The 72,089-nt window shown below is 36.1% G+C and overlaps 2 protein-coding genes across 5 annotated transcripts in view; one reads left to right on the forward strand and one right to left on the reverse strand.

Annotated features, from left to right (window-relative positions):
* LOC109830447 (phosphatidylinositol-3-phosphatase myotubularin-1-like) lies at positions 15,253–42,142 on the forward strand. Of its 3 annotated transcripts, XM_020397698.1 has the most exons (19): positions 15,253–15,350; positions 15,480–15,548; positions 20,051–20,125; positions 21,756–21,827; positions 23,219–23,288; positions 27,681–27,730; positions 29,341–29,627; positions 29,806–29,879; positions 30,005–30,068; positions 30,156–30,224; positions 30,666–30,771; positions 30,874–30,987; positions 32,371–32,540; positions 34,381–34,465; positions 35,720–35,947; positions 36,851–36,910; positions 37,025–37,089; positions 40,488–40,767; positions 41,229–42,142. In XM_020397698.1, the coding sequence occupies exons 1-19, from the start codon at positions 15,303–15,305 to the stop codon at positions 41,739–41,741; spliced, it is 2,499 nt and encodes an 832-aa protein (XP_020253287.1). In that variant the 5' UTR covers positions 15,253–15,302; the 3' UTR covers positions 41,742–42,142. The 3 variants fall into 3 exon arrangements, with proteins under 3 accessions (XP_020253287.1, XP_020253288.1, XP_020253289.1); XM_020397699.1 differs by lacking the exons at positions 15,253–15,350; positions 15,480–15,548 and adding an exon at positions 19,282–19,431; XM_020397700.1 differs by lacking the exons at positions 15,253–15,350; positions 15,480–15,548; positions 20,051–20,125 and adding an exon at positions 23,077–23,128.
* The window catches only part of LOC109830448 (uridylate kinase-like), a 9,362-nt gene continuing 3,352 nt past the window's right edge, over positions 66,080–72,089 (reverse strand). Inside the window, exons 3-7 of one of the 2 annotated variants that reach the window (XM_020397701.1) lie at positions 71,994–72,047; positions 71,786–71,877; positions 67,499–67,734; positions 66,900–67,070; positions 66,080–66,817 (exon numbers count right to left, since the gene is read on the reverse strand). In XM_020397701.1, coding sequence (XP_020253290.1) covers positions 66,720–66,817; positions 66,900–67,070; positions 67,499–67,734; positions 71,786–71,877; positions 71,994–72,047 — 651 coding nt within the window. In that variant the 3' untranslated portion in view covers positions 66,080–66,719. Of the gene's footprint in view, positions 66,818–66,894; positions 67,071–67,498; positions 67,735–71,785; positions 71,878–71,993; positions 72,048–72,089 lie in introns of those variants that run through there. The other variant, XM_020397702.1, reaches the window with a different exon arrangement.

Below are 72,089 nucleotides of genomic sequence, written 5' to 3' on the forward strand. Positions count from 1 at the left end.
AGGCCCCTCCACGTCAGCGGTATATAAAATAGTGATTGTATTTTGAAAAGAACCCGAAATTGCCCTTCTCCTTCTTCCCCAGACGCTTAGATAGTCAAGTCCAATTAAATGTGAACTGATGAAAGAAATGGAGGGAAATTTCCCCCCTTTTTCCTCTATCGTTTGCAATAACTATGTTAGTTCTCCATTACTCTCCTCAATCCCTCAAACCCAACGCTCTCATCTCCTCTCTCCTCTCTCTCATCTCCTCTCTCATCGTCGTTGCCGCCTCCCCCTGCGACATCCAGCGTGCCGCCGCCCTCGCCGCGAAGGCCTTGCGCCCCAGCAATGCGGACATAGCCGACGCTGGGGCAGTCGATGTCGAGGCCGCCGACACCGAACTCGTCTTGTTTTTGAGCGAGGAAGTACTGACGAAGTTATATCAGCTTGTGTACCGCCTGTTTATCCTCCAAGGTCTGGTCATGGGTTGGCTTGCATCCCTGTTTTACCTACTTTTTCAAAGGCAAGCTTGCAGAATAAAGTTCCATTGTGTAAGGGGAGTCTGCATAGTTCATTTTCTACATCCCCGAGAAACCACCTTTACCCTCTTCAGTTGAATATAGTAAAACACTTGGCTAAGGCCGCTAAGATTTCCCCATTAAGGGCTGTTTTGGCATGTGTTTTTGGTAGTAGTATCTTGTCTAGTAGTACTGAATCATCAGCTTCCAATTCTTCAAATGATTCAATTTTGCAAGCACCTGATGCTGAGAGGTTCTTCTATGAGTTTGCCCTTGATCAGTCAGAGAGGTAAAATCAGCTAAATAGAAGTATTATATCAACATGATATCTTGATCACTGCGTATCAGTCCTAACTCACCGCATGTTAGTTCTACCCCATCGCATGTTAGTTCTAACATACCGCGTGTTAGTTCTAGTTCTAATTCATGACTCTTAGGCTCCTGTGTTAGTCCTAACTCCCAACGTGTTAGTTCTAACTCACCTTGAATTTGGTTGTAATTTTGTCTCTTTGTGTCCAATTTGGGGTCTTTTATCTCTCCTTTGAGGGGATTTATCGTCTAATAAAGCTCCCAAATTATGGTTCTAGAGCTCAAATCTTTTGTGGGTTTTTAATTTTTTTATCAATTCCATCTAGAAAAATCTCTCAATTGCTCGTTTACTTTGTGTTCTTGTTTATTTAAGCCGTGTCTTGTAATTTTCTATTTAAAAGTCTCATGTTGAGCATATTCTGCTCATATCTTTTGTAATTTTTTCCCTCAAATGCTATATTCTATCATAAAGTTCTCTCCTTTGTTTGGGATTTAGCTGTGTATTGTAATTTTCTATTTAAAAGTCTCATGTTGAGCATATTCTGCTCATATTTTTTGTAATCCCCCCCTCAAATGCTATATTCTATCAGAAATTTCTCTCCTTTGTTTGGGATTTTAGACATTTGCAGGCTGATGACTGTATTAATTTGGTTGGTATTATGTGACATTTGCAGGCTGATGACTGTATTAATTTGGTTGGTATTATGTTGTTGTATTTGTTACTTTGGTGGAAGTTTGTACTGGTTTGTTGATTTGTTTTTTGTATTGGGTATTATGTTGTTGTATTTGTTACTTTGGTGGAAGTTTGTACTGGTTTGTTGATTTGTTTTTTGTATTGGCAGTACCGGGATGCAGATTATTGTGTTTATGTATGCAGTTATCTCTGTTATTATCAATTCTTCATTTTGTAAGATACTCTTTTATGTGTTGATACCATGATTCAAATCAGAACAGGAGGAGATGTTGTTATTAGACCTAACACAGTTAGAACTAACACAGATCGTGTTAGAACTAACACGATAACAGTTAGAACTAACCACACGATAGCTGGAACTAACGTTAACTAAGCTAGAACTAACTAAGGCAACAGAACCAACACTTATACTAGAACTTGTGTTCGCTGGAGGTAGAACTAACACGATAACTATTAGAACTGACCCCATAATAGTTGGAACTAACGTTAACTACGCTAGAACTAACAAAGGCAACAGAACCAATACTTACAATAGAACTTATGTTCGCTGGAGATAGAACTAACACGATAACTGTTAGAACTAACCCGACAACAACTGGAACTAACGTTAACTAACCTAGAACTAACTAAGGCAACGAAACCAACACTTATACTAGAACTTGTGTTCGTTGGAGGTAGAACTAACATGATAACTATTAGAACTGACCCCACAACAGTTGGAACTAACGTTAACTAAGCTAGAACTAACAAAGGCAACAAAACCAATACTTACAATAGAACTTGTGTTCGCTGGAGATAGAACTAACACGATAACTATTAGAACTGACCCCACAACACCTGGAACTAACGTTAATTAAGCTAGAACTAACAAAGGCAACAGAGCCAACACTTACAATAGAACTTGCATTCGCTAGAGGTAGAACTAACACGATAACAATTAGAACTGACACCACAACAACTGGAACTAACGTTAACTAAGCTAGAACTAACAAAGGCAATAGAACCAATACTTACAATAGGACTTGTGTTCGTTGGAGATAGAACTAACATGATAACTGTTAGAACTGACCCCACAACACCTGGAACTAACGTTAATTAAGCTAGAACTAACAAAGGCAACAGAGCCAACACTTACAATAGAACTTGCATTCGCTGGAGGTAGAATTAACACGATAATAGTTAGAACTGATACTAGAGCAGCTAGAACTAACACTTACAATAGAACTTGCATTCGTTGTACCTAATAGGTTAGAACTAACACAGTTCGTGCGTGAAGATCTGAATCCTCTATTGAATCTCGTGGTGCTATTTCTAGCTATGATGAGCCTGAAACAATCTCAAAGGTAGTATGTGATAGAGAGAATTGGGAAATTGAGAGAATTGAGAGAGAGAGTAAGAGCTAAGATTGAGTTTGAGAAGAGGAAATCATTTGTATTTCATTCATGCTTTCATTCTTTTACAAGCTCCACTTTTATACAACAGTTTAAGAGATCAAAGCTTGTGCCAGCTGTGCACGTGCACAAACAGAAAAAACAAAAAACTACCAGAACTAATTGTATTTGTAACAAGCTACTATGGATAAAAGTATCTGCGTAATAGCCCTTCTACTTGCATATTAGTCCATAGTTTGCATATCAGTCCAGCTCTTCAAAGCTTCCTTCCATCAAACTTGTTTCCAGTCTCCTAGCTTACACACAGTTTCAGCAAATGGCAACGGACAGAACTAACATGGCAGCGAACAGAACTAACGTAGGAGATAACAGAACTAACATGAAAGCGGGTAGAACTAACGTAAGAGATGACAGAACTAACATAAACGCTGGTAGAACTAACAGTCTGGTCCTCAGAACTAACAGTCCAGCCTTTAGAACTAACAGTCCAGTGCTTAGAACTAACATTCCAGCCCTTAGAACTAACAGTCCAGACTACCCAGCTCACAACCAGTTTTCAACAGCTTCCCGATGTTGTTGTTTTTGCCGAAGGCGAATCTGTTGTGATTTATGAAGATGGTGTCGAGGTCCTTGTCGAAGATGGCTCGGAGGGCACCTTGCCCTTGAACTCGTTATACTTGATGTCGAGAAATTTTAGGGAGGGGAGCCAGAGGACGACCCTAGGAAACTTACCGGCGAACTGATTGTTGCTCAAGTCGAGCTCGAAGAGCAACCTCATCCTCTCGAAGGTCCGAGGGCTCGTGCTGTAGAACCTGTTGGAGTTTATGAAGAGAGCCAGGTCCCTCAGGAGGCCGAGCTCCTCGGGGAGGTACCCGGCGATGTTGCCGTGGTTGAGGTCGACGCCGACAACGACCTCGATGGAGCAGTTCGATTGTAGCGTGGGGCCGCAGTGGGTGCAGGGTTTATAGTTCTAATTTTCCTTGTCCCCCCTTTCAAATTCACTGCTTCTTAGATTCTTTAGTCGACTTTTAATCACATTGTCTTTAATTTTTAGCTAAATGTCGATATGCCTGAAGATTCAATGTGAGCTTCTAAAAATTTCTACTGTTAATCTCTTATACAGAACTCTGTCAATCACCAAATCACACAAGAAAAAGGCATTAAAGAAAAACCCAAATCGCTGTTCAAGAATCCAAGGAGATCCCATTTTAATTAAATGAAAGAGAAAAACTACAAAAATCCATTATCAATTCCCTTCATAAATTACAAGAAAACAAGAGCACTATCTTGATTAAGACATTGATTTGGGTAAAGAGATTCCGTAACTCAGAAAGGGGAGAACGACGATGCCTCGGACCAAAGCTCAGGGACCCCGTCAGCTCACGGGTCCCACCAGACCATGTTTCATGTTTGTCGTTGAACCCCCGTTCACGAGTCCTCGACCTCCGACTCCATGACCACCGTCCTCGCCTTCGCCTTCTACGGCCTCCCCAGGGCCTAATCATTTCAGTGGCCATGGCGGAAGTGAGAGAGAAGGAGAAGTTGAGAGATAGAGGGGGGAGAGAGAGAGAGAGAGAGAGAGAGAGAGAGAGAGAGAGAGAGAGAGAGAGAGATGGGATGAGGTTAAAGGGACGGGCGCAGTCACCAAGCTCAATCAAATCAAAAGGTAAATTCATAACTTTTGTTGGGCTTTTCTCAGGGTCCGATACTTTGGGGCCTTAACACAAATACAGTGTGTATGTGGAGCTTATACACATGGGTCAGAATACAAGGGGGCGGGTCACATGAACTTTCTACTTTTGGGGCCTGAACACATTTTTCCCTTGTTTCAAAACAATTTTTAGAATATCAAATCCCCAAATAATAAAAAAGTATTATATTTAAGGATTTGTGAAATCCTCTTTTTTGGGTGGGATGTGATGGAGTGGATTTCAAAAGTGTTAGACAAATTAAGGATTTTAAATTTCAAAAAGTTTGAAACAAACAAAAATATTATAGTATTTCAAATCCCAAAATATTGTTGAAACAAACAAAGTTTTAGGAATCCCAACCCATAACAAATTACCTATGGATTTCAAATCCCATGGTGAAATCCATATCCTAAAATTATAGGATTCAAATTACCTATGGATTTCAAATCCCATGGTGAAATCCATATCCTAAAATTATAGGATTTGAAACAAACATCCCCTAAAAATCTATCTAGTCAAAACAGACTTGCAGGACTAAATTCATACACAACATTAACAAAATGTTCTGGGTGAGCGCATGCCCCAAAACAAGACATGATGATGTATATTTGATGGAGAGAGAGGCAAACGAGTAGCTTATTCAGAAGTTAATACGTTTACCAAAATAATTATGTTTGTGGAAAAAATCGATGTAAAAGAAGCGAAAGGAAAATTGATTTGTATTCCTTTAATCTCAGTTACAATTGGATTTCCTGATTACAAAAGAGAAGAGAATGATCTGGATTCTCCCCTTTGTTTAATTCTGGGTTCTTCACGGTGGCGATGAGATGCCTCCCTCGAATGCTCGCGTCGAGTTTGCTTCTCGTTGACGATCTGATGTCTTGTTTCACTGGAACGTGGTCTTCTCCTCACGATTTAACGTTGTGGAGAACTCTGAACGAGCTTAAAACTCTATGAAAGAGTTGATTTAACCGAAAGTCGGTTATAAGCCAAGGATGAAGAAGATCTTGTTGCCGATCTCTAAAGCTCCAACCGAAAGATGAAGGATCCTCTTTTCGCTGCCAAGAAGTTCCAACAGACCGACCCTTGAACTGAATTGATTTTTAGTTATTTATAGGGGATTAAGGGGTGTAACCACCTCCTTAATTCGCTCCTAAGTGGGGCTAATGGGATGTAACCGCCCCTTAAATCACTCCTGAGTGGAGTTGTGATCCCCTCAGATCGTGGGAAACGGTTTTGGAACCGTTCAGCTCGTGTTTGAACGAGTCAAATGCAGGTCCGCGTTCTGGCATGAATTTTGTGTCCAAACGCAATGCCTAAAAGCTTGAACGCAGCATCTGGAAGCTTGGACGCAGCGTTTGGAAGCTCATTTGCAGCGATTTAAGAGCTGCGTTTGGCAGCGGATCTGAGCTGCGTTTACAGCAATTTGGAAGCTGCGTTTGTACGATTTAAGAGTTGCGTTTGGCAGCGGATCTGAGCTGCGTTTGGAGCTGGATGTGACCTGCGTTTACAGCGTTTGAAGGCTGCGTTTACAGCGATTTGGAAGCTGCGTTGGCGGCCGAATCTGAGCTGCGTTTGCAACTTTTGGAGCTGCGTTTGCAACTTTTGGAGCTGTATTTGAGCTGCGTTCGTGGCTATGAACGCGGCGCATCTTGATGCTGGTACGCGGGGAGGACTTCCACGTCTTGATTTGAAGAGACTGTCGATTTGTAGTCTCTTTCTATCGAAGTTTTGCAAAGATCGCCATTTTGTAATCTTTACTTTAGCTCTTTGATATGCAAGAGTCGTCAGATTGTAACTCTCGATGTTGATTGTGAATGCTATTAAACTAGAGCTCTTATCGGTTGTCGTGAAGGTTGTCAGATTGTAACATTCAGCGATCTACGTGAAAGTCTTCAAATTGTAGCCTTCTGGAAGTCGTCAGATTGTAACTTCCATCATCGGTGTTTGATGGGGATCAGCTATTTATTGTGATTTTTAGACAGCCTACAAATTAACTGATTTAAGTTCTCTCCCTCATAATGTATGTTAGATATGTCGTGCACCTATGCGGAAGCGTTGCACGCACACACAACGAACTTGAGATCACGGAAGAAGAAAGCCACACACTTGCACAAACCAAGCCAATTACGACAAATCAAACCAAACACAGAGATATACATGGTTCGGCAATTGCCTACGTCCACGGGGAGAGGATGGGGAGATTTTACTATATGGAGAAGAAATACAACGGGTTATAACTCACAAAATCACTCAAATATAACCCTAACCAAAGCTCTCAACTCTCTGACAATATCTCCCTCTCAAAGTGTTCAAAACAATGCTAATTCTCACCTTTTCTCTCATTTAGAAACCCTAAAAAACGTGGTCCTATTTATAATAAAACACAATCCCAAACAAAGGAGGATTCTTAAATAAATGAGGATTCTAAAAACGAGTCTGCCACACCCTGCACCATGGGTGTGGCAGAGGGTGTGGTGCAGGACAGATTCTGCCACACCATGTACCGTGGGTGTGGCAGAGGGTGTGGTACAAGACAGATTCTACCACACCCATGGCAGACACCACACCAGGGTGTGGTGGAGTCTGTTTTGGGTTATTCTTCATGTTTTCACAATTCCTTCGCCGTTTTCACAATTCTCCACCTCGGCGAAGTGTTTCTAACACTGAGCCGACACCAACATGAGCACCAATATGTCGTCTCTCTAAACTCGGCTGCACCAATGTGGTTGCCTACGTATCCCCTCTCCCAAGGGATCAAGCCGCCCGTAGTTCATCCAAATGGCCATCAACGGCCTCAACAATCACGAATGTGCAACAAGTTTCGACAAATGATCAAACTTGTTGCTCGGAACCACCTTAGTGAGCATATCTGCCGGATTATCCTTTGTGTGGGCTTTCACAATCTCCACATCGCCATCTTCAAGAACATCCAGAACGAAGTGATAACGAACGTCAATGTGCTTCGTCCTCGCATGAAAAACCTGATTCTTCGCCAAATAGATAGCACTCATGCTATCACAATGAATGGTGACGGACCGCTGCGATATACCAAGTTCCTCTAAAAGTCCTCGAAGCCAAATAGCCTCCTTCACAGCCTCTGTAACCGCCATATACCCTGCCTCCATCATAGACAAAGCTACCGTAGACTGTAAGGTGCATCTCCAACACACCGGCGCATGGGTCAAAGTAAACACATATCCCGTAGTAGACCGACGCTTATCCAAATCTCCTACATAATCCGAATCAACATATCTAATGCACAACTGCCCACCTGTAGTGTCCCGCTCATAAACCAAACCAACATTGAGCGTACCTCGAATGTACCTCAAAATCCATCTCACGGCGTCCCAATGACCTACTCCTGGATCGTGCATGTATCTCGACACCATGCTCACCGCCTGTGACAAATCTGGCCTCCCCAACTGCGCTCGCATATGGAGTCTTCGTCATCAACTCATGGTCTTCAACTGACTTCGGTGAAAGGCCAGCTGAAAGCTTCAAATGGGCTCCCAAAGGTACACCAACTGGCTTCGTATCCATGCTAACATGGAATCGCTGTAGAACCTTCTTCAAATAAGCCACCTGTGTCAAACAAATCTTGTCCTTCTTCTTGTCTCTGCCGATCTCCATCCCTAAAATACACTTCGCCTCGCCCAAGTCCTGTTAGACCCTAGAGGGGGGGTGATTAGGGTCTTATGCTAATCTAATCTGATTTAAATGCTAATTAAAATTAATTAATACGTTATCCTAGCAAGTATGAAATACAACAATATTTGTAAGCTAGGATAAGCAATGTGAACAACAAGATATATCCTAACAAGAGATATAGGCAATGTATATGCAAGGATATAAAACTAACACAATGTGATATATCCTACCAAAGAGATATACAATATGATATATGCAAGGATATGTAACTAAGGGTGATATAAACATAAACAAGATAGTGGATCATATAAATAATGAGCTATGGACAATGGCGATATAAGATATGAACATAAATATAAATGAACGCCAAAGCACACTCAAACAAGCAATATGATCACGGAGTTCGGACCTTCCGTCCTACGTCTCCGCTCCCCACTCCCGGGGAGAAATCCACTAACACAATCCGGTTTGGAAGCCGGAACTTCTTCTACACACTCGGTTTTCTAGCTAACCGAAAACTCTACAACTCACACTCTTGCAATCACACTCTACACCCACTAAGTGTTGGACCTAGCCGTGTCTCCCTCAAGTGCTCGGTTACAACCTCTCCCTAGGCACGTCAACCGACGCCACTCCTCTTGGGACGATCCCCGACTCTCACCACACACTCCTCACTCGGTGAGATCAAGATGGAGAGATGGAGATTTGAGGCCCAAACAATAAGATAATCCCCTCCACTTGTGAAAGCTAAAACTGCTTTAAACCAAACCCTTAAACAAGCTTAAACAAGCTTAAACTCCTTTTTAAAACCCTTGTTAAACTCTTTCTAAAACATTCTCTTGGTTGGCTTGAGAGTTAAAGACAATGGGGTATTTATACCCTCTCACAACTCAGCCAAGAAACCAGAGAAAAAGACAAAACAGCCCCAAGGCAACGGTAAAAAAACTAGCCGTTGGAAGCTGAAGAACACTCGTCGGTCGACCGGAAAATTCGTTGGTCGACCAAAAATTTTCATCGGTCGACCGGACCGGTCGACCGACGACTCTCTGGAAAACTACTGAGAAAAGATCATTTGACCGGTCGACCGTACCGGTCGACCGAAAACTGACATCCCAGAAAAACAAAGCTGATTTTAAAATACTGTTTAAAAATATCAAATAAATTCCAAAAAATGTAAAACTTTGGGAAATGATTGTAGACATGACAATAAACATGCTACAATGACTGGTTATCAAAAAGGACTTCCCAAATGAAAAATATCATCATTTTACAAACTAGTCCAAAACATGAAAATATGAGATACTTGAATTTTGATGTTTTGACATAAACCAACTTTTAAAACTTTGTGAAATGTTTTTATAGACTTAGTAAAACATGTATAAACTGATATTGAAGTCTATAAACTAAGAATACAATATTTTCACAAAATTGCATATTCTATGCAATGTTTTCAAAAACATAATAGAAAATATGAAATATAGAATTTCATATATATAACCATAAAAACTCAAAACATATGTATGTATATATATAATCCTAAACTAAATTACCCAAGCTTGATCTTGATCTTCAATAAGCTCTTCTAGGTAATCTCGCGGATGAAGCTTTAACTTGGATCTTGAACTTTGAATAGCAAGGCTTCACCGACATTCCGCCAACCTCCTTTGGATATGATCGTTGAAGCTCTATTCCATCCATCCTCCAACAATGTTGTTTGTCTACAATACATAGGAATGCACAAACACTAGACAAACAACATTAGTAGTAAATTGTTTGTTAAACATCATCAAAACAAGAAGGCCAACAAGTCCTTCATCTCAAACTCATTCGAAAGCTGAACTTTCAACTCATCTATAGCTAACCTGGAACTAGAGGCAACCAACATGTCATCAACATAAAGCAATAAATAAATGTACGCACCTCCTCTCAACTTGCGAAAATACACCCAATGATCAAACTGGCTTCGAGTGTACGAATGACCAAGCATAAAACCATCGAATCGCCTATACCACTGTCGAGGAGATTGCTTCAAACCGTATAGCGATTTCTTTAACCTGCAAACCAACTTATCTTTCCCTGCAGCTCGGAATCCCAATGGCTGAGTCATATATATTTCTTCATCAAGATCACCATGAAGAAATACCGTCTTTACATCCAACTGATCTAACTCTAATCCATACTGTGCCACCAAAGCTAGCAGAATCCGAATCGAAGAGTGCTTCACCACCGGAGAGAAAACCTCATTATAATCTATTCCTTCCTCCTGTGCATAGCCCTTCGCAACCAACCTAGCCTTGAATCTCACTGGAGTGCCCTCAATGCCCTCCTTCTTCGTGTACACCCACTTGCACCCAATCGCCTTCCGCCCCTTTGGAAGCTCAACAAGCTCCCATGTATCGTTCTTATGAAGGGACTCCATCTCCTCCTGCATAGCCACCTGCCACGAATCAGCCTCCGAACTCTGCTCGGCCTCTCTGAATGTAGTAGGCACCATCTCATCGATACTCTTCATCGGAAGTGCATATGCAACTGTGTCGGCATACCGTGCTGGCACCCGTATGTCTCTCCTCTATCTCCGAACCGCAATAGAATCCTGAACCTGAGCCATCGGTCCCTGATCCTGCTCATGAGTACCCGTATCCTCCGCATCACCGTCGTGCTCGCCTGGCGTCACCTCAGTCGGTACTCTAATGGATACTGCACCATCAGGACTCTGTGGAGTTGCATCAATCTCCACCACCTGCGATATCTCTTCTGTCGGGTCGCTCTCCACCTGATGAGAACTGGGAAGCTTCAAGATAGAAGCCTCATCGAATGTGACGTCCCTACTCAGCACAATCTTCTTATCAACTGGATCCCAAAGCTTGTATCCCTTGACACCACGCTTGAATTCTACAAATATGGCATTCCTAGCTCGAGGTTCCAACTTATCAGTTTTAACATGATAATATGCAGGGCAACCAAATACCTTAAGCTGGTCATAGTCATGTACTGTCTCTCCCGACCACATCTCCATAGGGGTCTTCCTCTCAATCGCAGATGAAGGCAGCCTATTAATGAGGTGGCTCGCATAAGAAAGTGGCTCAGCCCAAAAGATCTTCTCCAAACCACTATGCGCCAATAAACATCGAATCTTCTCCAGCAAAGATCGATTTAACCTCTCCGCCACCCCATTCTGCTGCGGTGTATGACTAACTGTGAAGTGCCTCTCTATGCCCTCGTCTCGACATAGCTGCTGAAAGGGGTCTGAAGTATACTCGCCACCGTTGTCGGATCGCAACGTCTTGATCTTTCTCCCAGTCTGCAGTTCTAATCTCTTCTTCCACTCCACAAATAAATCTAGGACCTCACTCTTATGCTTCATGGTGTACACCCAACATCGCCTAGAATAGTCATCAACGAACGTGACAAATCAATGTCAACCACCAAGTGGTGCCGTCTTGGTGGGACCCCAAATATCTGTATGCACGTAGTCCAAGATGCCCCTCGTCCTATGAATGGCCGTCCTAAACTTCACCTTTGTCTTCTTGCCAAGTACACAGTGCTCACAAAATTCCACTTTACCACTCTTGGCTCCCTTCAATAGCCCCTGCTTGCACAATGCCTGCAGTGACTTTTCACCTGTGTGTCCTAGCCTGTAATGCCAAAGTCTGCTTATGTCCGCCTCTGAAATAGCCGAAGCAACCTGGCCAATCTCGGTGCTCCCCTTCAGATAGTATAAATTACGACTGCGGATTCCCTTCATCACCACCAAAGATCCCTTAGTAACCTTCGCTACAGCATCCTCAAAGGTCACCCTGAATCCCTTCGCCTCCAAAGCTCCAACTGAGATAAGATTCTTCTTCAATTGAGGAACGGATCTCACCTCCTTCAACTCACGGACTACTCTATCGTGCATCCGAATCCTCATAATACCTATCCCACAAATGCCACAGGATTGATCATTTCCCATGACAACAACACCCTCGTCGAGTCTCTCAAATGATGAAAACCAATCTCGCCTAGGAGTCACATGATAAGTAGCGCCAGAATCAATCATCCACTCCGATGCATCCAAATGGTTCACCTCCGGAGTAATCAAAAGAGAAAAGCTCGAATCATCGGAATCATCGCCTTTCGCAACATTCACCTCATTGGCCTTCGGGCCCTTATTCTTGCTATTCTCCTTTTCTTTGACTTTCGGACAGTCTCTCTTCCAATGTCCATGTTCCTTGCAGAATGCACATTGGTTCTTTGCTAATTGGTGGCGGCTTCTTGACTTTGACCTTCCTCTATTACCACATTTTGGATATGGGCTTCTACCTCTCGTCGACAAGGCCTCTCCTGAAGTACTAGCGCGGGAAGTCTTCTTATCCTTCCTCCTCATACTAGCGCGGGAAGTCTCCTTATCCTTCCTCCTCAAATCATAGTTCGTCAATGCGTTAGTCACTTCACTATAAGTGATAGAAGATCTCCCGTTCAGCAACGTAAGCACGAAGGTATCATACTCCTCATCCGGTAAGGAGCCCAAAAGAATAATAGCCTTGTACTCATCCATGATCTTCTCATCCACGTTCGCCAAGTCCGACAACAACTTAGTGTAGTTGTTCACATGAGCCGCAAGCGATGTACCTCAGGACATCTGGAATCTGAATAACCTACGTAGCAAATGCAACCTATTCTCAACACTTTTCGTAAGATACTTATTGTTGAGAATTTCCCACATCTTCATCGCAGACGTTACCCCAATCACATCATATTTCAGCTCCTGTTCCAAACATGACCTGATCACCCCACAAGCGTTCCTATTCATCTTTTCCCATACTGACTCTTCATATTTAGGTGGCCTCACATCGACCATGATGGTCTCCTCCAAATTTTGAGCATTGAGCGCATACTGTACGTCGCTCATCCACAAACCAAAATTGATTTTGCCGTCATATTTCACTACACTAATCTTAGTGTTCTGAAAACCCACTTGAACTGTGCCGATCATCTTGCTGCTTTCACTAACTTCTTCACCCATAATCACAAATTCCAAATTGCAAGAAAAGATTCAAACTTTGAAAAGAATAAGAAATTACCCAACTGAACCCTAGATTGGATTCCAAATAGAACTCCTAACCACATGAGGAAAGCGAGATCTTCAACGGTAACTTCAAACCCTAACTCCACCAAAGCCTAGAACTTCAAGAACCAAGTTTCCAACTGAATCTTCCTCCACCTAATCCAAAACCCTAGATGTGAAATCTGAGCTCTGATACCACTTGTCGCGCGCCTATGCGGAAGCGTTGCACGCACACACAACGAACTTGAGATCACGGAAGAAGAAAGCCACAAGCCAAACACAGAGATATACGTGGTTCGATAATTGTCTACGTCCACGGGGAGAGGATGGGGAGATTTCACTATATGGAGGAGAAATACAACGGGTTACAACTCACAAAATCACTCAAATATAACCCTAACCAAAGCTCTCAACTCCCTCACAATATCTCCCTCTCAAAGTGCTCAAAACAATGTTAATTCTCTCCTTTTCTCTCCTTTAGAAACCCTAAAAAACTTGGTCCTATTTATAATAAAACACAATCCCAAACAAAGGAGGATTCCCAAACAAATGAGGATTCTAAAAACGAGTCTGCCACACCCTGCACCATGGGTGTGGCAGAGGGTGTGGTGCAGGACAGATTCTGCCACACTCTGCACCGTGGGTGTGGCAGAGGGTGTGGTACAGGACAGATTCTACCACACCCATGGCAGATACCACACCAGGGTGTGGTGGACCACACCAGGGTGTGGTGGAGTCTGTTTTGGGTTATTCTTCAAGTTTTCACAATTCTTTCGCCGTTTTCACAAGATATTCTTTCATCTAGATTCTACTCACGAGTACCAAGAGAACCTGGGGTTTTACTCCTTGTTCACGAGAATAATTTTCACTTAAAAAGGTTGGCCTACCAACAGTTCGAACCCATCCATTAATTAGTCCTCGAGGCTGCACGGCATTGGTCATCGTTGAATCCGCTAGGAATTCGAAACTGATTCATCTCACCATTGGAAAATGGGTTCGATGCATGGGATGCTATACAAACTGATTCGAAACTGTTTCAACGAAAAGCCAATTTTAAATGGATTCAAAAGAGGTGTTTCTAAATCAAAAGTTCAGGGACCTAGTGAGGGTAATGTGGCTATATATAAACAAAAAATCAACACTAAATTTCTAACGGGAGTTAAAAAAGACTTAGTTTATAAACTAAGTATGGTACAGAGACTACATTGAGAACCAAGAAACCATTCAACCTAAACCTTACATCATCTGATATTAATCTATCAAATCACTGAAATTACTATTAGGTCCTTAAAATCAGAGCAGTTTTTTACAATTTAGTTCTTACAGTTAGCTCATATCAGATGTTAGAGGAAAATTCCCTATTATCTGATTCCTACATGGGGGGTTCGAATGATACCACTATGATTATAGGAAAATTCCCTATAATCTGATCGTCAATCGTCTATTTCGGTGGAAGGCAATGGTATCGTAGCGGGAAAAACAAGATGAATGTAAAATCTGACAATGGTGAGTGTCAGCGTCTCTGAATTTATTCCGAAGTACCAGTTTCTTTAATAGGCATGAGTCCAAAACCCATAAACCCGAACACGCTTCCCCTCATATTTCATCCTCCAAGTGGAGAGATGTTTGAGATTTTCAGGAAAAACTGAGATTATTCTAGCCATTTATCATATTGCATTATGAACTAAACCAATGATAAGTGGGATTATTTTACTTTGTCCCCCTCTTTCCTTTAAAAAAAACATTACACTAACAGTAAGTAGAAAATGAATAATTATAGTTAAATCCAGTCGGGGTGTTTTCGACAACTTATGTAATATATTTGAGGTCTAATTAAGTAATAGGAAGATCAAGGGTCCAATATACAACTGGAGAAGATTTGGAGGTCTAATATGACAAAAGCCCATTTGTATTACAATGTTTGTCTTTGTGCGTCGTGTATTTAGAAATCAAGAAAAGCAGGGCGACGCCTGAAGGCTATTATTGCCTCACCACCGCTATACCGGACGGAGGTCGGAGGAGATGGATGGCGCCGGAAGCTGGGACGCCCTCGAGTGGACCAAAATCGAGGTCTCCCCAAATTCTCATCCATTCAATCTCCAAACCCTAACCCTAACTCTTTCTTCCTTTATTATCCAATTTAATTAATTTCCTTTCCCCCCTCCTCTTGCTGCTAATTTGTGTGGTCTATTTGCGCAGCGCGTTTCTAGGTCAGCCTCTCATGGCATGGCTGAGTTCCTGTTGGAGGCCGAGCAAGTTATAGCCCAAGTAATTGCATTTCAACTCAAACTCTTTCCCCCCTTTTCTTACTCGAGATTTTAGTTTTTACAGTTCCAGTTCTTGCCTTGAGATTACAATGATTACTCGGTCCTTTAAGCATATCAAGAATGTGCAAGAATTAAAAAAAAAAAATCCAGAAGAGGTCAAAGGCCTCTCAACCTGCTTCATTCAATTAGGATATGGAAAAAAGCCAAGAAATTGTGAACGGTTACTTAATTCACAGCCAAAAGTCATCATTCTTGCGCTGAAAAAAATTTCTACCCAAAATTAGAACTCCACATTTTCCTGAAAATTCTGGTATTTTGCTCTCTCCGAATAGATCAAGAAATGGCAGCAGCCAAAACTTACCAATTTCTTCACCGCTTCTTAATTCTAGTCTTCTTCAAGCCGTAACATGCATGCTCTTCAAAATTGCTTTCCAAACCTGTTTAACTGGAGAACATTTTAAGGTTATGGTCAACTGATTCAGAATGAGATATTACTAGCAGTCTAGCAAGATCGAGTTGCTTTGTCATAATCAAGATGAACGTACACTTTAAAACTTTGTTACTTTTAGATCCGTGATAACCCTGAAGGCTAAATCATTCATAAGTAGACCAATCTCTGTATCTCTTATGCACACAAATATAAATCTTTTCCCCCACAATACGAGTGTATCTACATTGATATAGATGACATTCATGTTTTTATGCTTGTCGACTTCCTGGGTAATGTGCCAATATGCTTAGAGAAGAGGAGGAAGGCATCTGGAGAATATAAAAATGAACGTCATGTTAGCTTTCAGATGGATGAAGGAGGAAATTAGAATCGATCAATTAGTATTTTACCCTAGTTTCGAGATAGGTATCAGTGTGTCACTTAATAATCATTAAAATCCTGTTTTATATTTTAAATTACAGAAAACTTAATTATTTGAGAACTTCTTTGTTGAAAGAAACAATATTCAAGCGCATATACGCATACAATGTAAATATTCCCCCTCCTTACTTTGTTGAAATGTTATGTGAATTTTCTTCGGTGAAGTGAAATGAATTGATGATTCTAGCTTGACTGACTCCTTTCCCTTGCGAAAAAAAGATAAATTGAAAAATCGCTTTAAGGTTGCAGCCATGAAATTTTTTATGATAAATTCACTTATCCATTAGAGAGCTCAGATTAGTTTAGCAAATGAACAAACCTGTTCTCATTCTATTTGAACCATCATTAATTGATTCGAACTTCAATCCATGCTTGTGCTAGAAAATTCTTGTGCACTCTAGATTATACCTCGAATGATTACTATGGTTTGAGCTAGAGACATATAGTTGTTAGCCGGCGTTTAATGCACGCCATTATATTCAACCAAACTGAATTTAGTTGTTCATCTTATTTTTTGATGGGACTTGTGCTCTCTGTTACATATGAACAAACTGCGAATAGTGATTGAATTGCGAGTTGTAGTACGAGTAGCTTCGTCTTAATAAATACATACCTTGTTCTGATTTTTATATCAAGAGTCAGAATGAGAAGAAAGTGGGAATTAGGCGTTAAGGCATGGTAATGAAGGAGGGAGTTGAATTTGTAAGAGGTCCCTTACTGGTGTTGAGATTTCAGAGGACATACAAGTTGCTAGCATAGACCCTTTAGAAAGAAAAAGAAAAGACTCTTAGAAAAGCATCTATACAAACAACAATTGTGAGCTGCTCCATGCATTACGTTGCTATTCTTTTTCTTGTTGAAATTTTGTGATGAGCTTGCTTACCATGGTGACAGTTATATCCTGGGTATTGGAAACCCATTGGATTCTTTAATATCAATGTACAAAAAATACAAATTGTCAACTTAACTGACTAACAATAACAACAAGCAGTGGAATCAATAGCAGAAAAAGTGGAAACTGAAGTGACATGTCATTAATCACAAATACAGTCAGATTCATCCCAAATACAGTCAGATAAAATCATGCTTGTGATATAGGATTTGTTAAAGATAATAAAAAAAAAGTTATGGAACTGTGTTTCTTGGTGGAGTTTTGTAAACAAATGATCTGCATTTTGAACATGTAATATAGATTTCGAGGAATTATGCCCTTCATTAAGGGAGATGATCCATAGCTCAACAGAAGATTAGTGGAAATTTCACAAATAAGAATGTCTTCACAAATCCCTTTTGTTCGTGGTTGAGTATGGATGTATAGGGTATACTATGGAATTTGTATGTGAGTGCAAAGGGAGGAGGCTTAATCAGATTGCCTGGCAACATGTTCCACTTGAAAGAACTTATTATTGCCATTTTGATAACTATACATGCATAGTTTGTGTGCAACTTGCATATGATTTTGTTAATAATAAAATTTAAACTCTAAACAATAAATCCATAGTGTAAGTACTGGAAATCTAATTTAAGGGTAAATTTCATAAAGCTCAGCTGAGCTATGGCTTTATTTGCATAATACCCCTTAAATCTTAAAAGTCAGGGAAAAAATCATAAATTTTAGGGAGTGTCGCAAAATATCTCTGAAATTTTGAAAAGTTCCATCTGAACTTTGGTGCAATTTTCGGTGCAGGATTTGTTGGGAAAGAGAGGATAGAGGGAAACAGGAAAAAAGAATGAGGGAAGTTTGCTTTTTAACAGTTTGACTAAGAGTGAGTGGTTATTTTCTAAAAACGTAGTTCAGTTCATGAAACGTTTTGGAAGTTCTGGGGGTTTTGTGAAACTCCCTAAACTTTTTTCTCTAATTTTTAAAGTTGTAGGGGGTGTTGTGCAATTCAACCCAACGTTTTTTTTGTTTGGGTTTCAAATCTCAATGCCTGTCTCGGTTTCATATTTCTTTATTGATAGATTTTGGAATTTTCAATTTGGGTATTATCAAATCAGAATTCTTGGTATATGGAAAAAGTACAGATTTTAAACACAATTTTTATTTATTGATTATGGTTTAACTTTTACAATATAACACCATCAAATTAGCTTTTAATACTCTAGAAGTACAGATTTTAAACACATTATTTATTTATTGATTATGGTTTAACTTTTACAATATAACACCATCAAATTAGCTTTTAATACTCTAGACTTTCATCACTATTTTAAAAACGGGTCTGGATGCCCACATAGGCGACCAACTAGGTGGAGGCTGTGCATAGAGCATTCCCTTTTGGCTTTAGTTATCTTGATTTAAGCGACATGCAGACCTACACGAGCTATGCTACTTAACTAGGCAAGACTAAGTTAAAAATGGGTAGGCATTCCATCCACCTCAGATATTCTCTAGTGTGAGTTCTTTCTTCCTCTTATCTATTCTTCTTTTCATTTGTTGTCCCTACGACTGAATCAACCAATCATTATTAGCAACATCAGCTTGTATGTGTCATTATTAGCCAAACGACATTGATCGTTTACAATGAGTTCAAATTGGCATCGCCTAAAATCTGATACAATTGAGATGTTAAATATCGGTAATAGCCAATACATCAAAACTTGACTAAGAAAAAGCTAAACACTAGTTTTGATTATATCAAACAACTCATTGTATAAGTTAGTCATTAGTTATTTTATTAATTTCTTAAATCGCCATTTTCAAGGAGCTGAACATGCCAAAATTAATGATCATGCCAAATCCTTTGGAAAAGTAATAGTTATTATCTTTCATGTTTAACAACAAGTGGCGACAATGCGTATGCATTATGTTAAGTATTCGGGATATGACCTGATATATCGCTTGATATATCTTTTTACAGTGCTTGCCGCAACCGATATGGCCTCGAAATATCATTTGCCATTTTTGGCAAATTTTGGGCGATACATCCTGATCTATTAGCTAATATGTTGGCCGATGTATCCTTTTATATGGCTTGTCGCAGAACAATGTACACCGCTTGCCAATTTTTGGGTAAGATATCATGATTTTCATTTATATTAAATGACATTTTAGCCTAAAAAACCAGGCAAAGTGTCGCAACGTCGTTTTGTACTTTTGTTTGTTTTGCAAGGTTGACTAGTGATCCTAAACATATATTATGTACATTTTGTATGCTTAGATTTTATTACATATGCTGATATTACATTTTAGTGCATTATACTATATAGCAAACATCAATTATGGCATTCCAATATTTTCCACATATCTCTGATATTTCTCCGATATCCGCAATCCGATATGAATTTTGGCATCAGATATTTCCCCAATATCTGATATTTAAAACCTTGGCCTATAGCTCAAAACAAAGTTGGGACCATTGAAATTGACTACGACAATCCTTAATTTCCATCATTCTGCATTGTTTTATCGGTAGTTTTGAACCCCCTTTTTCTGTTGAATATCCTTATTAAGTGCATAATATTGATGCCAAAATTTACGAGTAACGTATTTCTCCGCTGTGCAATCTTTTCTTTCCCTCTTTCTTTCTTTCTTTCTTTTTTTTGTTATTTTACTAATTCTCATGAGTGGTAAACCGTATATTTTCACCATCTTTGATTAAATTAATGGATCTTTTGGTAAATATTGCTAGGGCCATGGTGTTGTTCTAGTAAATACGGATGAAGCGGGTACATTATCAGTAACAAACTTTCGCCTTCTTTTTGTGGTAAGGAATGCCAGTTTCTCTAACTTTCTCATTCTACTATGAGCAATACTTTGTTGCATAGAGCAAGTTATTAACAACTACCTTTCACATCTCCTACATAAATAATTGCTGGATGATTTTTAGATTTGAAGTAAATGCTGTTACTCATGGACTGTGCTAATTACTAGTTCTTGTGGTCATTGAAAGTTGTAGCACATAAATTATACTTTAACTATGCACATTGTTACTTGATGTGTGTTTTAAGAATTCACTTCAACTCCTTCCCTACAGTTTTTAAGGCTTATCTGCCACAATCAGATTTGTCTATGGACTTTTTTTCTGTTCTCTTTTTTTGACAAAAGGAAATGTATGTGAAGTCCTCTGATTAACTATATTTGTCATTTGTTATGCATTTCTTTTGAACTTTGTAATTTGGAGTTACTTGTGCGTGTGCAAGCCAAATTTGTTTCTTGTTGTCAGATTCAGGATATGACTTTTGTCAATGAATCTGCTATTGTTGTCAGAAAATCACTCAGTTATATGATTGCTCATTTTGCTTGAACGCTTTGCTTCTAATTTTTTCACAACTTTAAGGAAAAGGTAACTTATAAATGGTAAGCTTTGTTGATTATTGAAAAAAACCCATTACATAACTCGTTATATTGCGTTATGCAACCTAACTGGCCTTCAATGTTACATTAACCTTGTGAAATAACTCAGACATATTATAACTCTACGTTATTATCGTTATTTCAGTATAATTTACATTATTTCAATGTAACCTATGCTATTTCAATATAAGTTCTGGAGACTTAAGAGTATGTCCTTTCTTAAAGCTTGAAGTAGTTAGGTATTTACCTTTGAACTACTTGTTATGCTTTCATGTCTTGTGTTGGTGATGTTATTATGTGATTGTGAAATTATGAATATGACTATTAAAACGAATGTAATTATGAATGGCCTAAAATTTATAATCATATATTTGAGTATTTGAGTGTGATACTTCCTAATAAATCTATATAGGTTGTATTAAACTAAATAATTTTTATTAAAATATCTCTGTAAATTATGTGCTAAATAATAAACAAAATAACCTATATTATGCATTATGTTTTTTTGCGTTTTTTTTCCTTTACAGTAAGTAGAGTGTTATGTTATGCGTTATCATTATTTTCAAACATTGTTGGTGTCTATACTTAATCATTTATGACGTCTAACTTGGTGTTCTCGTTTATAAATGGTAAGCTGTATGGTCCCTTTCTGGAGAACTCCTTCCTTGACATGGCACATCTGTCTAATCAAATATCCTTGCAGTAGTTATGAATTCCTTTTTATCTTTACTTTTATCTCTTTCTCCAACATTTCTGTATGTAATTCCATTTCTCTCCCATTTTCAGATCCTTCTCGTTTTATTCCTTTGAAGTTTTTGCCTTTATCTAATTTTAGATCTCTAACTGTCAAAAATCAGTTTTTCTACTTCTTATTTCTAAAAGAAATTTTAAGGGCTTCAAATTGCACCCAATTTCTAACCCCCAGTGGCCAATCTCCTCCTTCTGTTGCTTGTAAGACATTTATAACTATGCTAATACATATCTATATAGATGCCTATTTCTTGTTCTGTTGTTAATATACCTACAAATTTCTTTTACAGAGCGAAGCATCTCGGGATATAATTGAACTTGGCACAATACCGTTGGCAACAATTGAGAAATTCACTAAACAGGTTAGTTAGTGTCCCTGAACAAATCATAGCACTTTCCAAGACTTGCTAAGATTTTTGAAACGGAAATTTATGTGTCACTCATCATTTTAATTCAAATAGATTAAGTTTGATAACTTTGCTTAAATTGCTGCCGAGCCAAAGCATATAACTTTTGGATTTGTCCAATATATACTCTTTCTTGGCTTTATCCAAATCACATGAAAGACTTTCCCGATAGTACTTGAAAGATCCTAAATCAGCTTGAAGACTAATAGATCAGTTGTGGAGAAGACCAAACACCCCCAACCAGTCCTTCGCATGTTAGAGTTCAATTTCTGTTAAGAAGTAAATTAAATTTATGCCCTTTCTTTATTGTAAGGTTTGTGCTAAAAACTTGCACTATGTTCTGTGTTAACTATTAAGTAAAATGTTGTCTTTGTTGTCTGATTATTTTACACAAACGATAAGTCATCTATTCCTCTATAATAATGGGAGGATCCAAGATTCAATATTCATGTTGTAGTAAATGCTATAGTAAATTACTATAGCATTATTAGTGTAGCAAAGATAGGAGGATCCAATGTTCGCTATTCATGCTACGATAAATTACTGTGGCATTGTAGCACAAGCGGGACCTGTAACGTTCAAAAACATTACTATAACATTATTACTATTGCTCAGGTGAGGTACTGTAGCATTTTAAAAAAGTTACTGTAGCACATAAAAAACTATATTTAGACCGAGTTACTCTAGCAGAAATAAAAAATGGAGGCCGTGCTTTGCATGGGGTGCACACTAGTGTAAAATGATAAGGAAATGCCTAATCTTTTTAGTGACAATTGGTGAATCCAAGTAGTTTGGTTAGCTCCATCCGCTGATCCACACATTACACTTTTTTCTCTCGAATAATCTTGTTTTCCAAATAGCCTATGAGAATTGATTACTTTACCATACACTATCTTATCATGTGTGAGGCATATGCAACATGTTTTTTTTCCTTGTGGGGTTTAAATGACTTTCATTTGCCATTGTCATTTCAGTAGTTTCTTGCTACCTTGGCGTGCATGGCATCAGTTTTTTTTCCTTCCTTTTTTTAAAAATCTTGATTTGTATCCTTGGTTTTTTTTCATATCAGTAAATCCCATTGAGACCAATTGGATTGTAGATATCCATTTTTCTCCTTGACATTTGACCATTAGTTGTTGTTGGAAAGCTAATAATGTGGGATTCACAAAGAAGACTCTGCTGAAACTTGCTCACATTTATGCAGGGAGAATAATAACAGGGAAAAAAAAGCGGGGTGACTTGTGTTGCTATGTTATGTTAAGTATATGATATTTAGTGTAATCATTCATAATATAAATACAGTTCGCTTTGTTGATTCCTCTCATATTCTACTGCTTGAAATTTAGGTGGTAAAGCTCTCTTCAGGTCAGCGCCAGTCAGAGAAGACACCATCAAGACGACTGCTTCAAGTTATTGGTATACCCTTAGGATATTTGTACAATGCCCTTTTGGCTCTGACTATTATTGTTATTAGATGACATTCTGATGCATATCTAGAGTCCTTCAGGATGCTTGCTACAAATGATATTTTTCTGATGGATTGAAGTTTCAATTAAGTATCTACATCTGTTTCTGCTGTTGGTTTCCTTTGTTCTGTAACTGGGTTTATATCTTTTTCTTTCTAATGGAGAAGACCTGGTTCTATATTTTACATACCAATGCAATTGATCTAAACACCATACTACTTTGTCCACACCACTTCATTAGCAGAAATTAAATGGTTGCAGAGAGGAATTTGTTTGTCATTCTAATATTCACGCCACTTTTAAGTAGCATCATTTTCCCTGCTATTTACAAAATGAAAAGTGGGACAAAGCAGCATTCTATAAGACCGTTGTTAGTAATCAGATGCTGCATTGCAGCGTAAAATCTTAACCTCATACAATCTTATAGATAAAACATCAGAAATATTCTGTTAGGAGTTTTGAATCTTGTAATTATCTTTTCTTGGTGGATGAATACCTGAAGGAAAATCATGCTTACTAGTTTGCTGCATTATAGTTTAGTTAGGTTGAGATCAAAGTTGTTTGCTGGAGGCAACTTGGTTTGAAGGCAAATTTGGCTCCTCTAGTGACTTTTTTATGTCAATTTTATGGAGATGATAGTTGTTAGATTATTTAATATAAGTGGGAGAGGCTTAGTGCAATTCTTTGATTTCTTCATTATGAACTGGAAAGTCAAATGCTCAACAAGTCATGACATTAGCACTGAGTTTGCGTCAAAGAAATAGCCTATCGGCAATGTGAGCGTAAGATTACATATGCATGATTGATGATCTTCACCAGGCCCCACAGTGGTGGGACTTCATGCGCTCGGCTGCCCTTTGTTGTCAGATTACATAATTAATGTTCTGAGGTGTAAACTAGAAGAAAATGCCAGCTGTAAATTTTATACATTTTATCTAAAATCACATGATATGTAGATGATTTCTATAAACAGTAGGGAGGATTCCTACGGGATCAACTGATTGCTGTGGATAAAAAAAAGGAACTTTGACCAGTATCTTTAACTTTATGATGCCAAGTTCTTTTTTATTTTTCTAGCCATAAGAAAGGAATCAGTTTCACCCTTTTATGTCCAGATATCAAGGTTTGCCACGAGACTTGCTGTAGTTATCAATATGATTTTGTTTTTTTCTTTTCTTTCCTTTTTCCCTTTGTTTTGTCTTTTTCTCAATGTTCTCTTTTTTGTCTATTTTACTTCAGTCTCTAATATGATGCGAGACAATATGCTAGTATGTAATTGCTTTATGTTATACCTAAGAATAAGGAGATTTGATATTTTGAGTGGTTTTATGATGCTCTGATCACTGAGCTTTGGGTGCATGTGACACATGGGAGTGGTCACTAGGAATCTAAAATTTTTATGCTGATTCCTGTGTTATGTCAAAACTTACTTCAAAATCCGGCGAAATATTGTATTCCCATTAACGTGACATTCCCTTGTTTTGTGGTGTTGTGATTCCCTCATGCTAGCGGTGCTATGTTCCCACCTGTCAGAAGTCCATAGAAAATCTTATCTTTCAGAATACTCCTTATCCTTTCTTCTTTTGCCCTTAAAACTCATTTCCATGTTGCCGTCCCCTTTGACTATCAATTTCTTCAGCTGCCATTATTATTGGTTATCGATTTTTTTTTTGTTGTTTCAGCAATCATCATCATCAACCACTATACCACCATGATCGCCACCATTGTCACTAGTACCCACATCGGCATCGTTCCCCAACAACATGCATTGTCACTAACACCAACCATGATGGCTGCAACCACCCTTGGTGCCACCACCACCGCTACCCTTGGACACCATTGGCTGTCATCATTATAATAATCATCACCTCCTATTCGTGCCACTGGTGTCAACATTGCCACAACCATATTGCTAACTACTACAACTGCAATTGCAATTACCAATATGCTAAACAAGTAAACATCACCATTGCGTGCCCCCATCATTACTAATGGCTGCAATGGTTGCTAGCAGCTTCTGAGGTGTAAACTAGAAGAAAATGCCAGCTGTAAATTTTATACATTTTATCTAAAATCACATGATATGTAGATGATTTCTATAAACAGTAGGGAGGATTCCTACGGGATCAACTGATTGCTGTGGATAAAAAAAAGGAACTTTGACCAGTATCTTTAACTTTATGATGCCAAGTTCTTTTTTATTTTTCTAGCCATAAGAAAGGAATCAGTTTCACCCTTTTATGTCCAGATATCAAGGTTTGCCACGAGACTTGCTGTAGTTATCAATATGATTTTGTTTTTTTCTTTTCTTTCCTTTTTCCCTTTGTTTTGTCTTTTTCTCAATGTTCTCTTTTTTGTCTATTTTACTTCAGTCTCTAATATGATGCGAGACAATATGCTAGTATGTAATTGCTTTATGTTATACCTAAGAATAAGGAGATTTGATATTTTGAGTGGTTTTATGATGCTCTGATCACTGAGCTTTGGGTGCATGTGACACATGGGAGTGGTCACTAGGAATCTAAAATTTTTATGCTGATTCCTGTGTTATGTCAAAACTTACTTCAAAATCCGGCGAAATATTGTATTCCCATTAACGTGACATTCCCTTGTTTTGTGGTGTTGTGATTCCCTCATGCTAGCGGTGCTATGTTCCCACCTGTCAGAAGTCCATAGAAAATCTTATCTTTCAGAATACTCCTTATCCTTTCTTCTTTTGCCCTTAAAACTCATTTCCATGTTGCCGTCCCCTTTGACTATCAATTTCTTCAGCTGCCATTATTATTGGTTATCGATTTTTTTTTTGTTGTTTCAGCAATCATCATCATCAACCACTATACCACCATGATCGCCACCATTGTCACTAGTACCCACATCGGCATCGTTCCCCAACAACATGCATTGTCACTAACACCAACCATGATGGCTGCAACCACCCTTGGTGCCCCACCACCGCTACCCTTGGACACCATTGGCTGTCATCATTATAATAATCATCACCTCCTATTCGTGCCACTGGTGTCAACATTGCCACAACCATATTGCTAACTACTACAACTGCAATTGCAATTACCAATATGCTAAACAAGTAAACATCACCATGCTGCCCCCATCATTACTAATGGCTGCAATGGTTGCTAGCAGCTTGCTGCTTCCACCACTGCATTGCTGCCACCAGCGATGCAGACCGTCTCCACCACGGCTACTCATATTCTGGTGCTAACTGGCTGTTTCCCCCACTGCTATGCACCATCACAACCTGTGCTGGCAACTTACTGGCAACATTGCACAATCATCATTGCTCAATAGAGGGTTAATTTGGAAAATATATTCTCAATAGTGCCACATTCCAGCAAATCCTTTTAATATACGTAACTCATGGAACATTCTTAGCATACACATGATGAGACATTATTCCCAGAAATTTAATGTGTAAGTATCAAGTTCCTAGGAGATACAAATATAACAAGTACAACCTTAGCAGTTTTTTGTCTTTGTGTGAATTTTCAATATTTAATGCATTAAGGATGAGCTACTCTTCCGTAATTAAGCAGAGATGAAAGTGACTCTTATTTATACAGAAGTAATTAGGTCAATCATGAATGAGGGAGCAGAAAAGTGTCACAACTAGGACCATTTATTTTAATTTGACTGTGCTGATCCTTTGTCAAGGGATGCTTCGTATATGAGCCGAGATAGCACTTCAAGATAATTCAAGTGGTGTATCCATTTAGTCCTGTCCTATTTTAGGTATATCCAAAATTGTCATGCAGGGACGTGTAAGGAGAATATGTAATGTTGCTTATATGGTGGTCTTCTGTTGTCTAATTCTAGATTCAGTGTTTCAACGTCATGTTGAAGTAATTAATACAGGTAGCCAATAGGACATGATCCTGCGAATGCAATATTGTCCCTGGACTGATGTGTTTCTCAAATTTTTGTATTTTCAAAAAGACCATGAAATACAGTTATGTTAGGAGGGCTCTCCCTTCTCAATTTTTGAGACAATAGATAGTCTATAAAACAGCATTTGCAGATTAAGCTTCTCATCTTCAAGGAAATAACCAATGCAAGTTTTTTCCTTGGAGCTCATTTCACATGATATGAACTGGTAAGATATTAAGAATAACTATCAATGCTTTTTTGTTTCTCTTACTACTTTTCAGTATCTCAGTTTGAGGCTTCTCTCTTCAGTTATCATAAGTTAGTGTGATTTCTTCCTTGTTGCCCGTATAATTTTAAAATAAAGAAGTTTTCAACTACAAACTTATAATTATTCTGGGGGCATTATCAATGTTGATATATTATTTGTAGAAAGCTTATCAGTCTTTTTTTCCCACAGGTAAAGACATGCGAATTATCATGTTTGGATTTCGACCTAGAACTAAGCAGGTTATTCTTGACAATCTTATTGTTGAAACTTGTTTTTCTTTTTCTTTTTATGCCTGTTATTTGTTAAAAAGATTCATAATACTTGTAATTCGCATGGTGTTCAAGTATGTAAGAAGATAAACCAGCTTTCGTGGTAGCAAGATTGAGGAGGAGGATGTTTATAGAAACTAATTGGAATGTGGTAAAGCAGAAAATGCAGAAGGATTATTACGTGCCTGTAGATTGCCTTGAAGTCGAAGGGTGACTAAACAACTAGAATATGTGATGATTAACAAACAATATGTCTAAAAGATGAGTAGCTGAAGTCAGGAAGTTTAAATGGATGTATCACAGTCAGATACAAAATGGGAAAACAAACGAATGCATTCACCGTAAAGTAGAGATGACCTCAGCATAGTAAAACTTGAGAATGGAGTTTAAGATGTTTTAATCATGTGATTTGTAGAAACAAAAACGTGTCATACTCCCACATAGATGTTGGTTGTTGAGTGTTTCGTCTTCTTGAAGAATCTAGTCACAATGTCACTATCCAATACACTTAAAATCATAAGGATTTTTTTTTCTTTTGAAAAAGATCTCATATAAGGGAGTTGGATTTGTAAATCAGGTAGCAGGACTTAGTCGAGGTACATTACCAGTCCTTTCAGATTGTTGCTAATAAAGCAAATTTTCACTGGAAAATCTGTCATGAGATCTGAATGGTAAGGTTGCAGTTAATGTCTAATGACTTGTTTAAGCTCATGCATTTATGGAGCAATCTTCAAGATGGGATGACATGCTTCGTGTAGGAACTGTAACCACATTTCAAATGCAAATACCTAACACATCATATATTCAAATGGGTCTTTTTAGCAGAACTGTTTCACAGCCAATGACCATGCTGCACAACTGTGATCCATTGTCCATTGACTCCATTTCTCCTTAGCAAATAAGAGAAAAGAGGAGAAGCTCTCCCTTAAGAAACTTATGCCCATCAATAAATTCCATGTAAAGAGACATTAGCATTTGCTTCTCTTAGTCTCTGGGTCAATAAAGTTGCTTTCTGTAGCATCTTTTACTGACAGCAAGGCTTCCAACATTTTGGAGATGAAATAGATATGAATATTGTTTGGCAATAATAAGCAAAGTTCTCTAATGACCAGTTCTTTGGTTACTTTCAAAGAGTAAGCTTGTTTTTGCTAGGCTCAGATACTTGTTCTTGTGTTATAATATCTTATAGTCTACGCTGTCTAGTGTCTACACTTTTTACAGTACATCTTGTGTGGCAACGGGTGACTAGTAAGTCAAGTAACTATATTTTCATTATTTTATTCACTCTCTTATTTGACAAGGAAAATCCATATGGCCATTATAATTGCAATAAACTATACATCAAATGGCGCATTAGGATTGACTGAAAATATATAGTTTGTTATAGTTTCTATCTTGCAACCAATGGCTGTTCTTAGCCCCAAAAAGACAGAACCCTCACCCTGGCTCCGGTTTTGATAAAAAGTATCTCTGCATCTTTCATTCATTGGGACCTTTTTCTGAATGTGATTGTTGTACATGCAGAATTTTTTTCCTCCAAGTAATTATATTGGTATTGATTGTAACCACAATACTTTCAGAGACGTTCCATATATGAAGCTTTGTCAAGATATACAAGGCCAGCGCAGTTGTGGGATCTTTATACATTTTCATGTGGTCCCTGCAACTTAATTAACAGCAATCCAAAGTCACGTTTGCTGGATGAGTACCATCGTCTTCTTGGGAAAAGGTTTTTTCATGCTTCAAGTGACAATACTCAGGATGAGTACTCTATGTCAAATGATTTTTGGAGGATTACTTCAGTAAATTCCGACTACACTTTATGTGCAACTTATCCTTCCTCTTTGATCATACCGAAAAATATTAGGTAAGTTTCTCAGTATTCATGCTTATTTGTGCATTACTTTGTGTCTTCGAAACTGACTAGTTTACCTTACATGGGACTAATAAAAAATTCTCAAAATTGACTTTAAATATTAGAACTGTAATTCTGTTTTGAGTTTACCGGTGCACTGAGAATGTGATAGGATTCTTTCTTGAACTAGAGATGAAGATATATTGCAAGCATCTTCTTTCCGCGCAAGGTGCCGTTTGCCTGTTATTTCATGGTGCAACCCAGGTGTGTAATTAGGTTGTTGATGTTTGTTTCTCACAGAACCTATGAGGAATGTTCAAGGAAAGTTTAATGTTGGGATGAATTTCGGGAATATATGTAAGATAACTAAGTTTTAATCTGCATTGTAGTGACTGGTGCTGTTCTTGCTCGTTCATCTCAGCCATTAGTTGGTCTTATGATGGGTATGAGGAGGTATCTATTTTGGTTCTTCATCTCTCTACTTTTGTGAAACATAATAAAATTTGGTGAATCCAATGGATTGTGTGAATTGCGTTGCAGCAATGCTGATGAGAAGCTTGTTGCTGCACTTTGTACAGATATAGTTGATGGCAAAGTATCTCGAAAAAGGTAAATATGTTGTGTCCTATAGCTATCTGCCTATCTCTTATCATTGCATGTGGTTATTGATATGTATCATGCTGGGGCTTGATCAGTGACATCCTGACAGTTGAGAATAGGTTGTTGTTTAGCTAAAGAAGTTACTGTTAAATATTTTGTGACACTAGGATGCATATGTTATTATTATTATTTAAAGCATCTTGTTCGCATCAATTAGCTAGGAGCAAGTCAAGAAAGGGGTCTACAGTGATGTTAAAAAACATGCTTCATAAAACCGGGTATCTTTTCTGTTCTTTTGGTCGGTGGTCTGGGGGTTCCATTTGGAGGTCGAGTGGAGGGATCTTCACGCATTTTTCCCTTAAAAAAAGATATATCACTGGAATGTTACCTTCGCATTCACTGTGAATTTTAGTTCACAGCATAATTTAACTGATACTTGGATCAATCCAGCAACAAAAAGCTCTACATTGCTGATGCGAGGCCTAGAAAGAATGCTTTAGCAAATGGTGCAATGGGTGGTGGTTCAGAGTCTTCATCTCATTATTCCCAATCTGAGGTCTGTCTTTTCTTTAGGCTGTAGAATATACATTTTATTTGCACTATTTGCTAACAGAAATTGATATCTGTCCTTTTGTTGCACTTTTAACTTTCTGCTTAGGTTGTCTTCTTTGGGATTGACAACATTCATGCCATGAGAGAGAGTCTATCTCGACTTAGAGACTATGTGGATACTCATGGAACAACTTCATCTGATGGAATGTCATCCTTTTTGGTGAGTGGACATCCTTCTAACTTCTAAGTATTTATGTTTTTCATTCATCAGAGATTCATCCTGCATTTATTTTCTATTATTGCTTTTCCATGATTTTTGTGCTATCCATAGACATCTTTCGTCCGCATTAATTTATGAATTTTCTAGAGATGGCTGGTACAACTCACGTGGGATGCTTAGGATTTCTTCTAACTGATATATATTTCCTTCTTTACCATATTATAGCAATATAATATATTATTCACTTCCAAATTCCAACGAAGTCACAAAATATCTAACCTTACCTGTCCTTATTTCGCTGACGAAATGTTTTGAAATGAGAAGTTCAGTTATGATAAATATTTTGTGTTTTACTATTTGTTTATAATTTGGTTTGTGAAACACATACTATTGTTGGAAAGAATACAAGTTTTCTCTTTTTGCAGTTTGTTGTATTCCCTGTATATCATTGTCATATCTTAATCAAGTGGCCTTATTTTTCATTCTTGTGTTTGGTTGTTGCAATGGTCCAACCTTTTATTTCATCACTGCTATTATTTTTTCCTCCAGAAGGCACAGAAATGCTCATATAATTTACTTAGTGTTTTAGGTAGAGTTCAGCATTACAAGTTTCTAAAATTTAAGCTTTCTTATTCGGTTAATTGTGCAGTATTATCTCAGGTTAATAGTATTTCTATCCTACTATGAATCCTCTCTCTCTTATTTTGGAGTACAACTCTTATTGCAAAGGGATGATGGAGATGTTCTCAATACGATGTGGAAAAGTTTCCATTGCCATCATCATTATCCAAACTCCATAACTAACCAGTTACAGTTTTGGGGAACTTTTGTGTGTGTGCGCACGCGAGCATGTTCGTGCACACTGAGTGTGTGCGTGCATGCGCTTGTGCGCGCGTGTTGGGGGAGCATTTTGTGACCATTGTCTCACTTTGTTTTGCCTTTTGTTATTGCATTTGTTGCCTATGGGTTTTGTGGATGCTTACTCTAATACTTGGCAAAGATTTAATTTGCTCATATTCTATCACTTTGCCCATTGATTGTGTGTGTGCTGGTGGAGCATTTTGTGTCCGTTATCTTACTTTATTATGCCTTTTGTTATTGCATTTGTTGCCTATGGACTATGTGGATGCTTACTCTGATACCTGTCAAAGATTTCATTTTTTCCATATTCTATCACTTTGACCATTGAATACGCGTTTTCTGTTACATTGCTTTAAGATTCTTTTTCAGTCTTTTCCCACAGATTGATAAATTGAGACGAGAGAATATCCATTTGCTAGTTTGTTGCTTCTGATCTATGTTGTTTGCACTAACATTTTATATTTTTGAACACTGACTCCACACCATAGATAATCTAGTTCTGACTCTTTATCTTTTTGACAGAGAAATGGTGGATGGACATGGGGTGGAGGCAACCTAAGTAGCATGTCAGCTTCTGTTTCAACTCTGGGTGAGAGTGGGTGGTTAAACCATGTGCAGAGTGTCCTTGCTGGTTCTGCTTGGATTGCTGCGCGTGTTGCCATGGAATCTGCTACTGTTCTTGTCCATTGCAGGTTTTTTTTGGGTACCCTTGTAGTCCTTGGTCTATTTTATGAATCAGTTACATGTTTGTCTGATCCCCATTATAGAATCTGTATCACTATCAAGTGAGAAATATCAGGCTTACGTTGTTCTTTCCCCATTGTAGAATAGCAACTTCAAGTATGAAACCATTAATGGCTGTAAGGACACTACTTTGCTCCTATACCACAGCCAGCAAGTGCTACAGTTAGCCAGAAATCCACGAATATTCGCCCTAACTGTTTGCAAATACTTTGTTCTTGAATAAGAGGAATTTATTGACCCCAGCCAGGATGAAAGCCAAACTAGTCATTCAATAAAAATTCCAAAGACTGATGGGTAAATTTTAACTGCAGGACATTCATTATTTCTTACACTGTACTACTGTAGACTTAGTCTAGATTTTGTCGTACCCTGGCTGGTTCTCTATCTTTTGGAGGTGAGAACTGGGAAGTGAAACAACAGATTGTATCAAGTGGGAAGTGCAGCAATGACTATTTCACTTGATATTGTGTATTTCCATTGATCCTGTATAATTAAAGGAAAACTAAAGGAGAAAAGTACTAATGTGAAGTTAACAATACAACTAACAAGAATGATGATTGGCATAAATAATTAGAAAATACTCGAGGGATATTTATTCAATTTATGAGCATATAGAGCAAGAGCTACTTACTGATCCTTTCTCTTCTCAAGGGGTTGCTGCAGTACCTTTTTGCAACTGGAATATCTATTAGCAAAAGGACACCACAACCATTAACCATTATCATAAACAGGGTTGCAGAACCAATTATATCTAAAAACATTAACTAAGGTAAGCATTGAAGAGGTTTTAGAAATCAAAACGTGCTTACATTTTCTAAGTATATGCATGAATGAGAGTTAATCATGTTTCTTTTCTTGGATATTTCCCTTGAATTTTCTCAACAACTAAGCTATTGTGAAAATGATCTTAGATGAGCTTAACTGTACATTATGTCAATACCAAAAATTCAATCTAAATTTTTGTTAGGTAGATTTTGGTTCTAAACAAGTTCATCAATGCTTTCACTTGTTAGGTCATCAGAACTTCACTTGTGTTTGACAGAAAATTAAATAAGTATCAATCTCAATTTTCTATTACTTTATTGCAATCAATCAAACAAAGAACATTTAAACAAAGATTTATTCTCAACTTTAAATTGCACTTTTACCTAATACATTACAAACAAAAAATACCTTTAAAATAGTCTACTGCTACAAATTACAATTAGGTTTCACAAATCCATAATTACACTTATCAAACCAACAGTAAATATAGAAATTTCAGAAAATATCTTGTTCAGTCAAAATCAGAGTCAGCCTTTGATTCAGAATGATTGTCATGGAGGTTCAGTTTGTTCCTACTTCCTTGGACCTATAAAGTGTTACACTTGATTAGCAACTAACAATAATTTTAAAGCAATACCCTACACATACATACTCTTCATGCTCCCCTTTTCAGACCTGATTGAATGTATAGGCGTGGTTTGTAGATATAGTTAGGATCCAACAGAACAGTTTGTGTATTTCATTTTTTTTTTTGAACTTGGTATTCTATTATGACTTATCAGTATACAACATAATATAGAGGCATAAACACATAAGTACATACTCTTCATAATCCCTTTTGGTTTGCTTTTATAGATTTTGTTTTTGTAAATATAGTTGTTGTCAAACTCAGTGGTCATTGTAGAACTATTTGAGGATGGCCTGTATATTATGTTTGGTGTTCTATCAAAATTATATATTTGTACAATCACCCATCTTTACACTTAATGTATGTACTAATGATATCTCGATTTTGTTTTATAGCGATGGATGGGATAGAACGACTCAGCTAGTCTCACTTGCTAGTTTACTACTCGACCCATTCTACAGGACATTTAAGGGATTTCAGGTAATATTACATGCTCTTCCTTTAGATTGTTCTCTTTCTATCCTTTCTTTCAATCTATATTGAAGTTGACAAATGCTAAAAAGTAGTACAAACTTTAAAGGTTTAGATATGACCTCATCTTTGCTCCTGTCAGTGAGCTTTATCATACTCCTGATTACACTCAACCTTTTGTTGCAAGGGACCAATCTTTATCTAAGTCGATGATGGATAGTATTCGGTGTCTAATTTGTCTTTGACTAAAAAGATCTTTTTGAGGCATTATGATGTAGATGGGTGAATTTTTATACCATATTATCTTAGTGAAATCATTAGAATATGACACCAAACCTTTCAATTGATGATGATATAATCAAAGAAATGTTTGAAGCTATTGTTGGAGCTTCTGATAAATTTGATAATATATCAAGCCATTTCAAAAGAGGGTCTTAATACTTGAAGCTGTTTTCAAGATACAATCATGCATTATTATGTAATATTGATTGTGATACCTTTACTATGTATATGTTTCTAAGTTTCTGAAAATATAGGATTTCTTTATGGTTATTGTCTTTCTTATTTAAGAAAGATGTTATGATGTTATCATGATGATTGTGATACCTTCATCCTTCTGCATTTAAAATTTGAGGTCAAGTTCTCCAACTTGGAAATTTCGAATGACTTATTGTGTTTATTATGAAAGTGGGAATTGATGGAGATCGTTTTTCCTATGAAATATTCTAGATGGTTAGAAAATTATTCAGGCAATTAATTTACTTCCTTTTGATTGTTGTTTTACAAAGAATTGCTTTAGAAGCAAGTGATAATTTTCTTTCGTTTTATGAGCTGTTTTAGAAAGGGTTGTTTTAAAAGCAAACTTTATGATGTTTCTTTATTTTTATATTTGCTTAGGAATAGAATAAGAAAACCCCATGTATATATAAGAGACTTTAAGCACTATATTGGATTAATTTAATTTGGAATGAATTAGCCAACTAGCTGTTGAGTTGAGTTTTCTCTTAAAACCCTTGATTCCTCCCTTCCTTCCTGTTTTCCCTTTTCCATTTTGTTAGCAGACTGTATGGTAAAATCATCTTCTTCCAACAATATCTAGTAATGACCCAGGCACTTTATGCTAACAGCTGAAGCGACTTGTTTTTCTGGTGTTTGATTCAGTTTGCTGGCATCTTTACAAATCATTTGTTGCGACTTGTTAATGTGTTTCTCATTAACCAAAAAACATATGCAACTTTTAACGTTTGTTTATCCTTCGTGTAGGCTCTAGTAGAAAAAGATTGGTTAGCCTTTGGTCATCCATTTGCAGACCGTATGGGTATCCCAACTGTATCTGGAAGTGGTAGCACACCTTCAGAATTATTGAGGCAAACTTCTACAAGAAGTCTTTCGACATCCTCAATTCGGACTTCAGGGTCAGGATTTTCATCTACAACTGGGAGTTCCTCACATGGGCAGACATCGAACAATTCTTCTCCCATATTTTTGCAGGTCTTTTAGTAATTAAATGTTTGGGCAAGTACTGGTTTCTAGATTTATATATGTCAGAGGATCGCTCTTTGGTTTGTGAGCTGCAGTTAATATCAAGGCTAACTTAGGCTTAATATATTCCTCATGTAGGCATTGGGCATGTGGAAATGCCTCTGGTTGAACGAACTTAATAGTATTACTAGATGGGGAAACTAAGTATATTTTAAACTTAATCACTATAGAATGTTGAATTTGTGTTTCTCATGAACTCTGTTTCTTCATAAATTTATTATTTACGTGGAATCATCCTAGAGAATGACACTCCTAATCCATTTGCTGTGAAGTCTTAGTTTGTCGTCAGTTACATAAGTTTAATCAACATATCTTTCTTCTGTTTCAAATGCTAGAATTTTAGTATTTGTAAGAAATGTTTCTTGTTCTAACCTAACACTATGCTAGGGATGTCACTGACAAGAATATAGATTGTGCTAAGATTTTTCCTTTCATGTCCTGGTTGGTTCTAATATATGCTTTAGTTATGTGTTCTCAGTAGTTTGAGCTGTGATTTCAATAACATTTTTATTTGGTCAATGTTAACATCCAAAAGAATTTTATGATGGGGCTTCACTGTGATTACTGGATTGCCCATGTAATTAACAGGTTACTGGTCAATGATACTGAAATACTATCAGTTGAGAAGTCAATTGTAGATCAGGGCTATTATTTCTTCTTCATTGCTTGCTATCCTTCAACAATTCCATCCTTCATCTGCTAAATGTATTTCATTGTAAATTCCTCAATTTACCATAAAATGGATTGAGAATAGAACAGTCATTCGTGTGATGAATATACAAGACTGTTATATGTACGGTCCAGACTTTTGACAATATATTTTTAAAGTGGCTTTCATTATTGGCTTTGCAGTGGGTGGACTGCATTTCTCAGTTACAAAGGATGTATCCATGTGCTTTTGAGTTCTCCTCGGTAAGTATCCTTGTTTATTCAATTGACCATACTCGTTTTATATTCATGGAAGTTAAGTAGTTACCCGATGGATCATTTGACATCTGGCTAAAATACATTAGTTTATGGGTGCAGGCTTTCCTAGTTACTTTTCTAGATTGCGTGCTCTCTTGCCGCTTTGGGAACTTTTTGTGCAACAGGTATTTTATTATACCTTTCCTTCCAATTCTTTCTTTAGTTTTACCTCCATTTTTGTTCTGTTAGACCTTTGAACTTGGAGACTAATGTTTAACAGGCAGCGTTGAACCAGTCATGTATTATGGGTCAAATATCTGGCACTTAAGAAATAACCTATCTGGAAAAAAAGGTTATTTGCAGTTTTGCAGATGCACTCATCTACAATGAAAGTGCAGTCCTTAATATCTCCTAGACTATTTTCTTGACACTTACACCTAACCCAGATTTCCCCATTATTCTGAGATGTCATATGAGAACCAAGGTTTTAAATGTCAGATGTTGGGTTCATGTCGGACGGCTAAAATTCATGTCGGATAGCGGAAATCAGAGATATGTCGGGGACATGAAAAACATATCGGATTGCCATATCGGATTACCATATCGGATGGTGTGTATATATGTAAAATAAATATCATAAATGAAATCTAAACATTACTTAATAAGTTCTATTGTTTAAACATATAAAAAAACAAATAGCTTATGATACTTAGGATTGATGTTGAAGGAAAGAAGTGAGAAAAGAGGAGTCCGATGTTGATGGTTAAGGAAAGAGAAGATCACCCGATATTGATATCGAAGGAATAGCTCGGAGAAGAAACCAATGAGATGTCGAAGGAGAGTAGAAGATGAGTGACAGAAATGACTTCGGTCTTTTTTTCTATTTTCCCCAACTGATCGGCTTTTTTCTTTGGAAGCTATACTAAGACAATCAAGCATTTAAATTCAAACCTGATTAGATAAACATAACCAAAAGTACAAAAAAAATCAGCCAATTTTTCAGACTGAAAATTAGCCGACATGTCCCCCGATATATCCGCCCGACATATCCGACATGAACCCTGAAAACACAATACGCATTGAAAAACTCCATATCGTATCGGTCAGCCCCTAAATCCGGCATGTCGCCCGACATTTAAAATACTAATGAGAACAATGTGACAGTAAATCACTCCATTTGCCCTCATTTTAGTGGGCACTTTACTTTTTGTAGTTGATCCGACGGGTGTCGGACACGGATTCTCAGCGTACACACCATGGACACAAGTGGTTCAAAGCAAAACCCGATTTTCATATCACTTATACCCTAAACTAGTTTCTATGGTAATATTGGGTTCAAAACCAATCGGTTTTTGAACCCAAAAATTGTAACCCATTGCTTAAGTATTTGAAAAATACCCATCATATTATCCCATGCGATCAAAAACTAAACTTTTTTCATTAAACCTTATTCTTAGTTTGATATAACTTGATTCTTAATTGTTATAGATAATACGAAGGAACATACACATGTTACAGGTATTTTAATACAATATTTGCCTTAGTGTGTGTGTGTGTAAAGTCATGTCCTCGTATCCTACCTTTTACAATTTTTTCGTGTCCCGTGTGCGCACCCATATCCATGCTACCTAGATTGTTACATGACTTGCACATGATATCTCAACCTAACAAGGAAATAACACCGTCTATGGTTCAAGGAGTGCAAGTGGTAATAAAATAGGTTATGGTGTATAATTGTTTACACCCCTATAATATATGGACAAATCTGCAATTGACCCTAAACAAAAGACTTCACCTAAAATAAAAAATTTCATGATGGATGTGACACTAAGATTGAATGGAAGGGGTAAGAATCAGCACAATCATATCTTCAGGTGAGGATATGTATGATTAATTGTGTTTTCAATGTGATATATTATAATATAATACATTATAATATGTGATATTGTGTTGTGAATTATTGAATTAAAATAATATATTAAATATATCGTTAGTATGTTACATCAATATTATATATTATATCATACTATTATATAATAGTATATTATATTGATTAATAGCATTAAACATAAATACAATTAATTATGGTAATTATAATATATCATATTATAATTTAGTATAAATTAAAATTAATATATTGTAATATAATATATTGAATGATATACTAAACCAATTGGATAAATTAATTTAGATTTAATTGGTAACTAAATATTATTTTTAATAAGGTGCCACATCATCAATTACCCCATATGAATTATCAAATTAAAGCTTCAACTTATCCCATTATCCTAACTTACCTCATTTTACCCCACTCAAATTGTTCCCAAGGGATGAAATTGTCTTATTTAGAATGTAATGTGTCCTGACTTTGGCCCAAACTTGTGCCCGACGGGTACCCCCCCCCCCCACCAAAAACAAGGGGTTGGTGGTAAAAGGGAACTTGTATGGAGGCGATGAAAAAGAGCGAGTGATTGTTAATTTAACTGAGGCGTGCACTGTAATACTTTCGATGGACTGATGATGATCTATTCATCATCTAAAAAAAACTGTTTCACCTATAGGATCTTCAGTAATGGGGTCATTTAATGACTTGGAGGAACTTCTTGAGGATAAGTTGTAAGGCATGTGACTCATGAGGAAGTTACAAGCTGAAACTTCTCCTGCAATATTCTATGAGAAATTGCTCTGTAGTGGATGGGGTGGATCCACAAGGTTGTCGCATCTATCATGTTTCTTTTAGTTTTATTTAGCTACAATAGCAAATGGAAGCGTCTTCTTGGGTTTGGAGCTATTGCAATTTATCCTAATTAATTTTTGTCGAAGTAGATGATCTATTTTTAATTTTGTTCCAAGAGTTTTTCTGAAACTGTACTTGTGTATATTATGAATTTATATCCCTGGAAATTATGTCTAAATATTTATTTCTTATATCGTGTATCCTTAAAATGATATGAGGGTAGTCTATTACAATGATGTCAGTTTTCTCTTTTCATGTGGATGTTACTTCATTTAGTAATATATGAAGGTGTTTCCTTCTTTTATTTGAATACTCGTGTCCTCTTCCAGTGAAGCATATATCCCTCTTTTTTATTTTGGAGACCTAAGGTCGCATGTACTTTACTATCACTGCTTTGAGTATCTTCTTATAGTTTTAATAGTGTTAAATGTTTGAATGAACTATCCTTGTGTTTATAATGAACCATGTTGAGGACATTAGTTTCTGCATCAGGGTTTTAATTTTATAGTTGTTGCATGGTACCCCAGTCAAAAATTGCACCAAGTTCATCTTTGGTAGCTAGTACTGGCATTCTTCTTCTTCCTCTCTCTTTTTTTTAAATAACTTGGTATATCTTATGGGTCTTTATTTGCTTATAGTATTGTAGTCAGAAAACATGTTTTTCTATATTCTTGTAGATTCTTGCCTATAATTAGTCCATGTGCAATTCATGTTTTGTATACATGCAGATGAGTTGTACTACAATTGTATTATACATGCATATTACTTATGCTTGAAATTGCATTTACCAATGTTAACCACATCCCTCTATTAAATACCTTGGATAATTTTTTGGTTATGTTTTAGTGAAAAGGAGAGGGAGCAGGCTGGTGTGTGGGACAATTGCAGTTGCATGTGGGTGTCTTTGACCAACTTACGAGCAGCTGAGGGGGACTCACATCCTCATCACAACCCCTTCTATGATCCAATGAAACATGATCGTCCGCTGTTGCCTGCAGCTGCTGCATTAGCTCCAACTATATGGCCCCAATTTCATTTGCGATGGGCATGCCCTTCAGAAGCACAGGGTGGGGAGCTGGAAGCGCAGTGGCATATTTTGAGCAAAAAATATGCTGATATGTCAAAGGTAATCACATATCATTTTGTTGTTTAAACAAGAAAGTTTATGCTTGATATATAAAAAACATTGTGTTGTTGGCTGTTAAATTATGTTTGCCACAAAAGTTGCACTAAGTCTAGGGTAAATTGCGGATAGACTCCCTTTACAATCGCCCAATTGCAGATAGAGCTCCTGCAGTTGTATTGTTGCAGATAGATCCCTGAGGATACTTTTTAATCTTTTATCCTCGGACAAAGAGAACTACTTTTTGGCACATAGACCTCCGGATGGTAAGAGTAAAAAAAGATTCACTCAGGGGGTCTGTCGACAATTGGGGAATATTACAGGGGGTCTGTCCGCATCAATAGAACAACAAAAGGGGCCTACCCGCAATTAGTCAGTTAACCCTTAAATCCACAGTCAACCCATAAATGTACGTCGTCAGTGCTTGCTTGATCATTCTGTATTGTTTTTGGGATGGATTTCAGGCAAAGGAGAGAGCAGTTTTGAAGGCAAAAGATTTGAAAGTTCGTACAGACTTATTGGCTGCAGAACTGGAGAAGGAAAAACAGGCCTGCAGCTCATCTTTAACCATGGCTAGAAGGGCCTGCAGAGAGAATTTAGCCATAAAAAGGGCAATACAGTCACTCGGATGCAAAGTACAGTTCTCAACAGATGGTGGTCTAGAGTCAGGAGGAACCAGAGAGAACTTGCCATCTTCTCTCAGAAGAGACTTACATGCTGCATCTGGACAGAGCAATGAAGGAATGGATCTCTCTGTTTCTATAGTAGCCGTGGATGATAACACGGATGATAATATGGTTCATGTTAACACACTTAGCAGGGTGTGCGATACTTTCTGCCCATTTAGAACGGGGGAAGGCTGCAAGTGGCCTGATGGTGGATGCCCACAGCTTGGCAGCCAGTTTGTTGGATTGAAGGCAAACTTTGATGCATTTGATCGGCTTTCTATATATGATCAGTATTTTGGATCAGAATAGAGCTGCCATAGAACTTCCATTGGTTTCTCCATCCAGTTTCCTCGAAGTAGAGCTGACTATTTTGGAGGAAGTAGTCTGTATTTCTCCAGTGAGATTAGTTTCACAGGAAGCAGGACGATGATATGGTGAGTAAAGAACACGACTTTTGCTGTTTATAGATGCATAAGAATGTATCCATCGAAGAGCTGTTAAAGTGAAGCGGATGCAAGGATCTAAATTTGTATGCAGTCGAGGAGTTTGAATACTATTTTTTTCTTCAACTTCCCCCCTTGTCGAGTGTACGGCACTCATCATTTTTTATCTGTACATATTTACCAAATGAAAAAAATGTACAAATTGAAACGTGGTGCTCGGATGTCGAAATAGTTCTATAAGCAGTTGAAAATTTGTTGATTAGGTGATGTTTCCTGCCTGGTAATTCTTTTGTGTATATATATTTTTGGTGATAGATATTTTGGAATTCCATGAAGGATCTTTCATTGTTTTTGACCGATTTTATGCCACATTTGCCTTTTTTGTTTACGACACTCTGTTATATGTTCGTACGTGTGCCTGTGCATATATAAGTGTCTTTAGGAGAAATTTTACAAAACTTTATAAACCATTTGAAAGTATGAAATCTCATCAGTACAACAGTAGGAGACCAAAAGCCAAATCACGGTCGGGGCAAACAAGGCACCTGCTAGCCAAGAGAATTTCCAAATCTGAACGACTAAAAAACAAAAAACTATAAAATATAGTACAAAGAAACGACTATCACCCTTCTACAGCAAACATGGAGACCGACGTCAGTGCGCCTGCATAAATTAACAAAAGTTATTGGCTATAAATAAACAACTAAATAAACTTATGTGCAAAGTGATTTCCCATATCGCGATTCTGGAGAATTTTCATGAACCCGATTCTAAACCGAATGGACTAAACCGAACCGACCGAACTAAATTATGGTCCGGTTTCAAATTTAGAACATTGTGCATGGCTGTTAGTTGGCTCATTCGAAAAACCATGAGCAGCCGTGCAGTAAACATGAGGTGTTTTAGCTTAAATTGATTGGCATGAATTTGACTATTGTACTCTCCATTTATTATGTTTCTGTATTTAATTCAATATCTCTCTTCATGTACATTAATTCTCTTAATATTTGAGTCAGTTCTTAAGGGATATGGGAGGAAATCAGCTGAACTAGATTCTTCAGTAATTGAAGCCGTTCTTCTGGAGGCGACAGATGTCACTTTCAAGTGTTTGTTTCAAGCTGTTTTAGTGTTTTTTTTTTGGATCTAGCAGTTGGAATCATTTTGGTTTTATCGTCATCTCTTTTGTGTTTAATGTAAACTTCATGGCTCGACTTTGTTTATTTTACCCATGAGAAATTTTTGAAATGGGCCGGTTTTGAAAAATATTTAGTAAAAACCGACTGTTTTGCTAAATATTTAGCAAAAGCGACCTCCTTTTTTGCCAGCTCACCAAGGCTAGCAAAAAAGAGGTCAGTTTTGCTGAATTTGGGTTTTGAAACACACGTGACTAGTAGTCTTATGTGTTTAGTGGCCGCCAACCGGCCACTAAACTAAACTCAGAAAACCCATTTGACTTCTAGTCTTGTTGGTTTTCTCTTCACAAACATCCAAATATAAGCAACCAATTTCTACACAATTCCCACCCAAAATCTAAATTTTAACGATTCCATCTGCAAATACCTAATATAAATTGGGAATCAGATTTCAACTCAAAAACATGACTTCAAATGCTCCACTTGAAGCACAAATTAAGAAATAGCAACCAATTATTGCATAAACCCCATCAAAATCCAATCTTTAACACTTCATCCCACTAGCTTTTATTGAAAATTGAGAAGAATTACCCGGCAAACGAAGCCAGCTGTTGCCATCGCCCGATCCAGTAGCGAAGAGAAGACCTTTCCGAACCTGACCCTTGGGATTTCAAGAACACCACCATCGTAATCTAGCGGATCTGATTCACTTCTCATCGGAGCCCTAAAACCCTAGAAATCCACAAAAGATTCAAATCACCCATAAATTTCCACTAATTAGTAGTAGTCCGTGGGTTTTGTATTTGTGAAAAGAAAACCCACGGGACTAGTAGTCCCGTGTGTTTTTTGAGTTTAGTTTAGTGGCCAATTAGCGGCTACTAAACACACGAGACTACTAGTTCCGTGTGTTTCAAAACCCGAATTCACCAAAACTGACCTCTTTTTGGCCAGCCTTGGTAAGCTGTCCAAAAAGAGGTCGATTTTGCTAAATATTTAGCAAAACAGTCAGTTTTGCTAAATATTTTTCAAAACCGGCCTATTTCAAAAAAAACCGGCCTATTTTATAAACTGTTCAATAATACAAAATCGTCAAACACTTGGTTTTAATGAAACGATTTCAAACAAGCTTGAAAATTCTTTTGAATAGATTTATAGACTTATGAAAAGATGTAAAATAGTATCACTAAGTCAATAATCCACAACCATATTATTTTCTCAAAACAACGTATAATGCAATAAATATAAAACATAGGTGCATGAATACGAATATATGTATTTGTTTCATATTTATATGGCTAAAACTCATCTATTAAAATATTTGTATGGCTAAAAAAATATTTATGCAAAGTGAAACAACCAATGAAAGCCATTGTTGATGTCTGATAACACACAGTCGATGGGGTCTTTCCGCAGTGGGATGCAGTCTTTGTGCCGGCGGCGAATAGGGGGAGGATGAGAGGTGGGACCGACTCCTCCTTCGACTTTATGCCTAATCCTTAGACTAGAATTCCTGATCCTTCTGCACAAACAAGAATAAACCCGTAAGAGGGCGGGGACCGGTTCCCCCATGGTACCTCCGACGGTCAAGTCAGCTAGTGAACTTGAGTGGGGTAAAAGAAAAACGATGTATTCTTCCTCCTGCAATATGTGCTTTTTAATCAAGAAGAGGATGCTTGCGGGGTGATGAAGGGGATCTCTTCCTTTCCCGACTTTATGTTCGGTTCTTAGAGCTCGGGGCGAACGGATCACCTACACATGCAAGAATCATGGGAGTGCGGGGCTCGTTTTCCCCGTGGTACCTCCGACGGTCAAGTCAGTTAATGAACTTGAGCTTGAGTGGAGTAATAGAACTGTGTTCTTATGCTATGTGCATTAGAGACGATGATCTCTCATATTTAGATCAGGAGGAAAGTTTAGATTGTGAACCTGCCAACTTGTGAACCCCATCGTGGGAGTACAGGGCTCGTTTCCTCCGTGGTACCTCCAACGATCAAGTCAGCTAGCGGACTTGGGTGGGGTGAAGGAAGAACGGTGTGTTCTTCCAATATGTGTACTTTAGAGAGTTTCTCTTTATTGCAAGAAAATCTGACCCTCTTTTTATGGCAAATAGCGTCTGTATTTATAGAGGATGCCAAGGGCAGAATAGACACTTCATGAGAGTGCGGTTTAAGATGATTGTGGGGGGTGAGCTGGAGGCTGAGTCACCCTCTGCTCTATATGTGTCGACTTGTAAGTGACGGGAGGTCACTTCAATGACATTAGGAGCCAGCAGCCGACGAGTCTTGTCGGTTTATGAGTGACGGGAGGGCACTTCAGTGATGTGGGGAACCGGCAGCCGACAAGGTTTCAGATGGCTGAGGACGGAGACATAATGATGATCATAAAAGGTTAAATAATACTGAGAAGAAATGTTCTAAGCCGCCCTTGGGAGGAGTGTCGGCTAATTACTAAGCAGCAATCTTTTGTTATGAAGAGGGTCGACTGAGTCCGCCTCTTGAGTCGCCTTTGAGGAATAATGCCGACTCGACTGAGGGAGTGGCAGCTCGGCTGTCTTTCAAGTCGACTCTGAGGAGTGTTGAATCTCTGAAATGCTAATTTTCATACCAACTAACACGGCCTCCCGAGTTGGCAGATCGTGTCGGCTTGTCTGGTTGGTCGAGATGTCGACTCATCAGATCATACATTTGGAAACAGTTGTACCCCATAACAGCCATAAAACAAAACAAACGTGTATGTGTGAAATTTAAACTTTAAGCATAACACATAAGTTATAAACACCTAAACTACTATACCAAGCATTGGATCTTCAATTTGCTCGTCTTGGTTGCGGATGAAGCTTGAACTTATACTTGACTTGAAATACAAAGCTTCATTCCGATATCCCTTCCATCCTCTAATGAATATGATTGTGTAGGCGCAAGTCCATCCAACATCCAGCAGTGGATCTTTGTATAGAATACCTAACAAGTAATTATAAACTCTCGACAAACGTTGTTAGGAATTATTTGTTAATCATCAAAACAAACAATCTACACAAAGAGATATAACAATATGCATGATACCAAATGAATATACAAATTATAACCCTCATTTATAAAACCAATAGAATGATATACTCTCAATTGACTTGTTTCTCACCCTTTGTTAACATCAAAATGGGGAATACAATAAGAATAAGAGAGCGAAAGCTCCCCTTATCAAAAAAACACGAGTGAGTATAAACAAAACATAGGGAAAAAGCTCCCCCTATCAAAATGCCACATAGCATATATCAATGAAAATGAAAAAGCAAATAAAGAACTTAAGATAATATATGCTTTAAGGCTATTTTACACAAACAAGGCACAATGTGAGCAAATAGATATATAAAATATATATATTAATCGCAACTCACATTTAAAGAGACCAAAGAACACCTATATATATTATTTAAAAAAATTATCTCAATAAATAAGTATTATATATATATATATATGAAAAAATATTTTCAAAAGAAAGCAAATCATGAAAATAATGAAAATCCAAATGAAAATTTTGATATATATTCCCAATTTGAAAAGTTATGAATATTCATGAAGGGAAAAAATCATAAAAACATCATTTTTTAACAAGTAAAGAAGATGATCAAGCAAAAACATGATTCAAATGATAAACATGCCCAATTTACCTCTTTTAAATAACAAAAAATTTCTTCGTAAAGAGGCTTGAAAAAACATGTCTACTTTTGGAGATTTTGTATCAATATAAACAAGGGACATATCTTTTCTATCTACATGATCACACAAAAATAATTATCAAAACATTTATGTGTTTCATCCATAAAGATAAAATTTTTTGCTTAGGATAAAACAAATTAATATCAATAATATCATTTTCGACAAGTAAAACTAGATAATCAATTATGTCAAGCTCTTGGAGCTTGTATCAACCCATATAGAAACTTTTTTCACTCGGTAAACATGATATGGAAGAGAAAGATTAATAAGTCTAGGGGGTTGCTCAATATAAACCTCCTCTACCAATTTAAAACCAATTTTTGAGAAACTAGATTTTTTTTGAAAAGGAATCGTATAAATGAAAATATTTTCTTTTATATATATTTAAAAGAATCATCAAAACTTTGTTTTAAAAAATCCAAATATTATCATTTAAAGAACATGAAAAAAGCAAAGATGCTAAAAAAAAATTTCTTTAAAATTAAACTTGTTTTGGAATCCAAACACTCTTAGCATCAAAGAATTTAGAGACATGACCCCTATCAATAAAGTTCAAAGCCCTAGGGTTATGATCCTATTTGGGCGTATTTTGTGCACGGGTCCGGTCATAGCAATATTCACGCAAATGACTCATTCTATTGTAATAAGTGCAATAAAATAGATACATTTATTTTTGTTGACCATTTATTTGTGCATGAAAACCATTTGCAAACAAAAATGGTCTTTTAAAATTATTTTGCAAATGTAAAACTTTTCTCAAATCAAAATAAATTTTGGTCAAATAACCAAAACGACCGTAATAATCACACTTGAACACATGAGCATGTTTATGATGAACAATAGGTTGTTGGCCTTCTTGTTTTGATGACGATTTAATAAATAATTTATATCTAATATTGTTTGTCTAGTATTTGTGTTTTGTTATTTATTGTAGACAAACAATAAGTTGGAGGATGGATGGATTGTGCCATAACGATCATATCAAATAGAGGTTGGCGGAATAGTGGAGTGAAGCTTTGCTATCAAGTTAAAGATCCAATTTCAAGCTTCATCCAAGTTTACCAAATTGAGCTACAATGAAGATCAAGATCAAGCTTGGGTAACATTAGTTTAGGTTTATATTATGTGTGTTGGTACTTTAAGCTCAATCATATATACACACACATTATATTGGTTTCCTTGTATATATATATATATATATACAACACAAGTTTTGTTTTATATATATGTATATATATATATATATACACAATTTAGCTTTGATTTCCATGTATATATAGTTTCATATATACATACATATTTTGGTTTCTAAGTTTATATAAATATGAATTTACATCTTTCATATTTATTGTTTTGGTTTTTCATGTTTAAATATGAAACAATTGAATATAATTGGAAAATACATTTTTGTTTCATGTTTATATGCTTACATACGATTTCATCAATATTAATTTTATTTAGTTCAATGAAATCATGTTTGTTGTTTTGAAAGTTTGCAAAACAAGTATTTTTATAAAAATATTATTTTCTTGGTATATGGACTTAACAACAATGATATACATATTCTATTAAGTCTATATATTCATTTTGTAATGTTTCAAAACATGATCAAGCTAAAATGTCAAAACTCATGTGTTTACATTTTCATATTTTGGACTATTTTGCAAAATAATGATATTTTACATTTGGAAGGTCCTTTTAGAAAACCAGTTTTTGTAGCATGTGTATTATCATGCCTATAATCATTTTTCAAAGTTTTATATTTTTCTGAATTTATTTGATATTTTTAAACCCAGTTTAAAGTTGAGTTTTTTCTGTGCACTTTAGGTCTGTGCATGTCTAGTCGACTCATTAGTCGACTCATGAGTCGACTCATAAGTCGACTCGCGAAGTGTAGCGCAGTTGTGATTTTTCTTCTACTGAGTCGACTCATATAAGGCGACTCAGAGAGTCGTTGCACAGTAACAATTAGTTTTCTGTTTTGTTTGTTTTTGGATTTTTGATCTTTTTGCTTGGGTTTTTGCTGATGTTTTGGGAGCCTATAAATACCCCATTGTATTTATCTCTCCCACCATCTAAGAGAATGTTTTAAGAAAGTTTAACAAGAGTTTAAAGTTTGGTTTAAGTTTGTTTAAAGGTGTTTAAAGCCTTGTTTCAAAGTTTTGGTTTTGTGAAGATAATTTCACAAGAGGAAGAAGAGATCATCCTTTGGTGTTTGAGCTTCAACTCATCTCTCTCTCTCTCTTGATCTATAGAGAAGTTTTCCTAAACTCGTTCTAGCTATTTATTGTTTTGTTTCTAATTTCCATAAGCTAGATTTATATTGAGTTTAGTTAAATTGTTTTTATTGAATCTCTTTGTTCACACACAACCTATTGAGCTTATAGTATTTACGTTCATAGTATATTTGGGTTGTGGGGTTTGTGACTTAGAGTTGTACCTAATTGAGTTCTCACCTTGTTTAGAGAACAATCATTTGTTGTGCTTAATTTGTGTAGATCACTTTGTAATACATTTGTACACCGAGAGGAGTGTGTGGTGAGGACGGAGTCGATCTGAGATGAGTGGCGTCGGTGGCCTAGTGAGAAGTGATAATTCCGAGCACTTGAGGGAGTCGATACGTGAGGACCAACACTTGAGGTTGTAGCTTGTGTATGTACATTGTGAGATTTTGTGAGAGTTGTCAGTTGACTTGATAACCGAGTGTGTAGATAAGTTCCGGCTTCCAAACCGGGTGTGTCGTGATAGTGGAGATCTCCTCGAGGTGAGGAACGGGGACGTAGGTCGTGGGGACCGAACCTCGTGAACATATCGTTTGTTTGTGATTGCATTGGCGCACTTAATTTTGTGTTCATCTTATATCGCATATTGCATCTAGTTTATTTCTTCCACTATACTGTTTGCCCTTGCTTAGTTTACTTATCCTTGCATATATATCTTATTACATATCATATTTTCTAGGATATTTGTTAGTAAGTTTTAATTGGTATTAAATCGGATTAGATTAGCATATACCCTATTCACCCCCCTCTAGGGTTCTTTCATAGAAACCCTAGGGTCTAACATAGGTGCATGTATATATGTGTGTAATGATGAAACTTTATGGGATGCATAACAAGAATTAGTATTAGAATTTCTAGATTTTAGTGCATCATAGCAAAATTTAGCAATATGGCCTTTTCGGTCGCAAATAGAGTACTTATCAATTTTATTATACATATGTGCATAGTGAGTGATTGATTTTAAAATAGTAGCTCGTGACTTAGCACATATGTCCACAAGATACTTATGTTTGATAATGCATATTTTTAGAGTTGAATCTAAAGATGAGATACGGTTTTTTACATTATTCAACTCATTATTATGCACACTAGCATTGTCAATAAAAGTAGAACTCATGATTATTTTTGAAAAAATTAAATTCATGTCTAATTATTTCTACCTCTAACAAGGTATCATTTTTCTCTTGAGTTATGCTAGCAACATTTAAGGTTAAAGAATCATGATCCAATTTTAATTTATTATTATTTTCTTTGAGGATCACATTCGCTTTAGCAATAATATCATATTTAGAAGCTAACATATCATGAGTGTTTTAAGTTAACATGCTTGCTTTGAAAATTTTTAAAATTATGATGCAATTTGTTATAAGCATGCATTAATCTTTTATATGCACAAGTGAGTTCATTAATAGATAAATCACTTTCGGATTCGGATTCGCATACCTCACTAAGGCTATCGTCGAGTGGTCGTGTGCATGATGAAGCTCCAATTGTACTTGAAGTAGAATCTGGCAAAACACGTCGGATCTCCTCCAAGTTTCCTTGATGTGCTTCTATAATTTTTCACAATATGTAAGCACTATCAAAAAAAGAAAGTTTGTTAGAAATACATGAATCAAAAGTATTAAGCATAAATTCTAACACTAACTTATTTATAGTAAACATCTTTTTATCATAATTGCTTCACTTAGATTTCTCCAAAGTAGACACAACATAGGCACAATCAATAATTTCCCACAAATCGATATTTTTAAATCTAACAACTAGTTTAAATCTAAAATACCATTGAGCATAAGAAAAATTATTGAACTTAGGAGCAATATTAATGTCATAGTCTAAACTAGGTGCGCCGTGTATATCCATGATATAAATACAAGCAAGATAAAATTATAAAACTAGATTAGTAATAAATCAAAGTGAGATTTTTTGACTCTAGGCGATTAAGCCACAAATCAAAGAGCACCTGACTCTGATACCAAATGAAATTACCCTAAAGGGGGGTGAATAGGATAATTGATAATCTGATCCGATATAGATGCCAAACTAAAACTTATTAATTAATATCCTAGCTATTATGATATACAACAAGTTATGTGTAAGGATATGTAGTTAAACAACGAGCGATATAAACATGAACACACAAATAAGAGAGATATTAGGCAAATTGACAAACGCAATACAAGGCAAATGATCATGGAGTTCAGTCGACCCACGACCTACGTCTCCGCTCCTCACCCTCGAGGAGAATCTCCACTATATCAAAAAACAACTACACAATCGATTTTCAACGCTCACCAATAAACATTTACAACTCACACAATTGTCAATACACAATACACTCCTCTAAGTGTTAGCTTAGCCCATGTTACCTTCCTCAAGTGCTCGGAATTACGACCTCTTCCTAGGATTTACAACCGACGTCACTCCTCTTGGAATTGACCCCGTCTCTCACCAACCATTTTTCCAAGTGTCTTTGTGTATTACAATGTGATCTCAACAATAAAAGCACAAGTAAAAATGATTTATTCTCTAAATAAGATGAGAACTAATTGTATGCTCACTCTCAATGACTCAATCATAACCCAAATATAGTATATGTAAAATACGAAAAACTCAAATGAGTTGTGTGTGCAATCAATAAGAAATAACAAAATCAAACTCAAATTAATCTAGCATATATATATATATATATATATATATATATATATATATATATAGAAGTTATTTGTAAGTATACGTAATAAACAAAGGCGATATAAACAATGAGTATAAGATATGAGCAATAAGAGCCAAATAAAAGAGTATGCCAAAAACAAACACAAACGCACAATATGATCACGGAGTTTGGTCACCCTCGGCCTACGTCTCCTCTCCTGATCCTCAAGGAGAATCTCCACTATTAACTCAAATAACTACACAATCAGTTTTCAACGCTCATCGGTAAACGTTTACAACATACAATTGCAATCACACAATACACTCTCTAAATGTTGGCCTAGTCCGTATTAACTTCTTTAAGTACTCGAAATTATAACATCACCCTAGGATTTCCTACCGACGCCACTCCTCTTGGAATTGATCTCGTCTCTCACCAACCACTCCTCTCGGTGTCCTTGTGTATTACAATGTGATCTCAACAATAAAAGCACAAGTAAAAATGATTTGTTCTCTAAACAAGATGAGAACTAATTGTAAGCTCACTCTCAATAACCCAATCACAACCCAAATATACTATATGTGAAATACTAAAAGCTCAAGTGAGTTGTGTGTGCAATCAATGAGAAATAATAAAATCAAACTCAAATTAATCTAGCATATATATATATAAGAATCAAAATAAAAATGAGCTAGATTAAAGAGTTAGAAAACTTCTCTAAACAAGAAATGAAGATGTTAAGGATGAAAGCCTCAAACTTAAAGTTTGAAATCCTTCTCTTGTGAAAACCTCTTTACATAAACGAATTTTGATCTTCAAAAACTTGAGATAAACAGCCCAAAACCTTGTTAAAAACCCTTGTGAAATACCAAGACAAAAGGGGTATTTATAGCCCTAAAAACTCAGCTACCAAAAACTAGCCATTGGTTGAAAAAACACAATCAGTCGACTAACTACAGTGCGTTGGTCGACTGATGGAATTGACTGTTGGCAGATTTGACAGATTATAGAATTTTTACGTAGCTGACTTTATAAAATCAATTAAAAATAGCAAATCAACTCCAAAAATCGTGAAAATTTAAAAAATGTTTCTACACATGTAGATAAATATGTTAGAGAAAGAATTTCTAAAATATCAATTTCATTTATGAGAAATTACTATTTAACATAGATATTTCAGATTCTAAAAGCTGCTAAAATACTTAATTTTGTAAAATCAATTTTACATAGTAAATCAACTTCGAAAATGATAATATTTTGTAAAATATTTATAAACATGTAATAGAACATGTTAGAAATTTTTTTATCAAATTACAATTCCCATTTGTGAAAAATATTTTATTTTGTAAACTGTTCAATAATACGAAATCGTCAAACACTTGGTTTTAATGAAACGATTTCAAACAAGCTTGAAAATTCTTTTGAATGGATTTATAGACTTATGAAAAGATGTACAATAGTACCACTAAGTTAATAATCCACAAACATATTATTTTCTAAAAATGATAAACATGTTATTTTCTCAAAATGACGTATAATGCGATAAATATGAAACATATGTGCATGAATACGAATATATGTATTTGTTTCATATTTATATGGCTAAAACTCATCTATTAAAATATTTGTATGGCTAAGTATATCTTTATGCAAAGTGAAATAACCAATGAAAGCCATAAAATAAAACAAATGTGTATGTGTAAAATTTGAGCTTTAAGCATAACACATAAAGTATAAACACCTAAACTAATATACCAAGCATTGGATCTTCAATTTGCTCATCTTGGTTACAGATGAAGCTTGAACTTGTATTTGACTTGAAATGCAAAGCTTCATTCCGATATTTATTCCATCCTCCAATGGATATGATCGTGTAGGTGCAAGTCTCTCCAACCCCCAACAGTGGATCTTTGTGTAGAATACCTAACAAACAAATATAAACACTCGACAAACGTTGTTAGGAATTATTTGTTAATCATCAAAACTAGATTAGATAGTAGGCTCATAAATATGAGACCTGACAATCCTCTTAGGAATTAGTTTTTATTTTTATTCATTCTTTTACTTTTACTCTCTCACTTAGAGGCTAGAATTCTCTTTGGGTTGGTTTTTATTTTCATTCCCTCCCTTTTATTTCTTTGTTTTCATTTTCTAAGATGTGAAACTAATTTTAGAATTATATAAAACTAGTCTAATTTCTTTTATGAATTATGAATTACTCTCTTACGCTTAAAATGATCATGTTTAGGATAATCAACTAGAGAACTAATTGGTACGAGGAATTCTAGAATTACTATCTAGTTGTTATTCTTTTCATGAATGTTAATTTTGCTTAGATGATAATTTGATAGCTTATGCTTTCCTTAAGTGGTTTGATAGTCTATGCTTAATAAATCTAAAGTTAAATATGATAAAAAGAGGGTAATCCATAATTTATAATTAAAATTTGCTTGTGGATTCAATTCTAGATTCCTCATATCTCTACTTGAATCCTCCATCTTTTACTTTCTTAATTTCCTCTTTATTCTTGACTTTTCTTTATTTGATTCTTGATTTTTTTTCTTCTATTTCTTCATCTTTCTTTCTCCACTCTCAATCTAATTTTATTTTTATTTGCATGTAGTCATAACCACTCTCCTCATATCTCTCCACAATCACACATTTATCATTCCTAATTATCACACACACAACTTAAAAATCACTTTTGATTAATTCCTATAACATCTTTCTCATGGGATTCGAATTTTTTTATAAATAACTTGATTGTGCACTTGCAATCTGGACACACATATAAACACCACATCAAGTTTTTGGTGTTGTTTCTGGGGAAGGTGCTTATAAGTAGGATTTTTCTATTTTAGTTCTTTAATTTTTGTGTTTTCTTGTGAAGGAACTATTTTAAAGATTGAGATTAATGATTTTAGATTAAAGATTTGCTTGTGGTAACTCTTCTTTCTAGTATTTTTTAATTCCACCCCTTTAGTTAGTTCCTCACAAATAGAGACAATTAGGATCTTAAAAAAAATTTTACTTTTATCGACCATAATAAAATTCACCCTCCACTTAGACAATTACTAACAAGATAATAATCTCAAACAAATGCTCTCTTTCTCACATTTGTTTGATTGTTAACCCTAATTAAAAAAATAAAAAGATTTTCTTTTTTCATCCTTTTATAGTTGCTTTTAATTCGTAGGATTACATTGTATACAGTTAGTAGAAATCCACCCAAGTGATTTGAGCATCTTGATTTAGCACACACTTGAAAATATTCTTAAGGGCAAAACCCCCTAATCAATATAAGGTGAGGGATTTTATCACTCTTTTCTTAGCCCACAAATCACTAACTCCTCACTACACAAACCCAAGTTTTTTAGAACTCATTAGACGTTGGCCCCTAAGGACTCGAGCTCATTAAGGGACAAGAAATCCTTAAGTGAACATGTTTAAGTTTACTTGAATCTGTTGGTGTCTAAGGTAAGATTTAGGGGTTGTGTAAAGCGCTCTGTAAGAAACGAGTTACTTTATTGATCTTTGATCTCCTTCTAGTACTATTCTTACCTAGCTAACTGACCAAGAAAACTTTAATCTTTTCACTAAAGAAGTTTTTGGTTAGGAGCTGGTCTAATTGAGTTTAGGCTTAACCCTAGAATTTAAAGTGATTGACACAAAGTGATTGCTTTTAATTTATTTCAGTTAGTTTTTCCTTCTCCTTCTTCTCATTATCTTTTAGATCTTTTAGTTTTTTTCCTAAGAAAACTAGCTTTTGGTTTTTCTTAGAATTATATTTTTGTTAAAAAATTATAAAAAGAATTTTTAGTGTATGCAAATTTGGGTTAGGGATATCACCAATCATTTAATTCGTGTTGAAACATTTTTAAAATGGCTAATCCACCCATTCTTCAATATATGTGTTACTCAACTAGGAATGCAATCCCATCTTGCATTAAGCTTCCTGAAGTCAATGAAACTAATTTTAAGCTTAGATCGCATTGCGTAAACATACTTTTAAAATTCTTAGAAAAGGTAACAAAAGACATTTATATTTTTATCTCTGAGTTTGAGGAAGTATATTTTATGATTAAGATTGGAGAACTATTTGAGGATGCGATTAAGCTTAGATTTATTCCATTTGCCCTTAAGGACAAAGCTAAGAAATGGTTGTATATCTTACCTATAAATTCTATCTCAACTTAGGATGAATTTATCACTACTTTTCTGAATTTTTTCCCCTATCTACAAAATGGTTAAACTTAGAAACAAAATTCAAAACTTTAAGATAGTCACGGGAGAGGTATTTAGGATGTATTTTGATAGGCTTAAGGATCTTCTTATCCAATGTCCGCACCACGGTCTTGAGAAATAACGATTATACCAAATCATCTATGAAGGATTGGATTATTCTTCAAAAACTTTCTTAGAATCGATATGTGTTAAGGGGATTTCATGAAGAAAAATACCGATGAAGCTTGAAATTTTTTAGAGAGTTTATCCGAGAAAACCATGCAGTGGGAACATTGTGATGACAGAGTTCCATCAGTTTCCTAACCCAAATCTAGTGGTCTTTCCTTAGAGTCAAACATTACCTCTGAAGCAAAGATGGCAACAATCCTGCGTAGGTTAGAAGTCTTAGAAATTAAGGAATAAGCTCCAGCTCAAATAAACTAAGTTTCTGCCTCAGGTTGTCACAACTGTCTTTCTCCAACTCATGTTTCAAAAGAATGTCCCCTCTGAGAAAACAATCAACCACTAGGTCAGGTAAACACTGCATTCCAGCATCCCGTGAATGACTCATTTTCTCAATCTATAATCCAGGTTAGAGAAATCACCTATATTTTACATAGAATCAGGGAAGCTACTCCGAACATTAAAACTTCACTCTCACTTAAAACCAACAATTTCCTAAGGGTAACACAATTCCTTTTAGTTCCTAAAATAATTTTTAACAACCAAATCTGTCATATCCAAATCAATCTCCTCACCATCAATCTGTACATCATATTCCTCCAAGTTCTGATCATAATAAACATCTCAATGTTCTAAAAAAAGTGTTTGGAGACCATGCATGATTAAAGCTTATACACAGACCACCAACTTATTGACTCAATTCCAACACTTTGAATTCTTTCATGCAATCAGCCGGACAAATTCTCAATTCCAACAACCAAGTCATAGCTAGGTTAGAAACCCAATTTGGTCAACTAGCTAGTACTATGAGTGAAAGAAAAAAAAGAATATTTTCCAGTCAACTCATGGCCAACCCCAAGGACACGGGATCAAGTTCAACCTACCAGGCTCAAGTGAATGCAATCCATTCATTATAGTCAGGGAAACATGTCGATAATCAAGTTAGAACGCCTCCAAATCAAACTCTCGGATCTTAACAAATTCTCTCTCCTTCTGATAACTCTATTCATCAATCATCCTTTTCCGATGACCAAGAACCTGATCCCGAACCTGAGCCTAATTTTGATAGGTTTAAACTAGTTGCTTTTTTTCCAGACAGACTCAGACCTAGGAAATACTCCCCTCAGGAGGAGAAGATCCTAGAAACTTTTAAGCAGGTTGAGGTCAATATTCCTCTCTGAGATATAATTGAACAACTCCCTTCTTATGCAAAATTTTTAAGAGATTTGTGCACTAAGAAGAGAAGAATAAATGTTCTGAAGAAAGTCTTCATTGCTGCCAATATTAGTGATATACTCTCAAAGCATATACCTTTGAAACATAGAGATCTAGGTTGTCCTACCATCTCATGTGTCATTAGAAATAACTTTATTGATAAGGCATTTTTAGACTTAGGGGTTAGTGTCAATTTGCTTCCTTATTCAGTCTACCAGCAACTAGGTGTAGGAGAACCCAAACCAATCAGATATACTTTACAGTTATTTGATAGATCTCTTAAAGTCCCTATGGGTAAAATAGAGGATGTTCTGATTAAGGTTGGGCATTTTATTTTTCCCGTGGATTTCACAGTCTTGGAAACACAGCTCGTTTCTAATCCCATAGGACAGATATCTGTCATCTTAGAAAGACCATTCTTAGCCACTTCTAATTCTCTCATCAACTGTAGAACTGGTTAAATGAAGCTGTCATTTGGGAATTTAATTGTTGATCTTAATATTTTTAATTCATGGAACCAACTAAATAATCGACCCTAGAAATAAATTACATTCAGAAAAGTTCAATTAAAGATTAGAAGAAGATAATGAGTATAGTTCACAAGTACGGTTACTATTTATGTAAAATAGTAAAAATTACAGCTCATGATAGAAGCAATAGCGGCAAAGTTCAATATTAAGAAATTTAATAGGAGTAATTTCTCACTATGAAAGTTGAAGATAATTGCTATCTTGAGAAAAGATAATTGTCTAGCAGTCATCAGTGCAAGGCCGGAAGACATCATAGATGATAAAAGTGAAAAGCGATGAAAGGGAATGCTATTGTAAATCTTCATCTAGTATTAGCAGATGGGGTGCTGTCAAGCATAGAGGAGAAGAAAACAGTAAAGGGGTTCTGAGATACTCTAACAAAGCTATATGATGTCAAATCCTTGCATAACAAAATTTTTTTTAAACAGGAGACTTCATGCTCTAATGATGGCAGAATCTACATTGATGACCAATCACGTCAACATTCTAAACACACTATTCTCTCAACTCACAACATTAGGGTATGCGATCAGTGTGAATGAACATGCAAAATTTCTACTTCAAAGTCTACCTGACTTGTATGATCAACTCATCATCAATTTAATAAATAACATTCTTATGGACTATCTAGTCTTCGATGATATTGCAGCAGCCATTCTAAGAGAAGAAAATCGGCGTAAGAACAAGAAAGACAGACAGGTTAGTTCACGACAAGTGGAGACCTTATTGGTGACGAGGGAAAGATCAACAGAATATAGTTCCAGTAGGAGTCATACCAATGATAGATCAAAATTAAAAAGTAAGAGGAATATCAAATGCTATAGCTATGATAAAAGGGGGCACATGAAATAGGAGTGTTGGCACAATATGAAGAATGGTGATAAAATAGAGCCATCAAAATCTCAAGGATGCGTCTTAAGCACATCATACGATGGTGAAATTTTATACAGTAAAAGCAACAACTATTAATGAAGGCAGAGAGAAGTTTGTTGACGTCTGGCTTCTAGATTCAGCATCTCCTAGAACATGACCTCCCGGAGAGAATGGTTCCACAAATATGAATCTATCTTAGGAGCATCTATATTTATGGGTAATGATCATACTTTAAAAATTCTTGATATTAGTACTATCAAAATTAAAATGTTTAATGGTATAATACACACCATTCAAAATGTATGACATGTGAAAGACTTGAAGAAGAATCTGTTATCTTTAGGAAAATTAGATGAGCTCCGATGCAAGACCCATATAGAAAATTGGATCATAAAAATTATTAGAGGGGCGATTGTTATAATAAAGGGAGAAAAAATAACTGCAAATCTTATATGCTTAAGCAAAAAATCTTAGAAGCTGATTCATGTGTGACATCAACTAGCTGTGGAGAAGAATAAATCATGATGTGGCACCGTAAACTAGGCCATATATCAGAACGAGACTTGAAAATTTTCTCCGACTAGAAGTTGCCCTAGGATCAAATCGGTAGCTCTTCCTTTCTGCTAGCATTGTGTTACAAGTAAGCAACATCTGGTGAAATTTAACACATCAAGTTCTAAAAGTAAGGCTATTCTGAAACTGGCTCATTCTGATGTATGACAAGCACCGGTTACATCTATGAGAGGAGCAAAATACTTTGTGTCCTTTATTGATGATTACTCCAAAAGATGTTGGGTGTACCCTATCAAGAGGAAGGCAGATGTATTCCCAATTTATTAAGCTTACAAAGCATGAGTCAAGCTTAAGTTTGGAAAGAAGATTAAGTGTTTGAGGACAGATAATGGAGGAGAATACACATATGGTAAATTTCTTGTATTTTGTAAATAAGAAGGTATCAAAAGATAATTCTTTACTGCATATACCCCTCAAACAAATAGAGTAGCAGAGCGAATAAACAGAACTATGCTAGAAAGAACAAGAGCAATGTTAATAACTGCAGACCTGGATAAGATTTTTTAGGTAGAAGCAGTAAAAATCGCTTGTTATGTGGTGAATCGATCTCCATCAACCACAGTTGAGTTAAAGACACCAATGGAGATATGAACTGGCAAAGCAGCTGATTATTCAAACCTCTATATATCTAAAAGTTCAATGTGTATAATGTACAATGCCCAAGAAATTACAAAACTGTATTCAAAATTCAAAAAATATATATTCTTGGGGTATGCTGACTGAGTAAAGGGGTATGGCTTGTGGGATCCTACTACCCATAAGGTTATAGTTAGCAGAGATGTTATCTTTGTAGAGAACCAAGTACAAAGAGAAGATAAAGAAAGCAGTTCAAGAAAAGACTCAGAGACTAAAACTATTCAAATAGAATTGATCCAAAATTTTATAAAACAACACTACAGCATGATGTACAAGAACCAATTGAGTCCGAGGCTCCAGAAGTTCGAAGGTCAAGTAATAAGAAAAGACCACCGACTTGGCATTCGGAGTATATTACAGAGAGTAATATTGCATACTGTCTTCTAACAGAAGATGGAGAGCCATTAACTTTCCATGATGCTATAAATAGTATAGATGCATTTTTGTAGATGACAGTAATGCAGTAAAAAAATTGAAGCTCTCCATAGGAATAAGACTTGAATACTTATGTTACAACTACAAGGAAGAAAGACTATTGAAAATAAATGGGTCTATAAGATCAAGTGAAATAGCGACGATCAATGAAGCGATATCATGCTAGCTTGGTGGTAAAAGGATATTCTCAAAAAGAATGTATTGGCTTTAATAAAATATTTTCTCCTGTAGTTTAACTTACAATAGCCCAAGTAGTATTGACTATCAGCGTTCTATTTGACTTACATCTAGAATAGCTAGATGTGAAAACAACATTTCTTCATGGAGATCTTGAAGAAAAAATTTATATGCTCCAATCAAAAGGTTTTAAAGAAAAAAAAAGGAGAACTTAGTTTGTAGGTTAAACAAATCTCTGTAATGTTTAAAACTGGCACTGAGGTGTTGGTATAAGAGATTTGATTCATTCATCATATGCCTTGGATACTACAGACTTAATTCAAAATCTTGTGCATATTTTAAGAGATTTGGTGATAATAACTTTGTTATCTTATTATTGTATGTTGAGGATTTTTTGGTTGCAGGCCCCAACAAAGATTGTATCAAAGAATTGAAGGTACAATTGACTAGAGAATTTAAAATAAAGGATTTAGGATCTGCAAATAAGATTCTAGGAATGTAAATTTATCAAGACAAAATTAATAGGAATATTTATCTTTCTCAGAAGAATTATTTAAAGAAAGGGATTTAAAAAAAGACTTTTTTTGCTAAATAATTAGTAAAACTAACCGTTTTGCTAATTATTTAGAAAAAACGACATCTTTTTTGCCAACAGGCCAAAAAGAGGTTGTTTGTAAAAAACTGCGTATTCAAAACATACGGGACTGCTAGTCTCGTATGTTTAGTCGTCATTAATTGGCGACTAATAATCACCCTAAAAATCTACGGGACTACTAGTCCCGTAAATTTTGGGCGTGGGCTTCACCGATGCTTGAATCTTCTGCTGGATTCTCGTTGGAAGAGGAAGCCTGCTTGATAGTTGGAAAATAACAAAGGTGAGGTTCTGCATTTTAAACAATGAGTATAAATAAAAACTCTTCTTTTAATAAAATAGCATATGGGAAATTGTAGCTTCTGCAGACTCATGACTTTCTCTTCCAAGGTACAACTTTATGCTAACCCAACCTGTGTGCTTTGTCCATTGCCTGCAAGAACCAACAGAGATGACGCAGAGATATGGGAAATTGTAGCTTCCTATACGATTTGTAGCCTGTAGGTGATGTATGGCCATATATGAGAACAAATGAATAGCAAAAAGTATGAAAACAAATATATGAGGAGGTTCATTTGCACGCCAAAAAAATAAGCCCACGCCCAAAATCTACAGGACTAGTAGTTCCTTAGATTTTTGTGGTGATTATTAGTCACCAATTAATGGCGACTAAACATACGGGACTAGCAGTCCCGTATATTTCGAATACGCGGTTTTTTAAAAATGACATCTTTTTGGCCTGTTGGCCAAAAAATATCATTTTTGCTAAATAATTAGCAAAACGGCCGGTTTTGCTAATTATTTAGCAAAAAATGTCTTTTTAAAAAAAAAATCTTAAAGAAAAGCTTGCAACGCTTCAACATACAAGATTGTAAGTCAATTTCTACCCTCTTCCTGTTAATTTTAAGTTAATCTCCAGTATGAGTCCTAGGCAATGAAGAAGAGATGATGGAGACATCTCGAATACCGTGTGCATCAGTAGTGGGGAGTTTAATGTTCATTATGATTTGTACGAGACCAGGTATTGCACAAGCAGTGGGAGTAGTTAGTCGATTCATGACGAATTCTGGTAAAGAGTATTTGAATGTTGTAAAAAGAATCCTAAGATACATTAAGGGGACTTCAGATGTTGCATTGTGTTATGATGATCTGATTTTATTATCAATGGATATGTTAATTCTGATTATGCAGGTGATCGTGATAAAAGAAAATTCACCACGAGCTATGTGTTTGCATTTGCTAGCGGAGCTGTAAGCTGGGTTTTAAAATTATAGTCAGTTGTGACTACATCAACAACAGAAGCAGAATATGTAATAGTTACGCAAGCTAGTAAAGAGGTAATATGGTTAAAAATAATATTGAAGGAACTCGGGCATGAGTAAAAAAAGAATTTTCTATTTTGTGATAGTCAGAGTGCTTTACATTTGGTAAGAAATCCAGCTTTTCATTTAAAGACAAAATACATTAGAGTTCAGTATCACTTTGTTCGTGAGAAAGTGAAAAAATAAATAGTGGATATGCAGAAAATTTACACCAAAGACAACCTAGCAGATTTTCTGAAAAATACAGTCAATACTGACAAATTTGTTTGGTGTCCATCCTCGTGTGGTCCAACAGAAACGTAAGCAACATAAAAATGACAAGATAGAAAGAACGTTGTGAAGATATGATTAATTTTTAATCAAATCTTTAAGTGGGAGATTGTTGAAAAGAGACAGTTTGGCACCGCAATTGAAAAAGGGTGCGGCCTCCACACACCGAAAGTTAATATTAGGTACCGTTGTTGAAAACAGAGAAAAGAAAAATAACATGAAAATAAAAATAATGGATTCAGCTACCTATAAATAGAGTTGATTAGAGAAACAACAACCACAACAATAAAATTCAATCTCCACATCGAGAAAAATGAGAGAAAAAAATAGAGAGAGTTTCTCCCTCTTAAGAGAAATTGTGACTCCAAAATTTTTCCTTATAGTGGATTTTTCTATTCTTGCCAGTGGTTTTACCCCAAATTTATTTAAGAGGTTTTCCACATAAAAATATGTGTGTTCAATTTATTATTTTCGTACTAATATTCACTGAGACCTTGCTCTATCAGGTCCCGTTTGTCCAACACAAAGTTTTCCTATCGTACCTAGGCTAAGAAGCTGTTTGAAATAGAGGAATGTCTTTTTACCGTTTCATCATAAAAACATAAAGCGCACCTGAGAAAACAAGTTACGCATAACTATATATCCGAAATTAAGTCAAAGTCATCTGTATGAATTATAGTAAAGATCTGACTAAATAAACATAAAAACAATTGTACTTCCTCACTGATCATTTGATCGAAAAGAAAAATCTACATAAATTATACCAACCTAAACTGAATTGAAATCTCAGAAAAAAAACACTCACAAATTCGCAAAATATTCATTACTGAAGTTGCTTAATCACATATTAATTTCAAATACAGAGGAAATATTAGATACTGGTACTATCTGGCATTTGATTTAATTTTAGAAATAGGTGGTGGAAATGAACCAATTAACCAACTAGTTTATTGATTGCTTCTCTGATTATCTAGTCATATTTGGCCAGATAGTTATTTATAGTAAGCAAATACTTTTTAGTATTTAGTTCATAAATGAATAAAATTTAACTAGATTTGACTATTAGCCATTCATTTACATTTTATTTCTATAAATTTAAAGTTTGTAAACTTTATTCATCTCAATTTTTTGTACACATTATACCCTATGGGTGAGAGTTATTGAAGTATCAAATAATTTTTAATTTGAGTACCAGATTTGCACATCATAATCATAACCAAAAAATATAAATAAGTTAGGAATTTAAATGATATTTTAAAATCAAGTTCTTTTTATTTAACCAAATAAAACATTTTGTTAATTAAAGAGTTTGAATTGATCGGTTAGTCACCTAGAACTTAAAATTAGAACTGGGATAATCAGTGGGATAAAATTTTAAGGTGTTAGTCACATAGAACTAAATCTAGAACAAAATTTTAAGGTGTTAGTCACATAGAACTAAAACTAGAATAAAATTTTACAGTGTTAGTCAAGCAGAACTTTAACAAAACTAGAATTAGGATAATTGTACAAAATTATCCCACTTTTTTTATTTTTCTATACAAAAATGAGAGTTCTAGTCTCTCAAATTATTCCAAGTTTTAGCTTGGAACTATGTGGTAAAAAACTAGAACTCGTATTTATTTTATTATTTATTATTTTTTTATTTACTTATTTCCTATTATGGTTATCACCATCATTAGACCATCATCATAATAATAATTGTCGATATCTTCAATTAATAGTAGTAAGTTTAAAATACATAAATAGTATTTATATCTTCAAAATGCATAAATATATACTTCATGATTATAAAAATTTATCCCACGTTATTTTATTAAAATATCCCGCTTCACAAAATTGTTCCTAGTTATCCCACTAAAATATCCCACTAGCGAAATATTATTCCACTTTAATAATTATCCCATTTTGCATGAAAATGTCCCAATTGACTAACACCCCCATAGTAAGTTACCAATAGAACTTGGCAATAGAGAGGTCTTATGCGGAGAAAATATCAAACGGCTTGATTTGCTAATTAGGGTTGCCACTGGGCCCGGTCAGCCCACGAACGCGCTTGCTTGCACTGCTCTTGGGCCTCCCTCTACCCGGCTCAGTGTAGGATGTTGGCCCGACTCGGCCCACGATCCTAGCTAATGCGAGCCAGCAAACCGTTGGGCCCACAAGGCCCAGCGAGCGAGCTAGGCCTACAGGTGGGCGGGTTGGCATATGGAAATTCGCAGGAGGACGTTCCCATGTTTAATGGAAAAAATCAGATGGTTAACTAAAAGGAGGTAGTGAAGTGCTACCATAAGAAACAATAGGATATTTAAATCTCAGGAACAAAAAACATAGGGTAGATAAGTGTTAATAGGATATTTAAATCTCAGGAACAAAAAACATAGGGTAGATAAGTGTAAGGTCATGTAAATTATAAGTATTCAAGTGCTATCTAGACAAAAATCTAAGAACAAGTACGTATCACTTTCAAAACATAAGCAATGCTCTGCAGCAGCCCTCACCCGGGTCTTGGATAGCGTCTATCTTTCATCATTTTTGACTTATGAATTAATCAGGTTTGCATATTGAACTGTTTTTCTAAACAAAACAGTCAGGCACATGGAAAAGATTAAGATGATAGGGAGCTACAGAGTATGAGCAAGAAAAGTCCCACTAGAGATTAGCTTCTTTGAAATAATAATTACTCAAAAGAAATATAAAATTAGGTAAAAAACACAGTGAGGAACCAAAACAACTATAATCAAATTGGAACAAGAGAGGAATTCCCGCTTTACCGCATTAATCACGCGCATTATATGAAGTTTTTTTAAAATTATATATCAGTATCCCAAATCTTTCATATTATAAATTAGTCATCAAGATCTTGATATTTTGAAATTCCAATATTTCTTTTAAAACTGAGCTTGTGTACTTTGTATATTATTATTATGAATTTATATGCTTGGAAACAATAGAAGCATATACTTGAGTTGCAGTGCACATACTGTTTTGGGTTATTGGACATGATTGTATGTTTACAGTCATGGTTAATGCCTCTCTATTAATTGAGGATGATTTATCCTCAGTTTTGTGTTGAAATTTGAAGGGCAATACGTATCATTGAGCTTCTTCTCATTGACTAAATAAACGGCCGCAGCAAGAGAATGATACCACATGGTAAAGATTTTGGAAAGGCAGGTTGCATCTTTGAACTAGCCTAGGCTTCTTATGACCCTACCGCATAGTTATTGAACCAGCAATCGGCATGTCACTAAACCAAAAATACGAGCTTACTACGCTAAACAAGATAAACATTTCAATATAGTTTTCTTCAACGAGGCAGTATTAACTGGAGAGAGGAGCGATAACGCTAGACGCAGTATTAACTGGAGAGAGGAGCGATAACGCTAGACGTAATTAGTCATGATACATTGCATGCTAGCACGCAAATTCTTTTACATAAACAAGTGGCATGAGTCGAGGTAAGCCAGCAATCTCAGCATCAACAACAACAATACAGATTTTCAATACAACAGTACAGAAACCTGTACCAGCACCCTCTACTTAAACCAGGGTTTACAGTATAAGCATTTTCCAAAAAGCTGCATTCCTATCTCAAGCTATCCTAGACATTCCCTTTGTACAGTATATTCAAACACATCTACAAGCCTCGTTCACAACACATGAGCCAGCCTAACTTTCATATTTATACAACCAAATGTGCAGACAAAAGGCATTGCATGGAACACTTGAGAAGCTTTTTAAGCTCCGATCTGCAGGGAAACAGGCCTTTGAGCGGAGGAAGCCTTATAAAGTTGCCAACCTCGAGGCACAGGACCATAGCTCTGCTCATGATAAAAGAGCACAAAAAGCACAGTTCCGCTTCTAACAAAAGCATCAACTGGAGGTTGAACCATCATACGTCAAGCACAGGGCAGGACTCAATAAATCAACAATAAAAGGCCATACATGAAACAGAGCATGTACAAATGATAATAACTTATCATAAATGTATTCCCTTCTTTTTGGAACTTTGATAACTAGAAACTCAGCTCATCCTCCCTGACTGGTCGATAAGAATACCAATGTGGTCTCCACATAGCGCCCGTGAAATATTGCCAGGCTCTACTAAATTAAAGAAAACAACTGCACAGACAAATCCACGATCCTCAACAAAGTTTGCTCCTACAAGTAAATAAGTTGCATATTTTAAAGGAAGAGGACTAACCAGGAATGTTATTCTCTGCACAAAATGTCATAGTTGTCATGTCCATAGCAGAAAAGCCTCTTGAGTCAAGGTCCTTAAATGCAATGTGCTCAAATGCATCACTGTTGGTTCTGGAATGACAATCATAACCAACGTCCATGTTTGTGCCCTTAAGCAGAACATCAGCATTAACTGCAATACAAAAAAACCACATCAGATTTATCCTTCCACAAGAAATTTGGCGATGGGAGTTAAAAAGATGGTTGTGGGAGAACCTTAAACCTTAATGTATAATGTTCGGGGTCTACAAAAACAAGGAAGAAAAAACCTGAGCATTTTTTTATTAAAACTGAAGAAAGAAAACTGGGGTAATCTTTTCTTGAAGACTTCTGGAGAAAACACTTAAAATAGTGAAAAATGACAAAATGACAACAGAACCTTAGCACCCCCAATAATAATAATAATAATAATAATAAGGAAAAAGAACAAAAACAAAAACCCCCTTTCCTTCCCTATTTCCTCTTTCTTACCATAGCTTTCTACCCAACTAAATGCGACCAGAGAAAAAAGAAAAAAGAGAATATTCAATAAGAATGCTTCTGTTTTTTAGGTCAGCATACTTTCTGAGGCCCTCAGGGCAGCTGCAGTATCAGTGGTTAAGAGAGGGTTTCCCAGTCCAGCACCAATTCCCCCAAATATTACAACTCTTCCTTTTTCAAGATGTCGAATGGCTCGTCGCCTGATGTAAGGTTCAGCAATCTCTTGCATCACAAATGCAGTCTGTACACGCGTCTCAACACCAATTTTCTCTAATGATGCTTGAAGCAAAAGAGAGTTCATCACTGATGCCATCATTCTGTTATACAAGTGAAGAAGCATATGTTAAAGTCAAGATCTTAAAATCTCTCATCGGTTAAAATGATGCAAATCACAATTTCCCTAAAAATGAAGCATGTGCAGATTCCCACAACTATGTAAGTTCATCAAGCAAAAATATATCAGCGAAATTTATCAAGTGTGTGGGAATTTCTTCCTATTCTCTGTGGAATCATTGTCAAATATATACTGCACAGGGTCATATTGATAATAACTGACAGCAACTTGGTACTATGAAACTCCTATTCCCAGTTGCCACTTACCTGAGTAGTCTAAGACTCAGATAATTGTTTTGTACATCTTTGATACATACCGAGCAGTCAATTGCAAATATATAAAAGGAAAATAGATGTGATTCATAGGCACGGTTATAAATAGCGGTAAATAGCTCCGCAGTAGCAGCACGAATAGCGTTAGCGGTCCCTTCCCGCTACGCTATCGTCCAATAGCGGTGACATATTGCGGAATATGTATTTTTTGCTTGCAAAAGCGACCAATAGCACCATAACAGTGAATAGCGGAAGATTGCAGGCAAAATCCACTTTTTGACCACTATTTAAAAGCGGTTTAAGGCTTTTTTTTTAATTAAACCAGACCCACAACCACTACATCCCACCGCCTCCCCTAATTTTCTGCGTACTCCTGCCACTTCCCATAGCCTCTAGCACATCTCTCAGCACTTCCTCTCACCTCCTCTTGCCGTGAACTCCTCTTACCGCTTAGCTCATTTTCTCGAAGACGACGACTCTTTGACTCCTCCGGTCGTCTTCGATGTTATGTGACGGTTACATATCTATTTCATATTTAGAATCTCTTTAAATCATCAAATGCACTTTTAGATTTTCTAGAATTTTCTTTAAATTTTATATTTTTTTAATATTTATACATATCTAAATTAGATAGTTATTTGACTTTGCGTTTTTTACCGCTATTTTACCGCAATAGCCCCAAATAGCATGAGCGATGCCTCACCGCTATACACCACTATCCGCTATCAATAACCTTATTCATAGGTGAATTCTGATGACACACTGACAATGAAAAAGGAGACCAAGTGAAGAATGAAAAGAAACATAGCGAAGAGCTCAAACGAACCCTCAATCTTGCTCAAACAAACCAGACATCCAGAACAATTTGGAAGCTACCAAACAATAAACGAGATTTTTCTAATTGGAAAATATTCATGACAAAGTTAATCGAGTCGAGAAGTTATAGTGGAGATACAAGTGAATGAGTTGAGAAGAGTCTTGCTGAAGAGGATCAGCAGAGGAGGTCTATAGCAAAGCATCATAGTGCATCGAGGGTTAGGGCAACATCTTGGTAACGAAACTCAATAATTGCATGGTTAAAAAATGGTGATGCAAACACCAAAATTTTCACCAATCAAGTTGACAGAGAAGTTGCATTTAGTGGATCAAGAATGCAGATGGGGTGTTTGTGCAAGAGCCCACAGAGATCAAGAAACTCTTCTTCGATTACTCTTTGACTCTGGTCATAGACAAATTGATCATCCTATTCAGAACCCTTGTCTCATGAGGATAACTTGCTTCTTACTAAGGATGAAACAAGAAGTCTGGTCATTATTGGGGGATAAAAGACTTGTTTCGAAGGTTTTTCAATCTCTCGACAAAATGTTTTTCCTTTCCATTGGTCAAGATGTTTTTTCAGCTACCAAACACTTCTTATGGTGTGATGCTCAGACAAATTCTCATCCTTCTTATTTTGAAACAAAAAGACCAACCTACCTAAAGCATTTTTGTCCTATAAGTTCGTGCAATGACATTTCATGCAGTAGTTACAAAAAAGATCTAGCAACGTCTACAGAAATACCATGGTTGATTGTGTGATTGCTCACAATACTTTACGCTTGATGGAGATCTAGCACTCCCACATACTCTTTCGGCAACTAATGATTCTGAATAGTACAATGGTTAAAATCGAGAAGTTTCTTATCCTTCTGTAAGGGAGGATGAAGGTAACAAATACCATAATCTTATATTTTGAGGAAGAGAAGAAGATTACTTCCTTCGAAGATGCTCCAGTTGGCAAACAGGAGCAGAAGTTTCTTCTCCTCCTCCTCCTCCTTTTCTTCTTTGGTGATAAGTCTTGCTTCTGGTTGCAAGTTGTTATTCAAGAATACAGAATTAGATGTCCGACTCATAATAATAAAGGAGGACGTATGCTTGGACTAGGAGAGGGTTGAGAAGTAATTCTTTGATGCTTAACTGGGTCTGATGGAGAACGCAGGATGGCCAGAGTATCAGGACATTTGAGATAGTTGCATTGGCGATAAAGCGTGTATTAGATCTTAATATTCATTGTGGGTAAGTAGGGTTGACAACCAAATTTATAAGAATATCCTTAGATCCTATGACTCGTTAATCCGATACATTCTACACTATGACAAGAATATTTTAGATCCTATGGCTAGTCCAATTTTCATTCTTTAAAACATCCTTAACCTCACTAATCCCAATTTTAGACAATACCCATAGTTCCTACCATGCGTTACGTTTTTGTTTTCATCCTATGGTTCCTATCATGCATTGGTGATGAAGTGCATATTAGATCATAACATTCATGTAGTTGGGTGAATAGGATTGAAAACCAATAGATCCTATGGCTCGCTAATCCAACATATTCTCTACCATTAGATGAATTGTGGAACTCTCATTTTTTTAAACACATTCTTAACCACAATAATCCTTGTTTTAGACGATACCTATAGTTCTTACCATGCATTACATTTTTGTTGTTGTCCTATAGTTCCTGTCATGCATTATGTTTTAAGATTCTATCTTATTTTCTCATTTGTGGTTATTATTAAACAAGTTACGAAAATTAATTCTTCATCTCTTTAATGTCATCAATGTTTTCTAAAATCTTTGAATTTTCACTCTTGATATATAAAACACTAGTTTACTCTTAACTCTTAACTGACATCCAGACACTTACGGATGGACAACTAGATTGAACGTTTCATCATACATAACCAACAAATGTACATGATTGATCAATCTTCTGTCAATTGACGGCTGAAGTAGGTAAGTAATAAAAGTAAATGAGGAGATGCTAAGGTTTTGAAAGGTTTGGCAATGGATAAAGGTTTGTCATGCTTCTTAGGGTAAAGGGTAAACAATTTTACCCATTTAACTAAAAGAGTAGGTCAAGCATAAGACTTTTACCACATACTTAGGGTGCAAACGATTAGATCTTGTTACCCTTACACTAAACGAGTAGGCTAGCACAAAATTTTCACCCTATCATTTATAGTAGGGACAATACTTTTTAGCCCATTTTTTAAAAGTGGTTGAGTAAGAGTAAATTTTGGTAAGAGAAAGATTTTATCATCCTACCTTTTACCCTTTTACCCTTCTAATATAAATAATAAATAGGGTTTTTCGAATGTTGGTCCTCCAAAGCTGAGGTATTTTAAAATAAGGCCCCAAAATATATTTCAAATAAATCCCCAAAACATAAGTTGTTTCAAATAGGTTCCTCGACTTAAACTTGTTATATTTAACCCTTAATAGACTTTAAAACTGTTAAAGTTTTTCATTATAACCTTTAACTTTTTTCACTTATCTCACTTGTTTTTCTCTCCTCTCTCTAATTATGGTGTTTCTCCTTTAAAATTTGTTGTTAATCTTGTATTTATGGTGGTTTCTAATTTCAAATGATGTAAAATTCATACCACAAAAGTTTGTAAACAAGATAATGGTATAAGGAGATAATTAGCACTAAATAAATGAATGAGCAATTGAAGCATCAGATTGATTGTAATTTGTCAATTATGATCTCTACTTGGTCTATTTTTGGTAAGTACATTTTCTGCCATTATTTTTAGTATTTTATTCCTCTTACCTAGTTTATTTCTTTTCATTTAGTTTACCCTCATTACTCAGTTGATAAAAGAAATGTTCTCAATAATAGGATTCCAAAAGCAACTCAAAGGTTCTGGCTGAATATAACAACATTCTGAAGGCAAAATTCAACATAAGAAGCACCAGCAACATGGAGTAACAGATTACCCAATTTGGTAAGCTGTGCCCCTGTCAGTTCCTGTAGCAGCTAACCAAGTGTCACTACAAAAGAAATTTCGACCTCCAAGAACGACTGCCACCTATAAGACCCAAGGACCAGAATCAGTGTAGCTCAAACAAATTTGTTCAGAATCAAGGTGATCTAAATAAGTACACAGGCATGTATTAATTTAAACTCAAGAAAACTTGTGAATACCTCAACACCAACACGGCTTGCCATTGCAACTTCTCTAGCAATTAGCATAATCACCTGAGAAGAAACCAATTTAAGTGTTGATGTATTTAGGCAAGT

The sequence above is a fragment of the Asparagus officinalis genome, chromosome 2 (genome assembly GCF_001876935.1).
Source record: "Asparagus officinalis chromosome 2, Aspof.V1, whole genome shotgun sequence".
NCBI lineage: Eukaryota > Viridiplantae > Streptophyta > Magnoliopsida > Asparagales > Asparagaceae > Asparagus > Asparagus officinalis.

Excerpts from the sequence above, each read along its gene's own strand:
- LOC109830447 (XM_020397698.1), top strand. The coding sequence starts at position 15,303 with ATGGATGGCGCCGGAAGCTGGGACGCCCTCGAGTGGACCAAAATCGAG. Across the intron at positions 23,289-27,680 it reads ACGACTGCTTCAAGTTATTG|GTAAAGACATGCGAATTATC; the intron begins GTATACCCTTAG and ends TTTTTCCCACAG. Across the intron at positions 29,880-30,004 it reads TATTTCATGGTGCAACCCAG|TGACTGGTGCTGTTCTTGCT; the intron begins GTGTGTAATTAG and ends TCTGCATTGTAG.